The 72,089-nt window shown below is 43.2% G+C and overlaps 1 protein-coding gene and 1 pseudogene across 2 annotated transcripts; one reads left to right on the top strand and one right to left on the bottom strand.

The window, feature by feature from the left end:
* Positions 1 to 5,761: 5,761 nt before the first annotated feature.
* Positions 5,762 to 7,117, bottom strand: LOC141098844 (alpha-endosulfine pseudogene; annotated as a pseudogene).
* Positions 7,118 to 16,184: 9,067 nt separating this feature from the next.
* Positions 16,185 to 65,198, top strand: LOC141098788 (homeobox protein not2-like). 2 transcript variants are annotated; one of them, XM_073586774.1, is made up of 5 exons: positions 16,185 to 16,710; positions 16,970 to 17,163; positions 17,370 to 17,965; positions 21,276 to 21,453; positions 64,981 to 65,198. In XM_073586774.1, the coding sequence occupies exons 1-3, from the start codon at positions 16,233 to 16,235 to the stop codon at positions 17,535 to 17,537; spliced, it is 840 nt and encodes a 279-aa protein (XP_073442875.1). In that variant the 5' UTR covers positions 16,185 to 16,232; the 3' UTR covers positions 17,538 to 17,965; positions 21,276 to 21,453; positions 64,981 to 65,198. The 2 variants fall into 2 exon arrangements, with proteins under 2 accessions (XP_073442875.1, XP_073442874.1); XM_073586773.1 differs by lacking the exon at positions 64,981 to 65,198 and having other exon boundaries at positions 21,276 to 21,916.
* Positions 65,199 to 72,089: the final 6,891 nt, after the last annotated feature.

Raw genomic sequence — 72,089 nt, 5'->3', positions numbered from 1 at the left:
TACGTTCTGCTGGGCACACGCTGCGGATTTTTAACTGTGGAAAAGCTGCGGTTTTGAATCCGCAGTAAGTATTGACATGTCACTTCTTTGCTGCGGTTTACCATCTCCTCCATTGTGGAGGTGTGAAATCGCAGGGGAGAACCTGCAGGCCAATTCGCAGCGTGTGCACTTAGCCTAAGGGTGTGTGCACACGTTGCAGACTCTGCTGCGGTGTACAGTACCTTTATACCCTATGGGGAAAAAAAAACGCTGCAGAATTTTCCGTGCGGTTTCAAAACCGCAGAAAGAATTGACATGTCACTACTTTTCTGCGGATTCCGCTGCGGTTTACCATCTCCTCCATTGTAGAGATGATAAACCGCAGGTCTTTTTACCTGCGGATTTTACAAAATCCGCACGGCCAAATCCGCAGAGCATTCCGCAACGTGTGCACATAGCCTTAGATTAGCATTTCGATAACACCATTATGTAATATATAATTTCTATGCACATTTTAATAATTTAGTCTTTATAGTCTAGATTACAAATTCACTATTTATAGTTATATGGTTTCAATATTAACCAGTCACTTAATAAGCATTTTGATGTATTTTAAACTATATATTATACAGAGTCCACTTCTTAATAATGGGATATAATTTTTTTTATCAGTTATACATAATATATACTGTTCAAAAAAATAAAGGGAACACTATAACACAGGATCCTATGATATAGTGTTCCCTTTATTTTTTTGAGTAGTATATATTGTTCATGTATGGTGTGATTTAATCATTATCAGGTATCCACTTACAGCCCTTTTACCATCTCCCCAGTACACTCCCGGGTCTGTATATTGCCACATACACTATGATTTCCAGACAGTGCACATGCATTCCTTCCTTCTCCTTCACGCTTCTGGATGTGCCCTCACCCCAGTGTAACAGGCCAGATTAACCCCCTGCACAGAATATACCCGGGGTTTAATTGGCCTAGGCCAGATTATACCCCTCCGGGTCAGAATATACCCCAGCTGTTGTAGATCAGGCAGCATTTGGGGACCCCAGGCAGCACACGGGGGCAGAGACAGCGAATGGGGCCCCAGGCAGCGCACAGGGCCCCAAGCAGCAAACAGGGGGCAGAGACAGCATGCAAGAAGGGAAAGAGACTGCCTGCAGGGCCTTTGTGCGCTGTCTCTGCCCCCCTGTGTGCTGTCTGGGACCCTCTGTGCGATGTCTGGGTCCCCATTCTTGATTATATCACTCAATCCTGTGCAACATCTGGGGCCCTGTTTTTGAGTATATCACTCAATGGTTCTCACAAGCATGAAAAATGTGATCTACAAAAAAAAGTACACACATTTGATATGGAACAACCCGCCCTATAAAACTGTCCTACAAGTTAACCACTTCAGTGAAAACCAAAAAAATAAATAAAAAAATTAGGCAAAAAAATTATGCTTGATCTTTATACTGCTGAACAAAAAGTGGCATCAAGCGAGATCAAAATAACAAATGTAAATTACATTTGAAAATATCATCTTGTCCTGCAAGAAACAGCCATCATACAGATCCATCAGTGGAAAAATAAAAATGTTATAGCTCTCAGAATAAGGCGATGCAAAAAGTTTGTTTTTCTATAAAATAGTTTTTAGTGCGTGAAAATGCCAAAACATAAAAATAGATATACAGTAAATGTGGTATCACTATAATCATAGTGACCCTAAGAATAAAGCGGTCTTATAAATTTTACCACATGTGGAACAGCGTAAAAAATCTGAATTAAAAAGTGATCAAAAAAATCACGTGCCTGAAAATGGTACCAATAGAAATTCCAACTTGTCCTGCATAAAACAAGCCATTACATGACTGTGTGCCAAATTATGGAAAAATTATAGCTGTTTAAATATGGCGATGCAAAAATAGTTTTTGCAATAAAATGTGTCTTTTAGTGTGTGGCAGCAGCTAAACATAAAAACCCGATATAAATCTGGTATCACTGTAATCACTTATACTGCACGAGGAACGATGTTAAAAATAAATAGAAAGAATTCTTCACCTGATGTTGACTTTTTTCATTCTGCCTCCCAAAGATTGCAGTAAGGCTCGACTCACATTTATCTTGAACTCTATGCTGAGCACTTATACTGGGGTTACCTTGTAAATCTCTGAAATAGGTGATGCGGATGATTCCCTATAATGAGGCAGATGGAGGCACTATGGATGTCATAGGGCCTGTGATCTGGTGGTGTCTGTCTTTTTTGAGGCGTGCTTAAAAGTGCAGTGCACCACAGAAGGACAACACTGAACAGAAGCCAGACAGTCCAGAGTTCTGCTGCCTCTTTATAGTGAACTAGCTGAAGAGCCCGGTGCTGCCCGGGTATAGTAACTAACTGTAGTTAGTTATGGCAAATTCTAATTATCCTCCATCCCATAGTCCCGTTCCCATATACCCATCATACATATCCACGATCCCATAGGCCCGTTCCCATATACCCATCATACATATCCTCCATCCCATAGTCGAGTGCCCATATACCATCACACATCCTTCATCCCATAGTCCCGTGCCCATATACCCGTCAAACATATCCTCCGTCCCATGCCCATATACCCATCATACATATCCGCCATCTCATAGTCCCGTGCCCATATATCCGTCATACATATCCTCCATCCCATAGTCCAGTGCCCATATACCCATCACACCTCCTCAATCCCATAGTCCCATGCCCATATACATATCCGCCATCCCATAGTCCCATGCCCATATACCCATCAAACATGTCCTGTGTCCATATACATATCCTCCATCCCATAGTCCCGTGCCCATATACCCATCATACATATCCTCCATCCCATAGTGCCGTGCCCATATACCCGTCAAACATATCCTCCATCACACATCCGCCATCCCATAGTCCCGTCCCCATATACCCGTCATGCATATCCTCCATCCCATAGTCCCGTGCCCATATACCCATCATACATATCCGCCATCTCAGTCCCATGCCCATATACATATCCGCCATCCCATAGTCCAGTGCCCATATACCCATCACACATCCTCCATCCCATAGTCCCATGCCCATATACATACCCGCCATCTCATAGTCCCGTGCCCATATACCCGTCATACATATCCTCCATCCCATAGTCCAGTGCCCATATACCCATCACACATCCTCCATCCCATAGTCAACCATTATGATGACATAATGAGCGGTGGCGGGGCTTGCAACCTATGATGACATCAGAGTCGCCATGGCAACCATTGTGACATCATAATGAGGGGCGGGGCTTGATACACACTTTTTCCCCAGTATGCAAATAGGGGCATTATGACATCATAATGAGGGGCGGGGCTTGACGCACCCTCACTTTTTCCCCCAGTATGTAGACAGGGGCAAAATTGTTTGGTGAATTGTAACACGCGGGGTTAAAATTTCGCCTCACAACATAGCTTAGTACGCTCTCGGGGTCCAGATGTGTGACTGTGCCAAATTTTGTGGCTGTAGCTGTGATGGTGCGGATGCCTATCCCTGACACACACACACACACACACACACACACACACTTACTTTGAGCTTTATATATTAGATGAATCCCTTGAGGGTTTCATTTGAATCGCATCACTCAGATTTAGATTGAAACTAAAATGTAAGTGCTCAGTGTAGAGCACCAGATAAATGTGATCCCAAATGTTATGTAAAATGTTCCCCAAAAAAGCTTCAAATTAATCCACAAAAAAAGCAAGTCCCCACTTAGGTCTGTCATCTGTTAACAGAAATATGGTAGTACAAAGGCTCTGGAAAAGCAAAATGGCCTTTGCCCCTAAAAGAAATTCAGAAAATGCTCCAGAATTCAAATGACCCCTCCCTTCTGATCTTCACAGTGTACATAAACCACAATTAGTGTCCATATGTCTGGCATTTCTATAGCTTTAAGAGCCTGCCTTATTTACAGGTGCATGTCTCCAGAGCACAAGCTGGTCACTACAATGTACTGGTGACTACAATGTGCTGGGCACTACAAAGTATAGTCAGGACAACATACTGGGCACTGCAATGGCAGTTTGCAATTTTCACTGAGCAACATGCACTGCTGGTTGTTTATGAAAAACACCAACGGAGTCAAAATTGTCACTACACCTGTAGATAAATTCCCAAAGGGTTATAATTTCCATGAATCACTTGAGGGGCATTCTGCTTTTCTAGCACTTGGGGGCTCTGCACATGAAGTTTGCAAACTATTCCTGCAGGCAATAGCGCTCCATTTCCTCTAAGTCTCTCCATGTGGCTAAGCAGTACTGTAAGGCCACATATGGGGTATTTCTACTTTCAGCAGAAATTGTGGGACAAGTTCTGGTGCTATTTTTCATCCATTTCTCAGTGTGAAAATGTAAAATCTGTGGCTAAAACTAAATGTTGGTGTTCTTCACTGCCCAATAGTATAAAATTGTAGTATCAACATGATCACTGTACCCCTAGATGAATTCATTAAGAGGAGCAGTTTATAAAATGTGGTCAATTAGTTGGGATATCTGCTGTCCTGGCCTCTCAGGGGCTCTGTCAATGTGATATGGCGATCTCAAACCAGTCCAGTAAAATCTGAACTCCAATATGGCACTGCTTCCCTTCCTTGCACTGTGCCTCAATAGTAGTCTTCAACCACATATTGGGTATTGGTGTACGCAGGAGAAAATTGACCCCAAAAATGGTTGTGCAACTCATGTTACCCTTGTGAAAATAAAAAATTTGGGGGTTAACAGTACATTTTTGTAATGGAAATGTGAAATTTTTTTTATTTTCATGGCTCTAAGTGATAAACATGTGTGAAGGGGTCTAGTTTCTAAAATGGAGTCACTTGTGGTGGTTTCCACTTTTTCGGCACAACAGGGGCTCTCCAAATGTGACATGCAAATTTTGCATTCAAAAAGTCAAAGGGCTCACTTTCACTTCCAAACCCTGTGGTGCACCCAAAATAGTTATCCTTCACATATTGGGTATACTCTGAATACACAAGTGAAATCGCACAACAAACTGTAAGGTCCATTTTTTCGTTATCCTTGTGAAAGTAGAAAAGTTTGGGGCTAAAAGAACATTTTTGTGGGAAAAATTTTATTTTTTTTCATGATTACGTCTCATTGTTATAAACTTCTGTGAAGCACCTGGGGGTTCAAGGTGCTCAGCACACATTTTAAAAAAACTTCCCTGAGAGGTCTAGTTTACAAAATGGTGTCATTTGTTGGCAGTTTCCACTGTTTAGGCACATCAGGGGCTCTCAAAACGTTACATGGCTTCCGATAATATTCCAGCATTTTCTTACATTCAAAAAATAAAATGGTGCAGGAGAAATTACACATCAAATTTCAGGGACAATTTTATCCTGCTACCCTTGCAAATAAAGATTTGGGTAGAAAGTAAAATTTTGGTGAATAAAAGTTTGTTTTTTTTTATTTTTTATTTTTTCCTTCAACATGCTATTAATTACTGTAAAGCACGTGAAATGTTGATAAACTTCAATGTGGTTTTGAGCACCTTGGGTAAGCGATTGTAACTGTTGATTAGTAGCAGCGGTAGAACGTCTCTGCAACTGACACTAGCTGCAGCAGCCACATAGTACACATTTGTAAAGCATTGAAATCTCTTTTTAGCAAGTACAGATTTCTTCTTGTGTTCTTTAATTCCAAAAAAAAATTTAAAAACTTTGTCCCCGATTTTAAATATGGTGTGTAATTTTTTTTTTTTTTTTTTAGTCTTTTTCAAGCTTGAAGTTTTTTCAACAAATTAACTAAAACAGAGCAGATAGAAGAATGTGGCATAAATTAAGATTTTGATTTCTTTTGTCTCTTTTGCCGTCAATTGGCGCAATTTTTGAAAATGAAATCTTGTGCTGAGAATTTCAATAAGCTTTCCTCTTTTTCAGATGAAAACTAAACAAAAACTAATACAAAAAGTAAAAAAAGAACACTTTTTTTTACTCCACTAAGGAACTAGAATTCAACTAAGCACAAATTTGGCCACATTTCGAAATGTCTCAAAGAAGCTTATCTCAGTCACTGGGGGAATGGTCAGTGTAGCATTGCAGGACAATGAGACACCAGCCCCTCCAGTGCCAACAAGGTGATGTGTCTATGCAAGAGTTTGGCCACCTCAGCAATGTGGTACAGTGAACTGTGGGTACTGTCCGGATCAGAGGTGGCTGGCTACCCTGCTAGCTTGCTGGTAACAAGTGAGGATTTCCATTGTGGAAGGTCCTGCGGCATTGGGATGTGGTCACCCGTTAGAAGGTTTTTATCTGGTCCAGCGCTGGGCAGCTGCTTGTTCTTCATCTTGACCTTTGCCATGTTGTAGTCTCCTGAGTCGAAGTACTTTTGCCCTTCATAAGGAAATCGGAGCTTCTGCCCTAGATTGGGGTATTTGGCCTTCAGCTTCTGCTCCTCTGCCTTCTCAGGTATCGCCACCTCCTTTTCTTGGGAGTCCTGCTTGTCCTCTCTGGTCTCCTCCAATTGCACGTCCCATTTGCACTTTTCCGACATGATGGTAGCTCCGGAGGCAGTGAAGCAGAACAGCTGTGAATGACACTGGCGACTTTCCACAGTGCTCCCCCCAGTCCACCCCGACTTCTCCACTTAAAATGGCTTGACACACCTCCAGAAGAAGCGAGCAGCGAAGTGGCACCCATCAAGTGGGCAGGAGCTCACAGTCTCACAGCAGCACCTTCGGTCCAGGTCGGGGGTGGGCGGCTGTGCCTCGATGACGTGCAGGGTCTGGCGCCGCCATGGCGCTGGTGGCCTGCTCGTCCCCACACGTTCACTCAGACCAGAAGTGGCACGGGGGCGGGGCCGGTAGCACCGGACCGGAAGTCTTATGCCGGCTTTTCTCCCCGGTGCGTCACTGGGCGCAGCGGTGCAAGTGCTGACATAGCGGCAGGGGTGGGGAGGCCGCGTGCAGGGAGGAGTATCCATGGACGTCGGGAGGGGGAAAGGGGGGGAGAGTTAGCCCCTGGCCATGACACCTGTGAGCCCGGATTGCTGGGGGGAAGATAAAAGGGCGCAGAAGCACTACAGAGCGGCTTCAGCTCAGGTGCAGAAATGGACGAGCCGGAAGCTCCCGTGGCCCAGCTGGACCGAGAGCAGGAACGTGCCTCAGAGGTCCCAAACCAGCTCCCAGCAAAAGAAAAAACAAACTGGACAATCCGGCCATAGAAGTTCCTCCAGGCCGAAGGATCCAGCTCGCCCCCCCCCCCCCCCGTGATCTGGTACCTACGCCTTCTGATCAGGGTAAGATCTTCGTGAATGTGCCCTGATGCAGTGCTCCCCTTATGTTTTTTCCTCCAATTGGGGAAGATATGCACTGACAAGGCGAAAAGCAGGGAGTGCGCCCTTAAATGTCCCTTGCCGGACGCCTACCCTAAAAGGCTGTGCCAGTCATGTATACGGCAGACGGTAAAAAAAAAAGGGAGTTGTCACAAAAAAATTGCCATGCATACTTCCTTACCATGTCCCCCCTCCTGTAGGTGGCGGTAGAAACCCCTGATGTCGCTACAAGTCTAAGGGAAATTATCAGGACGGAAGTTAAAGCCCTAAGGTCCGCACCCCAGGGGGAGTCATCTAGGAAAAGAAAGAGAGCAAGTTTCTCAGGGTCAGACTCTTCAGCTGACCCTAGAGGAAATGAAGACTCCTCAGAGCCCTCCACCTCCGCGTCCTCTTCAGAGGAAATCACCAGTCGTTTCTGCCTGGGTCTGGAACAAGTGGACAAACTGGTCAAGCAGTCGGCTACCATGGGGGTAACAGACACAAAGCCAGAATGCTCAGCGCAGGACCTAATGTTCGGGGGTTTAGACCCCAGGAAACGTAAGTCGTTCCCGCTAAACGACAAAGTCCAAAATTTGATCAATAGAGAATGGAGGAAACCAGAAAGGAAAGGCTCCCTACCACCAGCTTTTAAACGCCGATATCCTTTTGAGGACCCCGTGGTAAACAAATGGGACAATGCCCCGAAATTGGACTCAGCAGTGGCTAAAGCGTCCAAGAAATCCACTATCCACTTTGATGACATGGTCTCTTTAAAGGATCCACTAGATAAAAAGGTGGACTCCTACTTGAAAGGGACATGGGAAATGTCAGCTGGCGCCCTGAGAGTAGCAGCTACCTGCACAGCCAGATCTATGATGGTCTGGCTGGACCAGCTGGAAACACAGTTAGAGGACAGAGCCTTGAGGGAGTCTATCTTGAAAACCCTACCTACCATCCAGGATGCGGCAGCCTTTTTAGCCTACACTTCGGCAGATTCCACAAGGATGGCGGCCAAAGCTGCAGGGCTATCAAATGCAGCCCGATGGGCTATATGGCTGAAATGCTGGCCCGGGGATATACAGGCCAGATCCCAGCTTTGCTCCATCCCATGTGAGGGGGAATATCTATTCGGACCAGTCCTAGATGAACTCCTGGAGAAGGCTGGCGACTGTAAAAATTTAATTCCCTTCCCTGCCCACCCCTTCCTATAGGCGTCCCTTTGCTAGGAAGAGATTTTTCCGAAGGAGATCATCCAGGGACCGGGGCTAAAAAAAAAATAAAATAAAAAAAGATAAAAAGAAAAGAAGTACCGGGTTTATGTTTGGAAGGGGACGCCAGGAAGTTTCCCGTGAGACCAAGAAGCCTCCCCAATGACTAGAGGCCCCGGTGGGAGGTAGACTATCGGCCTTCTACCAAGCCTAGTCGCAGATCTCAAACAGTGACTGGATCCGAGGGTTAAAGTAGCTCTTCTGGAAGCGTTGACATCAGCCCGTAGAGTAAGTGACATCCAGGCATTATCTAGACTTCCTCCCTACATACAATTCAGGGATGACAGGGCAATTCTTACACCTGATCCAGCATACCTGCCTAAAGTAGCCTCCAGTTTCCATAGAACTCAGGAGATAGTCCTTCCATCCTCCCTCCCTAATCCCACGAACGATAAGGAAAGGAAACGACATACTCTAGACGTCAGGAGATGTCTCCTAGAGTACCTGGCGGTTACCAACCCCTGGAAAAAAGGATAATGCCTTGTTTCTCTCCTATCAGGGCACCAGAAAGGGCCTTAGGGCTTCAAAAAGCTCGCTAGTGAGGTGGATTAGGGAGGCCATTTCATTAGCATACACCTCAAAGGGCAAACCGGCTCCTGGCAAGCTGAGGGCGCATTCCATCAGGGCCATGGCAACCTCGTGGGCAGAGAGATCGGAGGTCTCGATCGACCAAATATGTAAAGCAGCTACCTGGTCCTCTCCAAGCACCTTTTATAACCATTATAGACTAGACCTGGGTGCTTCCTCAGACCTCTCCTTTGGTGTCAGGGTTCTGCAGGCTGGAATCCCTCCCTAAAGTAATTATTACTCTCTGTAATTCTCTCAAGTATTGCTGTCATGGACGACCGAATAAAGTCATAGTTACTCACCGGTTAACGGTATTTTTCGGAGTCCATGATAGCACCTGTATATTCCCTCACTTTAGCTTAATTTGGGTGTGCACTGCTTCCTCTTATATGTACACGGGTAATTAATACTCGTGCAGAGTATTGTATATAAATTGTGCTATTAACTTTGGTGGTCCTCTTGTGCTCTGTAAACCAACTGATGCGTGGGAGAGGTGGCACCCTTATGTATCTGTAGGATTTTCTGTTCCTGGAGGGCGGATCCCCTCTCTCAGGTGGTGCTGTCATGGACTCCGAAAAATACCGTTAACCGGTGAGTAACTACGACTTTCTGTATTATTTGGGTGATTTGCTAATGGATAGCTGATGCTGTTATTACATCTTGGCATGCAGGATCTCTTTAGCTAATGTCTGATTTGACTACTATCCGGTTTTGACTATCATTTTGTATGCAGCATGCCTTTTTTTCCTTTTTCATTGTATCTTTTCGCTGCACATGTTCCCTCTTGCCATATTCATCTAAGGGTATGTGCACACGTAGTGAAATCTGCTGCGTTTCTGCAGCGGTTTTGGCTCTGCAGAAACGCAGCAGATTCTGCTGCGTTGTACAGTACCTTTATTTCCAATGCAAAAAAAAAAAGCTGTGCACATGCTGCGCTTTTTTCCGCGCGGTTTTGATGCAGTTTTCAAAACGCAGCATGTCAATTGTTTGGTGCAGAAACGCTGCAGTTTTACACCTCATCCATTATGAGGTGTAAAACCGCAGGACTTTGTCCTGCAGATTTACCTGCGGTTTTCTCTACAAAATCCGCAGAGCCAAAAAACTATATGTGCACATAGCCTAATTAACCCGAATGGCTGCTTTGATACCAGACTATATGATTTGTTAGCTGTCTCTTCTTCCCATGTTTTGGAAACTTACCCTGTCTAATTCTTCTTTATTTTTTTATTTTTATGTTTGTTCTTTTGGTATAAATAAAAATTACATTCTTTTAGTATACTTTTGTGGCTTACACTTCTTGTCTAATGGCATACTGCCATAATAGACCTTGTTGATATACAGTATACTGTTTGAAGTGCCTAACAGAGAGAGAATTATTTTGTACACACTAGTATTAACAAATTTTAAAATCAGGAGTAGCGGATGGGGCCAATGACTGGACCTCACGAATTTCCGCTTCCAATTCCAAGGATACCATAGAATTCCTAGAGGAAGGATGGAGGTTCTGGAGGAGAAACAGAATCAAGGCTGCGTGACAAACCATCAACCCTAACATTCTTAGACCCCAGTCTGAGCGTGATGGGAAAAATTGAATCTAAAGAAAAATAGGCCAAATAGTCCTTATCTAGGGGGTTAAACGTTTAGCAGATTCAATATAGGCTAAATTTTTATGATCTGTCACCACAGTAACAGGATGAATAGCTCCCTCCAAAAAATGTCTCCATATTTCAAAAGCTAATTTGACCACGAGCAATTCGTGATTCCCCACATCATAATTTCTTTCAGCAGATGAAAATTTCCTGGAGAAGAATGTACATGGGCGCAAGTTGGTCAGAGTTTTGGAACCTTGAGACAATACTACCCCAACCTCTGAGGCATTCACCTCTACAATGAATGGTTTCTGGAGATCAGGTTGAATCAACACTAGAGCCGACATGAAGCACTCCTTTAATTTATTGAAGGTGCCAACAGCATCCAACAACCAAACCATAATCTTCGCCCCCTTTTTTGTGAGGACAGTAAGGGGTTTCACTATCTGAGAAAAAACACTTAATAAACTTTCTGTAGTAATTAGTGAACCTTAAGAATTGTTGCAAAGCTTTCAGATCACGAGGTTGAACCCAATCAATTATTGCCTGCACCTTCCCAGAGTCCATTTTAAACACTTCAACAGACACAATGAACCCCAGAAACGATATTTCCTGAACAGAAAAAGTACATTTCTACAATTTAGCAAACAAAGAATTTTCCCTTAGTTTCTGTAAAAGAAATCGAATGTGCTCATAGTGAGAATTCAGATCAGGCAAAAAAATTAGACTGTCATCCAGGTATACCACAATAAACCTTCTCATAATATCAGAGAAAATGTCTTTCATAAAGTTCTGAAAGACTGCAGGTGCATTTGTTAACCCAAAAGGCACGACAAGATTTTCAAATAAACTCTCCGATGTTAAAAACGCCATTTTCCACTCATCACCCTCTCTGATACGTATCAGATTATATGCCCCTCTAAGGTCAAGCTTGGAAAACCATTTAGCCCCAGTAAGCTGATTATATAGGTCAGGGATAAGTGGAAGCAGGCATGTATTCTTGGCTGTAATTTTGTTCAGTTCACGGAAATCCAGGTAAGGACAGAGGCCACCATCTTTCTTTTTTGCTAAATAGAATCCTGCAGCTACAGGCGAGGAGGAAGGATGGATATGAACCTTCCGTAAACGTTCATTAATATATTCCTTCGTAGTGGTCCGTTCAGGTCCCAACAAATTAGACAGCCGAACTTTAGGCAATTTGGCATTAGGAATAAGATTTATAGCACAATCATAAGGATGATGGGGCGGTAATATCTCAGCCGCTTTCTCCGAGAATACATATCCAAAGTCCTTCAGGTAAGCCGGCAAACCCTCCAAATTAGTGTAGCAAATTTTTACAGAGGTAAGACCTTTCTTATGACAGTAAGAACTCCATTTAACAAGGAGTCATTACTACAGTCGATGGTGAGGAGCTTTGGGAAGCATCCATAGTTCTAGAAAACTCACCCTGCAGCTGGGACTGTGTAGTTTCTAGTTTCAGGTGTTCCCTTGCAAGACCCTGAGCCATCTGGGTCAAATTCATCACTTGATCATAGAGTGCACGAATAGGATCCATTGGTGAAGGGGGGGGGGAAAAGGACTTTTTAGGGCCAGTCAAAATGTGACGATAGTCACAACCAATGGCTAGGCCATGAATAAGCTCAGTTTGATGTTCTGGGGACAATACCAAAAGATGATGTAGTAAACCAAGGGAAAATACTAAGTCACAAGTCAGGTCACATACCAGGATCAGAATGTCAGAGAAACAGTGGATAAGCAAAGGTGCAATAACAAGCGGGTAGTCTGAACATGGTCCAAATGTCAGCAACGGAATATCAGTTGCAAAGGTGCAATTACAAACAGGTAGTCTGAACACGGTCCAAAGGTCAGCAGCAGAATATCGGATGCAAAGGGGCAATGACAAACGGGTAGTCTGAACACAATCCAAAGGTCAGCAGCAGAAGAAAATCAGAACTTTCAGCACAGGATACAGGCAAATACACCAGAGAGCACAAGCTTAGAACAAGCTTTTGACTGGCAACGATCTGGGCCAGACAGCTCACCTAAATAACAAGACAATTACCAAGAATATGGAGCACCTGTGGAAGTCTCTGCACCTTCCAGTCAGATAGGTCAATCAAAGCACTGACAGCTCAGCGCGCCCCAGCGCAGGATAGGATGCTAGAGCTGTCCATTAGAGTCCCAGACACTCTGAGCAGAGGAATCATGAAAATTTGGCCCCACAGAGTCCACCATACATATAATGGACCCCACATAGTCCACCATACAGTACAATTGGCCCCACATAGTCAAACAGTAAAATGGGCCCCACATAGTCCACCATACAGTACAATTGGCCCCACATAGTCCACTATACAGTACAATGGGCCTCATATAATCATCCACACAGTACAATGGGCCTCATATAGTCACCATTATGGACACTAGATACACAGCTCTGCTACATTAATTTACAGTGATATGGCAGAGCTGAGTCAGTGTGTTAAGAGCACAACAGTGTGACATTTTCTCTTCTGTGCTCTGAACATGGCGTTGGCGGTGAGCAGTCATCTGCAGCCTTGTATTGTAATATTGATGTTCCCTGGAATCGCCACTTCCCACTGCCAAATCTCACCACATCTAGGACCTCTGCTCCCAGCATCTCCTGTCAACATTCCCAGATCCTATCACTGCTTGGCCAACATCAAGCACCAGGCAGTGACAGTGGCAAAGTGTAGTCTGCCACAGACTTCTCCTACAGCGATGACCTGGACAGCACAGCGGCATGACCATGTCCAAGCAGGAAGCCCCACTGTTTAGGAGATGCAGTTGGACACTGACCACAGAGTCCTCGATACAGTGGATGCCATATTTGAAGGGTCATTTCACATCAGGAATTGCAAATGGCAGCCCACAGTGGCTGCAGAAGAAAAACAGAAACAGTTACCAGCAAATTCTATTTGTATTTAAAAGAACTAATTATATAATCAATAATTAGTCCAAAAATAAAATCCAGGAATCTCTTTTGTGCATTGATCCCCATACAATTCTTCTCCGCTGTCTTCTCCCTTGGATGAAGAAATGTCCGTCTATCACTGCTGAGGTCAGTTATGATTTTTTGCTTTACAGAAAAATATTACTGTCCTCTCATCCTAGCATGGTTAATTCATAAATACATTATAAATCTAGAAATTATTTTTTTTATTTTAGTCATCAAAATAGATATTTTGCATTTTTTTTCCTTACTCCACTTTACAATCAATTGATAGGAAATCCCAAAGCTCTCCTGCAGTCAGAGGGTTAATGTGTTAAGAAAGGCGGGAACGCAATGATGATGATGGTGTACAGCTGTGTGGACTCTTGTCCATCACCCACACTGACGAGTGTCCCGGCCCTGGTCACAGCCCCATGTCACTTGTCCAGACCCCCAGCATAGGGGGACCCTCTGTGTTCCTCACTACCGGGTGCTACATTTCCCACGTCGTTACCACAGGGTGAAATTCTGCAGCTTTTTAAGTGAAATCAATTAACAAAGTCCACAGAGCTAATGGGGGACAAAGTGCAGCAATTCCCGATACTAATTCAGATCATGCCCCGGTGTTAGGGGGAGAAGAAGGGCGGACCCCCTGAAATGTAACCATTACCTGAGTCTCCCATGGGACTGATGGGAATAATATATGAAAAGAATGATTGCAAAATATCAGAAGAGATGATCCATGGAGGTTCAGTGAGATCTGAGGAGGACCGCTGAGATCTGATTAGGGACCGCTGACATCTTAGGAGAACCGCAGCTTAGATAAAGGAAAAAGTGATTTCATGATGGGAATAATCAGATTGTAAAGGATCGAAACTGGAATAAGAGGAAGGAAAAATGTCAAACTGAGAAAAATATGTGGAGCACAAGGGTTCCCACAGAACAATGGAGGAACTGTCACCAAATGTGGATTGTTGGGCTGGAGACACCGGAGCTGCCGCCATCTTCATCTCTTACAGTGACTGAGATTGTCCTCAGTATCGGCCGAGGTGAGAAACAGCAGACACCGACCAGGAGAAGAAGACGACACTGATGAATCAGATCTCCTCTAATTGTCCAATCACACCTCATTGTATGGAGAATAAAATGTAATAGAGATTAAAGGACATGAAAATGAAGGCGCAAACATGGAACAAAGATAAAACTAGTAAATTAAATTACTGGTAAACTGTCACTGATGCATGTAAAATTGGGAAAAAAAAAAAAAAAAAAAAACGATAATGGAACACAAAAATTGTAAATAACTGTAGTTTTAAAGTCATTGAATGAATTTGTAAGATAGAGGGGAAAAAAAACAAATGTTATATTGTTCAAGATTATATAATCAAGAATAAAGGAGGATAATTCTTGCTCAACCTGACAAAATAAAGGATCAAAAATGTAAAAATAAAAAAATTCACAATATAATACATTTCTTTGCTAGAATTCAATTTGTAATGAAAAGATGGAAGTAGATGAAGTGAAATGAAAAAAATACATATAGCTGCATGTAAATAGAAATCTATCCATCGCTCCCCTTTATGAATCCCTAATATAAGGGGCTCGGAGCTGGACCCCGGTATGACCCCAGGAGAGCCCACCCTGGCAGCAGAGAGGAGATCATTATGGATCTGTCTAATGTCCGGTTATTACACATTTCGCTCCTCATCAATGTAGAAAGCGACTTTGTGCCTCTTGCTCGGTGTTTTGGTCCTGGAGATCTCCTGAGATCTGGGGATCTCTCCTCAGTGTAATGTATCATTAGAGCAATTCTCTGTAATTACCAGGACCGGCGAGAACAGCAGATATGGAGACACACGGGGGCGCTGCCCTCAGAGGATATTAGGCGGCTACTGATAGCGGGGGCCGGAGATCTGGAGATAATCATATACAATTTATCTGATGTCATCAGGAAATGATTGAGAAAGGCGGTAATAATAATAATAATTAATTAGCCTTTTAAAGCAATTCTCTAAATTGTGCTCACATCCTACACATTATCTATTAAATCAGTATTTATCTATTGGTGAAGATAGATAAGCAGATAAAGAGGAAATTGATAGATATAGATAAATACATATCAGTTAGAGTTGGATACACAGACACTGATGATATATTTCCATCTCCTTCTCACATCACTTGATTCCAATTATTCATTGATATCAGATATGTGAGATGTAGCGTTAGATACATAGATAAGTGGATAATCAGTGAAATATGAGATCCATTAACTACCAGCTAAATAAGAGCTGTATACATAGATGAGCAGATAACAGAATCCTGCGCCCCGTGGACGGGTGGATCACAGGTCGGTATATAGACACGTGGAGATATATAGTTACACTCATCACACGATTCCCGCTATTTATGGATTCATTACAGGTGTCCTTTTGCCCCCTGGATTTTGGGTCCAGCTGGGGGAGGTTGTAGGAAGCTTTGCCCTTTGGCCATTTCCTCTCCTCTCGGGGGCAGAGTGGGGTCTGTGGGCCAAACCCACTCCTCCACTCTCAGTGCTGATCTCTGCTCTGGGCTATTGGCATGCTAATAGTGTATTTGCATTTCACAGAGCCCAGATCTGGATATAAGGAGGCTCAGAGCTCAGGACCCTACATTCTCCAGAAGAGATCACCTGCTCCTGGAACTTCTCACCACCTGAGGATACTTTCCCTTCTCCCAGCCATCATGCAGCCTACTTCAATCTTCTCAGGGCTTGACCATCACTTGGCTCTGGCTCCTGCTGTGCCAGCGGCCATTCAGGACCAGACGAGACCAAGGAACGCCTTTGATATAGACTCAATATTATCCAGGAAGGACAGACGGGCTCCCCGGGTGATTCTGGAGGAACCCGGCTGGCAGATGCCCCCTGCACCCTATGGTGACTCCTATGGGGCCATGTCCTACCCTCCAGTGTGGCTCTGCCAACCTGCAGCCTTTCCCGGCTATGTCCAGCCCCAGCAGCATTACAGACCACACAGTGGAGGATGCAGATGTCCGTACCCCCTGTGCAGCCACAGAGGTGAGTCCACACTCCTCATCTTGTTATATTACTTTTTATCTAATAATTAATTTTGGTACTAATAATATCTTTACAAAAATTAGATCAGGAGAGATGTGGGTTTTTATTCAGATTTTTTACTGATACTTGTATTTCTCACATCAGAATAGTTATCTTGGATCTCACTTGTAGAAGTTGTAGCTCTGTGCGCTCCAGCCCTAGGAGCGCTCCTTCCTTCTTTCTTGCCTGTGGTAACAGCACCACCTTCTGCTTCTTCCAGGATATACATCCTTCACCAACAGTCCCATAGGATCTCTGCCCTGCAAGATAGGACCCTCCAAACTGAAGAGGATTAGGACGGTCTTCACTCCAGATCAGCTCGACAGGCTGGAGAAAGACTTCCTAAAGCAGCAGTACATGGTGGGGACAGAACGAGTGGACCTCGCTGCCACACTTGGCCTCACAGAAACCCAGGTAAGAACTGGCATATGAGCTTTGCTTGTTCTCAATTTGGGCCCTTTTGTTTGGCAATGCTTTTTTTTTAACTGAGAATTTGTGCTGTGTTAAAAAAAAAAAAAAAAAAAAAAATGTATAATTTAAGGGTCACTGTGCTGTAGCTAAAGAGTCTCTCCCTTTCTTTAGATCCCATTTCTTAACAATATCTTCTCCTTTTTTCATAGGTGAAGGTCTGGTTCCAGAACCGTCGCATTAAGTGGAGGAAACAAAGTCTAGAACAAAAGAAGGCTAAACTGTCCCAGTTTGGAGTTCTTCCCAAACAGTCACCAGCCTCAGATACCACAGAAGAGAGTGAGATTGAAGGAGAGGATGAGGTGGATGTAATGCAATAAATCTCCAACAACTTATTTTTTTTTTCTTGACCATTAAGGAAGAGTCAGACAGTAATAAGACTCAGATGGGGATAGCGGTGCAATATTTGGACTGGCCAGTGGCTCTCCCGATCTGCATTTGGTAGCATGCATTTCTATGGAGCTGTTAAACTTGGGTCAGGGGAGCCACCGAGTCTGACTCTTGCCTAAGTTTGGAGGACTCTAAGGACTACTACAGGATGAAGAAATCCTTCTTTGACAAAAAAATACTCTGGACAATGAGACCCAATGAACTAGTCACTTTGTGCACAAAGGCTTTGGACCCACAGAAGCGCTGGGATAGGCGCAACACGGCTGTTGTCTGTCTTCACTTCCCCGCTCCTCCTGCATGTTAAAGGATTGTCCCGCTACATGGAATAAAGGACATTAACCATTTTTACGAAGCAATGGTGAGTGCTGTTTCCTTTTCTCAATATTGAATCACCTTTGTAAAAACCTAACACTAATTGTCCTTCAACCATGAACACTCTAAGCAAGAGTCGTGTGACGTATTCATCTTCATACATGTTGTCTACCTCTTAGAGCTTGGATGACACTCTGGTTGTCCGATTTTGAACATCTCAGAACATTGATGGGCGACTTTATGTTCCTTCTACCATCTTCCATAAATGAAAATTTGTCTTTAAACTTTTTGTTTGAGGTGTAATTTTAGGACAGGGGTTTGGTTATTGAACAAAGATCTTCCTGAGTAATTGGCGGGAAATAAGGCGCAGTGTATATGATTTGTCCCTCTTCTTACTGTGGTCCTTTATAGTAACTGTGTTACTGGTTTTGCCCTTTATTCTGACCTGATTTGTCGATTTCTTCAAGTTTTGGCCTTTAACACTAGCAGTACTGGGGGACTTGGCACTGGCTATGAAATATAAATACCCCCTCCCCGCTTTCTGATTGGCTGGAGACTGTTCAGCCAATCCCCTGTCCTGTCATAACATCTCAGCCCCTATGGTGGCTCGTGAAGGACTATTGTAATTTATATTTGTATGTAGGCCATTATTTTATTCACATGTTTTATACTGGTCTTTATTTAAAACCATTGAATAAATATTTTTTTTTATGCTCTTATTACTAAATTATCTCTGTGGTCATTCTCTAGTCTTAGCATTTGTTCTCATGTATCTTATTATATTACTCTTAATCCTAAAAACATTAAAGATTAACCAAACATTATTTCAATTTAATTACTGATCAGCGTATGTAAAGTTATAAATCCGTGTAATATACTTTATTACTTCCCTCACACGCCCACCCCAAAAAAAAAAAAAAAATTGGAGACATTGAAGGTATTTTAGTTCCTACAGCTATATCAGCACACAATATATTTCTTTAACCCCTTCCTGACATCTGACGTACTATCCCGTCCACGGTACAAGGGCCTCTATGACCGGGGACAGGATACTACGGCATCACGATCAAGAGTGCTCCCGGGGGGGCGCCGCTGATTGCGGCCGGGTGTCAGCTGATTATCACAGGAAACACCCGCCACTATGTCTCAGGGGCAGTCACGGACTGCCCCAGGCAAGTTAACCCCTGGCACACTGTGATCAAATATGATTGCAGTGTACCGAGGGTTTAGAGAAGCATCGGCAGGGAGGGGGCTCCCTCCGTTCTTTCCTGCGACCCCCGCAGCAGCACGATGTGCAGCGCTGCTGCGAGGGCCTCCTTCCCTGCAGGTCCCTGCATTCAATATGGCGGTGGAGTCCTGCAGGGAGGCGGCTTCCTCAGTGCCTGCAGAGCGCAGGCATGAGGAAGCCTTGTGCAGCGCCTGTCAGATCGATGATCTGCCACAGCGCTGTGTGAAGTGTCAGATCAGCGGTCTGACACTTCACAGTATTGTCGTTCCCACACACCCCCCCCCCCCCCCCCGGGACAATGTAATAGAGTAAACAAAAAAGTGTAAAAATTTATAAAAAAATCGCTAAATAAAAAAAAAAATTCCCTAATAAATTCATTTTTTGGAAATAAAAGAAAAAAAAAAAATAATAAAAGTACACATTTAGTATCACCGCGTCCGTAACGACCCGCCCTATATAACTGTCCCACTAGTTAACCCCTTTAGCGAACCCCTTAAAAAATAAAAATAAAAAACAAAGCAAAAAACAGTGCTTTATTATTATACCGTTGAACAAAAAGTGCAATAATGTGCGATCAATAAGACTGTGTTATGTACTATGGGAGGGTACATTATATTCTATAGGGAGGTTGGCTGTATTATATTCTGTGGGGGCTGTATTATATTCTATGAGGGAGGATTGCATCATACTCTTTGATGGGGCTACATTATATTCTGTGGGGAGGTAGGCTGTATTATACTCTTGGGGGGGCTACATTATATTCTATTGTGTATTATATTAATTTTCTATGAGGGGTGATTGCATCATACTCTGAGGGAGCTGCATTATACTATATGGGGGGCTGCATTATATTCTATGGGGGGCTAGATTATATTGTATGGGGGAGCTTCATTATATTCTATGAAGGAGCTACATTATATTCTATGTGGGCTGCATTATACTCTATGATGAGGGCTATATTGAATTCTATGGAGGGGCTACATTATACTGTATAAGGGGGCTTCATTATATTCTATGGGGTGGCTGCATTATATTTTGTGAAGGGGGCTTCATTATACTCTGAGGGGGCTACCATAAATTCTTTGGAGAGGCAGCATTGTACTATATGGGGGTGCATTATATTCTATGGGGGTTACATTACATTTTATGGTGGGGCTGCATTATACTCTGTGGAGTGGCTGCATTATACTTTGTGGGGTAGTTGCATTATGCTCTATGAGGTGTCTGCATTATACTACATGTGGGCTGTATTATACTGTATGTGGGCTGCGTTACACTATATCAACGACTATGGGGAATACATTATACTATATGAAGAATTATGTTGTGCCTTATACTATGGGAAGTGAATTGTACCACAGAGATGACTGTGGTGGTGCATTATGCTATATGGAGCACTTTGAGGAGTGTATTATACTATATGAAGGACTGAGTAGTGTATTGTTGTATATGGAGAACTATGAGGCGTGTATAATACTATATGGAGGTCTTAGGAGTACATTTTAATATATGGAGGACTCTAGGGAGTGTATAATACTATATGGAGGACCATGGGGGCTGTATTAGTATATGGAGGACTATGGAGAGTGTATTATACTATATGGAGGACTATGGGGCACATTATAATATATGGAGGACTATGGGGTGTATTACACTAAACAAGCAAAATGCTGCATGTTCATCAAGTGATTGCTTATGCTGGCACAAAACTCATTGTTCTCAGCAGCACATCGCCAGTGTAAATTGTAGATGTACTGCTGATAACATGATACTGTACGGGGACAGATTGATCTAATAGTGATGGTTCTGTTCCCATCATTCTTTGTTGGTGTAAAGAGTCCGGGAAACAAGCGTCGAATGACTTCAGTATTGTCGATCACACTCATTTAACGTCCTGAACTCAACGCATGTAACTACAACCGAAATGCTTTGTGTGATGTGCAATATGTTACCATTTGGGGCCCCATTTTGCCTAAAACCGGCCCTGACAGCATGTGACTTAAATATGAGTGTCTGAGCAAAGGGTCTGAATACTTATGACCATGGGATATTTCAGTGTTTTTTTTTTTTTTTTTTTTTTTATAAATTTGTAAAAATTTCTACATTTCTGTTTTTTTTTTTTTTCCAGTAAAGTAAAGATGGGGTGCAGAGGATGGGCGTCCTTCGCGATGTTCATCTTCCGTCGATGTTCTTCCCAGCTTAAATTCCTTGGCCCAGCGTGCAACTGTGGAATATGGAGAAGAGTCCCCCAATGTTTCCACCAAGTCGCTGTGTATGTCTTTGGTAGACATTTTTTTCAAGCCGAGGTATTTGATGACAGCTCTGAGCTCGTTTTTTTCCATTTTGATGTTCACTCCTTGGCAGTTCATATTCAAATGAATGTAGCTCCCGGGAATCGTGGCCTATTTAAGTGATTTTTTTTTTTCCTGGACTAGTGGGTACCTAACAGAGAAGAAAACATTTTATTTTAATTTCTGTGTGCAATAGAAATAACCGATTATCATTACTTTTGGATCGCCCCTCGTATAGTGCCTCGTATACACCTGCGTTATATTACTGTTGGACTGGTTTATATTAGCGGTTGTGCCCCGCTCTTCAGTTACTCTGGACATTTCTATATTGAGCTGTGCATTCATTACTATTGCAGGAAGTGCTCTGTTAGTTTTGCTTTACTTGCATCATTCCATAATGTGCTGTGTTTTTGTTACTATTGCAAGACGTGCTTTGTTAGACTTGTCACACTTGTTAAATATACTTATTTGTAGAGTTGAGCGACTTTTGGTTTTTTAGGGTCGAGTTACGTTTCGTGAAACCCGACTTTTCCAAAAGTCGTGTCGAGCAAGATCGGCCGACTATAGGGAAATGTCGGGGTCGTCCCGAAACACGAAACCCAATGTAAGTCAATGGGGAATAAAAGTCGGCAGTGAGAGGAGGACAGGAAACACACCTACAGTGCCCATTTGAATGCCAAAAGCATCAATTCTTCTTACTTAAGCTTGTCAACCTTAATTAACTTCATAATGCAAGTTACGCACTGAAAAATGGGGGTTATTTGGCTAAAGTTGTGGGGGGGTAGGGCTGGCTCCAGGTTTTCATGTGCCCTGGGCGAAAGAGCGCCCCTTTAACACATACCACAACTCATCATGCTCCGATACGGCAGAGAAATAGCGGTATAGTACAATGAAAAATACTTCACTTTTTACATCTCATGACAAGGCCCATCTATTTCTCCATACAGAATCATTGGTCCCATATAATGTTTGAAACAGTATATGATCAGCTCCACATAATGCTACAGTATATGTTGGTCCCCATGGATGAAGCTCCAATGTCTTATGGGCCCAAATAATGCTCCAAACATAATGGGCCCCATTTCTAATGCTCTAGTGTATAATGGGCCCTGTAAATGCTGCTCCAGTGTCTGATGTCCACCTTTGGAATGTTCCAGTGTATGGTGGGCCCCATCTATCATTCTCCAGAGTATAGTGCTCCCCAAAAATTGCTGTCCCAACATTGAAAACAATCAAATAAGTCTCCTCGCTAGGGAATCCCTGTACTAGTCTAGACTCCTCGTCGTTCCCATCTTCCATCTCACTGCACAGTATTTCAACCTTGCAAGTGCTGTGATCCTGAGCAAGCAGGGGGGGCCCACTCGTTGGCGATGGCACTGGCACGGCCCCTGATAGTACGGTGGTGTGTCTGATGGCGGGTGGGCCGAACCTGCACTTTCATCTGCAGCTTCCTCTTTGTCACCGTGTAAGATGGAACTGTATATGGGAAGGGTAACCTGAGTTTCATCAGGGTCAGATTCAGGCCGTGTAGCGTGCGAGGGGAATGTAGTGGTCTGGGTCAATATACCAGCAGATTCATCGAGCAGTGGCTGGGCATCAGTGCACTTGTGTCGCCTCCAGGAGTACGGTCGCCACAGTGGCATTACCTTCCTCCTAGGGAGTGTGATGTCATGCTTGGGAGCAACGAAGGATCTCTCTAGCAGGTTAATAATAATAATAATAAATTGTATTTTTATAGCGCCGACATATTCCGCAGCACTTTACATTTCAGAGGGGATTTGTACAGACAATAGACATTACAGCATAACAATAATCACATACAGTAGATTATAACAAATACCAAGAGGAAAGAGGGCCCTGCTCGCAAGCTTACAGTCTATGAGGAAAGAGGTAGACACGAGAGGTGGGTGGTAACAGTTGCCCTGATTGTATGGACCAGCCATAATGTTAAGTGTGTGACAGTACAGACACAGAGGGCTAATGGATGCATAAAGCATGTGGGAACATGATGCGGGAAATCTGGTTAACTGTTTGGGCGGCGTTATTCCCACGAGTCATGACCCTCCAAACAGCGTTCATGAAGGCAAAGTGTTTGTTTTACGTGGGCAGTATGGTTGCAAAGCTGAACCTTAAAGGAATGTCCAGAAGGGCACCACCAGGAGTGGAGCCTACGGTTTAATTCGACTCCACCTGGGAAACCTCAACCATGCCAGCTACAGAACAGATGCACACATTGCAAGCTTAATTCCGTTAACGAACGAGACTCCGTCATGCCCCGCGGTCCGAGTCCGGCTTACTAGAGTGACACGTGAGGCTCTGGCACATGAGATTGGCCAATAACTGGTGTGTCATGCCCTTACATGTCCGTGGCTGCATGCAGGCTCGGACTGGCCCACCGAGGTACCGTTGGATCCCTCGGTGGGCCCCGCCCCCGAATGTCACTGTCACTCACTGGTTGCTCGTACCCAGGGCAGGGCCGGCGTCAGCACCCGGGCAAGTCACTGGGATACCCGCTGGCCGCCGCCACGCCCCTCATGTACTGACCCCATCCTGCGCCCTCCGCGAGGGACCCACGCAGTGACGCAGCCCCTTACAGCCAGCAATGATCATCGCTTCCTTCGGCTGTAATCTTGTGTGCGGTGCCAGCACAGGACCTGTGATGAGGTCACAGGAGGGGAGGAGTCGGGTCACATGATCAGGGTGGCTGCAGGACTCTGCTGTGCTGGTCGCTTTTCATTATGGTGCTGGTCTGGATGGATGAGGTAACGTTTATGTGTGGGACAGTGGGGTCAGGGAGGGGTTTAACAAGTGGATGTAGCAGAGCCGTGTGTGTACTTGTGTGGGGTCAGGGAGGGGTTTAACAAGGTGGATGTAGCAGAGCCGTGTGTGTTCTTGGGTGGGGTCACGAGGGGTTTTACAAGGTGGATGTAGCAGAGCCGTGTGTGTTCTTGGGTGGGGTCACGAGGGGTTTACAAGTTGTACGGAGCAGAGCCATGTGTGTACGAGGTGTACGGAGCAGAGCCGTGTGTGTACGATGTGTATGGAGCAGAGCCGTGTGTGTACGAGATGTACGGAACGGAGCCGTGTGTGTACGGAGCTGAGCCGTGTGTTTATGGAGCGGAGCAGAGCCGGGGGTGTACGGAGTGAAGCTGCGTGTGTACAAGGTGTACGGAGCGGAGCCGTGTGTGTGTACGATGTGGAGCCGCGTGTGTACGAGGTGTATGGAGCAGAGCCGTGTGTGTACGAGATGTACGGAGCTGAGCCGTGTGTTTATGGAGCAGAGCCGGGGGTGTACGGAGTGAAGCTGCGTGTGTACAAGGTGTACGGAGCGGAGCCGTGTGTGTACGAGGCATACAAAGCGGAGCCGTGCGTGTACGAGGTGTATGGTGGGGAGCATTTATACCTCCCGAGTCCCAACTGTCCCGGATCCAGCGAGACAGTCCCGATTTTGAGAGAGAGACTGCCCCAGCCGGGAGCTTACTTTCCCCGCGGGACACAGGAGTACACAGCGGACCCCCAAGGAGCAATTTAAAACTTGCACGTACCGTTCTGCCGGAAGTGATGTGCTGGAAGCTGACCAGAAATTAGGTCATTTCAGTAGGAGATTGTGACGGAACCATGGAGGCACTTCAGGGAATGCTTCAGATCCATCACCGTGTCCTCCTCTGACAGCGGACAGCGAGATCGCCTTGGAATCGGGGATGTCGGCCATGTGAGCGGATCATGATATGTCCTGCACCAGGAGGCTCAGGTAGGAACTACAATGGGAGCTGGGCTGCTATAGTATCTTTATAGAATTTTTCTTTCTCTGTTTCTTTCTCTCTCTGTTCTTTCTCTCTAATCTTTTTTTTTTTCTCTCTGTTCTTTCGCTCTCTGTTCTCTTTCTTTCTTTCTGTCTCTGTTCTTTCTCTCTGTCTGTTCTCTCTTTCCTCTGCTTTCTTTCTTTCTTTCTTTCTTTCTTTCTTTCTTTCTTTCTCTCTGTTCTTTCTTTCCCCTCTTCCTCTCTGTTCTTTCCTCTCTTTCTTTTTCTCTCTACCTCTCTGTTCTTTCTTTACCCTCCTTCTTTTTCTCTCTCCTTGTTCTTTTTTTCTGTCAACTCTTTTTCTCTCTCCTTTCTTTCTTTCTTTCTTTCTTTCTTTCTCTTTGTTCTTTTTTTCTGTCCACTCTTTCTTTCTCTTTGTTCTTTTTCTTTCTTTCTTCTTTCTCTCTGTTCTTTCTTTCCCCTCTTTCTTTCTCTATCTGTTCTTTCTTTCTTTACCCCCTTTCTTTCTCTTTCTCTCTGTTCTTTATTTTCTTTCTTTCTTTCTTTCTTTCTTTCTTTCTTTCTTTCTTTCTTTCTTTCTCTGTTGGTTCTTTCTATGTTCTTTCTTTCTATGTTCTTTCTTTCTTTCTCTCTCTGTATCTTTCTCTGTTCTTCCTTCCTTCCATTCTTTCTCTTTCTTTCTCTGTTCTTTATTTCCCCTCTCTTCTTTCTTTCATGCGTACACTACTAATCAGTAGCCTCCATCACATGAACGTGTTTTGCCACAGAGCGAGTGTCCATGTGGATCACTTGCGTGTCCGTGTGATCCACATGGAGACAAGTCCATTTTTGGCCGTCACCACAGATGTCACACGGCATGAGTCATGGTATGTGTTAAGGGGGGGCCAACTGAGACTTTTTCGCCCGGGGCCCTCAAAAACCTGGAGCCGGCCCTGCCCAGGGGTGGGATTCAGCGGGTTCTCCCTGGTATCTGGTACACAGGCCAACGCCGGGTCAGTGAGTTACTGTCTGTATGTGCTGCGTATTGGGGACCTGTGCTGCCTACTAGGGACCTGTGCCTGCCTTTTGGGGACCTGTGCCTGCCTTTTGGGGACCTGTGCCTGCCTTTTGGGGACCTGTGCCTGCCTTTTGGGGACCTGTGCCTGCCTACTAGGGACCTGTGCCTGCCTACTAGGGACCTGTGCCTGCCTACTAGGGACCTGTGCCTGCCTACTAGGGACCTGTGCCTGCCTACTAGGGACCTGTGCCTGCCTACTAGGGACCTGTGCCTGCCTACTGGGGACCTGTGCCTGCCTACTGGGGACCTGTGCTGCCTATTGGGGACCTGTGCTGCCTATTGGGGACCTGTGCTGCCTATTGGGGACCTGTGCTGCCTATTGGGGACCTGTGCTGCCTATTGGGGACCTGTGCTGCCTATTGGGGACCTGTGCTGCCTATTGGGGACCTGTGCTGCCTATTGGGGACCTGTGCTGCCTATTGGGGACCTGTGCTGCCTATTGGGGACCTGTGCTGCCTATTGGGGACCTGTGCTGCCTATTGGGGACCTGTGCTGCCTATTGGGGACCTGTGCTGCCTATTGGGGACCTGTGCTGCCTATTGGGGACCTGTGCTGCCTATTGGGGACCTGTGCTGCCTATTGGGGACCAGTGCTGCCTATTGGGGACCTTTGCTGCCTATTGGGGACCTGTGCTGCCTATTGGGGAGTTGTGCTGCCTATAGGGACCAATGCTGCCTATTGGGGACCTGTGCTGCCTATTGGGGCAGCTAATCGCACGGGTACCGGGAGGCTTTTGCCGCTAAGACCGGCAGGCAGCAACACTGCCGGACTGGTCCGGGCGAATTTTAGCCCCCCCTGCAGATACGAATGCTTCGATTGGCTGGGCTGTGTAGCATCTACCATGGAACTCTTGTTGGGACAAAGTGATCACTATACCCCCTACGTCAATCCTTGGGGGTGTAGATTCCAAAATGGGGTCACTTTTTAACTTCAAAGTAACACAGGTCAGATTTGCAAAAAATGGCCTGGGCATTAAGGTGAAAACAGGCCTGCGGCCCTAAAGGATTAAATGAATCGTAGTGCGGAAAGATCTGCAGCATATGAACAACGGTGCAGCTTTTAGTAGAATTAGGATGCTGAAATGATGCAGATTTGGCGTGGGATATACGGCAAAAGAACCCATGGTGTAATTCTGCGGTCTCAAAGCCTAAATGTTGAGTTGTACATTACTGTAGGTGGGCCCCTAAAATTAATTCCCTTGGTGGGCCCTAGACACCCCAGTCCGACCCTGGCTGCATGTGCGCTACACTGAAAAGGCCAGCGTTTGTCGCTTACAGGTGCAGATAACACGCTGAACAACGTTAGTGATGGGGATCTGTGATTACAATTATTACCCGCGAACGATGATTTCCCAGTAAGTGCAGGTCAACCGCAATTCCGGAATTAGGCCTAACCGTCATTCCTGAAAAAATGAAAAACTTACGTGTGCAAACCACAGGTGCTGTAGCTTGCTTAACAACTTGCCAGCCATTCTCAGGCCCAGTATGGATTACACGTGATTGCACAAAGGTGAGAAAGGGTACCGTATCCCCGGATAATATGTATGGATAGCATAGTGTACACATTCAAAATATATGTCTATACATCAGTAGGCAGGCTCAGACGGTGTTAGGCCCAGTATGGATTGCACGTGATTGCACAAAGGTGAAAAAGGGTACCGTATCCCCGGATAATCATGTATGGATAGCATAGTGTACACATTCAAAATATATGTCTATACATCAGGAGGCAGGCTCAGACGGTGTCAGGCACAGTATGGATTTGACGGCCCAGACTACACAGCGGAGGAGCAGGGAGAGGTAAAGATTGCATATGCTGGGGCCCTGCCCAAGCAAGGGGGGCCAACTCGTGGGCGTCGGTACTGGCACTGGGCCCCTCATAGTACGGCGATGTGTCTGACGGTGGGTGTGCACCACCACCGTCAGAGACACTTGATTGCACTATGAGGGACCCTGTACCAGGGCCCGCGCCCGAGAGTCGGCCTACCCACCTGTCCAGGGCAACGGCACTCGCACGGTGTCGTGCGCTAGGTGGTGACCCCGGCCATGGGGGGGGAGGCAGCACAGTTAGAGAGTTTTAGAAAGTGGCATATGTTGATGTTGGACATTCAGCTGATGCAAAAGGTGAAATAGGTCAAGTCCCAGGAAGAGGTGGACCAAAGCAGGCCATTTTTCTGTCACCCTATGTGTCATCAGGGGAAGGTGGGACCAAATCCTTGGAAACCCATGCATGGTTCATTTTAATGAAGGTTAGATCATCCACATTTTGGGTTGACAGACGGGTCCTTTTTTCTGTCAGGATTCATCCAGCTGCACTGAAGACTCTTTCCGATAGCACACTTGCAGCTGGGCAAGCGAGCTCCTGTAAGGCATATTGTGCCAATTCAGGCCAGGTGTCCAGTTTAGCGGCCCAATAGTCAAAGGGGAATGACCTGTGTGGGAGAACATCGATATGGGAGGAAAAGTAGTTTGTAACCGTAGTTGACAACTGCTGTCTCCTGTCACTTTCCATCGATGCAGTATTACCAATTGTGTGAGCGGTACTTGAAAAATCAGTCCACAACATTGTCATGAAACCCCTGTCTCCAACGGCACTTCTGCTGTGTACACCACGAACACCTCTGCCAAGCTGCCCCCGGCCCGTACGGCTCGTGTGAGAACCATCACCACTGCTGTGTGCTGGGAATGCCTCAAGCAACCGATTTTATCAGAGTTGCTTGTTTATTAGCCAATATTAGGTCAAGGTTCTCCTGTGGCATGATGTTTTGTAATTTGCCTTTATAGCGTGGATCCAGGATGCTGGCCAACCAGTAGTCATCGTTCATCATTTTGGCAATGCGGGGGTCCCTTTTTAGGATCTCCAAGGCATAATCTGACATGTGGGCCAATGTTCCTGGTGTCAATGATGCACTGCGAGTGCTGGTTGGTGGAGCACTTTCTGGCAAATCCACATCCCTCCAGTCACGCACAAACCCTGTACCAGAACTTGCCACGCCAACATTTTCACTTGCCCCACGAGATGCATCCTCCTCCCCTAAGTAATCATCCCCATCATCATCCTCCTCCTCCTCTTCTTCCTCCACCTCGTCCAGGAGAGGTCCCTGAGCAGCCAATGGGTGAATGTCATCAAGGATTCCCTCCTCGTCAACATTGGCTGCAGACGCCTGCTCCTTAAGGTGCGTCAAAGTTTGCATGAGCAGACGCATAAGTGGGATGCTCATGCTTAGGATGGCGTCTGCGCTTACCAGCCATGTGCATTCCTCAAAACACTGAAGGACTTTACAGAGGTCTTTCAGCTTCGAACACTGCACACCTGTCAACTCCATGTCTGCTCTCAAAGTGCCTGGCCGTGTATCCTCACACAAATGCATTATGGCCTGCCTCTGCTCGCACAGCCGCTCAACCATGTGCAGGGTGGAGTTCCACCTTGTTGCAATGTCGATAATGAGGCGGTGGTTGGGAAGGTGGAGCAATCGCTGCAGCTTCTGCATACGAATGGAGTGTACAGGCGACCAGCGGATGTGCGCGCACAGTCTTCGCACCTTCTGGAGCAGGGCTGTTAACTCCGGATAATTTTTGAGGAAGCACTGCACCACCAGGTTCAAGGTGTGAGCCAAGCAAGGTATGTGGCTGAGTTTTGAAAGGGTTATGGCTGCCACAAAATTACGGCCGTTATCACTAACTACCTTGCCTGCCTCAAGATGTACACGGCCCAGCCATGACTCAGTTTGTCGCTTCAAGTACTCGGCCAGCACCTCGGCGGTATGTCTGTCGCCCAAACACATCATCTGCAACACAGCCTGCTGACGCTTTCCACTACCTGCTCGATAGGGGGACACCTCGTGTGCAACAGTGGCAGCTGCAGCTGCAGATGGAGTGCTCGTACGACTGCGCTCTGTGGACGAGCTTTCGCTTCTGGAGGAGGAGGAGGAGGGTCGAACACCTACAGCCAACTGTTTCCTATACCGTGGGCTTGGCAGCACTGTCCCACCACCGCTGTCCCCTGTGGACCCTGCATCCACCACATTAACCCAGTGCGCAGTGATGGACACGTAACGGCCCTGGCCATGCCGACTGGACCATGCATCAGTTGTGAGGTGCACCTTTCCACTCACTGACTGCTTGAGTGCATGGACAATGCGGTCTTTCACATGATGGTGGAGGGCTGGGATGGCTTTGCGAGAGAAGAAGTGGCGACTGGGTAGGTCATAGCGTGGTACTGCATAGGCCATGAGTTCGCGGAAAGCTGCGCTTTCCACCAACCGAAAGGGCATCATCTCAAACGAGATTAGTTTGGCAATGTGGGCGTTCAAACACAGTGTACGCGGATGAGAGACTGAGTACTTTCTTGACCTACTCATAGCGTCTGGGAGGGTGAGCTGGACTTTAGAGCTGCATTTGGTGGAAGTAGTGGTGGACAAGGCGGACTGAGAGAGGGTTGATGATGGTGATGGACTTGGTGTTCTTTCTGATGGCCTAGATTCAGTATTTCGTTGATATAACAGTGGGATTCCCTGACTGCTGTGGCCTTGCAACGACACCTCAACATTTGCTGCTGTGCTGACCGGTGGGCTTACAGTGGGGGAAACAATGTAGCGTTGCTGACTACCTTCTTTGTGATCAGTTGCACATGTGGTACTTGAGGTTTGGTGTTGTGTCCACACTTGCAAGTGCATGGTGGTTAAATGTCTAAGCATGCAACTGGTATTCAAACTTTTCAGATTTTTCCCTCGGCTAAAGGTCTTTGCGCACTTCTTACAGATAACCTTGGCCTGATCATGAGGATTTTGTTCAAAAAAGTGCCACACTGCACTCTTCCTACTTTGGCAGACATTTTGCGGCCTAGCACGCTGTGATCTTTTGACCCTCTGGACAAGCTGTCCAGCAACTCTTTTGATGTTTGGAACCTGTCTTTGGAGTGCTCGGGGCCTGCCAGATAACAGCTGTTGCGATGTCGATGTCTGCTGTGGATGCTCCTCATCTGAGCTATTGGAAGCAGCACCCTCTTCCCCCAATGGATGCCAATCTAGGTCAACAACTGGGTCATCCATCACCTCCTCTTCAATGTCATGTGCACCTTCCTCTGTGTCACCGTGTATGGTGGTATAGTGTGTGGGAAGGGGCACCTGAGTCTCATCAGGGTCAGAATCTGGCTCTGTACACTGCGAGGACAATGTAGTGCTCTGAGTGAATGTACCAGCAGAATCATCCATCAGCGGCTGTGCATCAGTGCACTCCATGTCAGATTCATCTTGGCCTGGGTAATTCACCATTTGACTTGATAATCCAGGCATGGTATGTGAAAACAGCTCCATGGAGTAATCAGTAGTATGGCCTGCGTCATCCTTCAATCTTGGTTGGGGTGAAGGACACAAGGAAAGGTGTGGTTCATGAACATGAGCCTCCAATGACGACTCAGTTCTTTTACTTTTTACAACTTCAGAAGAGGAGGCGATAGAGCTGGAGGCTGAGTCAGCAATGTAAGCCAAAACTTTTTCCTGCACCTCTGGCTTTAAAAGCGGTTTGCTAACTCCTAGAAAAGTAAGCCTTCAAGGCCTTGAGGAGCCAGACGATGATGCAGGCTCAACACCTCCTGCATTCGGTCCTATTTTGCTTTTGCCAATACCATCAGATCCACCACCAACACCATCATTACCAGCTGCCAACCCCCACCCAATTCCACGGCCTCTTCCACCAGCCTTCCTCATTTTTGGTAGAAATGTAGACAAAATCCAACAAACTATATAGTAATGTAAAACAAGGTACAAGGTGTCTATAAGACAGGGGAGATTTTGAATTTCTGCACACACTTGTGGACACTGGACACTTATGGATTGTGTGAGGCCCACTGAATATCAGAGCGCTATGTCACAGGCTCGATGGCACAGGTGTGAAAAAAATGACTACAGGATCACGGAGATTTTGAATTTCTGCACACACTTGTCGACACTGGACACTTATGGATTGTGTGAGGCCCACTGAATATCAGAGCGCTATGTCACAGGCAGAAATTGGCTAGTGTATCACAAACTACAAGGTGTATATAGAATTGGGCAGAATAGGAATCTCCCTAGAGTGTAGGTCTGTAAGAACGGAACAAGTCCTCCACTTATTCTCACAGAGTGACACACAGCTTCACTGTGGCCGTGATAACAGCCGTTACACGGTACTGAGAGGAGCGTGCACGTACACGGCTGTCCGGTGTACGTAAAATTGTCAAGCTCCGTGTTTTTTAAGTATACGGACTGACACACGCTGTCTCTCTATAGTTTTGAATGTGATCAAACAGCAAATATATTTAACTGTTTGAAAGCTAGAGAAAACTAGAAGGTGCAGGTCTGTAAGAACGGAACATGTCCTCGACTTATTCTCACAGAGTGACACACAGCTTCACTGTGGCCGTGATAACAGCCATTACACGGTACTGAGAGGAGCGTGCACGTACACGGCTGTCCGGCGTACGTAAAATTGTCAAGCTCCGTGTTTTTTAAGTATATGGACTGACACACGCTGTCTCTCTATAGTTTTGAATGGGATCAAACAGCAAATATATTTAACCCTCCGTCAGGCGCAATAGATCTGACAGGCACACAGTAATTAGTTTCACTTCTCTCTCCTTGCCCACTTATCAGAAAACCCCACCCCTCCTAGTTATCTCCTGACTCTACAGGCTCTGTGAAACCTGATATCACAGTGACTCAGCAGACCTTCTAGTGAGCAGATATCAACACTTTGGCTTCTTAGGCACATTGCGCCTGATTTCAACACAAATTGAAAGGTTAGTATTTTCTTTTTTTATTCATCACGATTGTGTATTTAGCTTGTTTTATGAAGGATTAATGCTAAGTTAGTGTACATATGTACTGTTTTCTTAGACAAAAGGAGGGTGGCTTCTAAGGCACATTGCGCCCTAACACATACTCTTTCTCTCTTGCTTCAGATTTTCTGCTGCAATGGCCAGAAAACAGTATGATTCATCTAAACCCCTTCATTTAGAAGAAATGAAGATTTTTTTGTTAGAAGATGATGAGGAAGAACCAGCAGTAACTGAGGATTTAGAGGAATCTAGTGACATTTCATCTGAAGATGAGGTAGCAGAATGTAACACTGATTCTGGAACAGAGCAGGATGGTGATGACACTGATACAGAGGAAACAGACACAGATCTAGCTTATTATTTGGGCAAAGATAAAAATACAAAGTGGAACAAAAAGGCACCCAAGAACAAACAGCGCAGAGAATCCCACAATATTATTACACACCTTCCTGGAGTTATTGGAAGTGCTAGAAAAGCTAAAACTGCAGTGGAATGTTGGAGTAATCTAATTACAGATAGCATGTTGGAAACTATTGTTCGGTTCACTAACCAGTATATTGACACAATCAAAGAGCAATTCTCCAGAGAGAGGGACATCAAAAACACTGATGTGATTGAACTCAAGGCATTTATTGGCTTGTTATACCTAGCTGGTGCTTTCAGAGCAAATAGGCAAAGTTTGGAGGAGCTGTGGGGGACAGACGGTGATGGCATCGAAAAATTCAGCCTTGTGATGAATCTGAAACGATTCAAAGTCCTGATCCGTTGCCTCCGTTTCGATGATCTTCTGCTGCAATTGAAACCACTGAAGATGAGTAGAAAATAATTAAGTAACATCTAAGTGCAATATCCTTTAAGTTTTTTTCCATAATTTTATATTTAAGCAATAGTTAAGTAAAGATAACTGGAGCCTATTTGGCGGTACTACCGAAAAGTGGTACTTTTAGTTTTAATAAGTTTATGGTTAATAAATGTTTTTTTTTGCATCTGATTTGGTGTAATCTCTTTTAATACATTCCTATGAAGGTCACTGACTACTTCTATAGTCCTGAAATTGAAATATGTAGCTACTATAGGTGGTTTTCTGACCTGTGCTTGTCAGGCACATTGCGCATGAACTGAGGAGAATCTATATTGCGCCTGACGGAGGGTTAACTGTTTGAAAGCTAGACTAAACTAGAAGGTGCAGGTCTGTAAGAACGGAACATGTCCTCGACTTATTCTCACAGAGTGACACACAGCTTCACTGTGGCCGTGATAACAGCCGTTACACGGTACTGTGTGAGGAGTGTGCACCGCTGTATGGTGTGAAAAAATGCACGCTCAGTACCTCAGCAGGACAAAAAAAAAAATTGGGATTGCTTTTAAAAAAAGCAGTTTTCAGAGCAGTGGGTAAACAGCAATGCAGCCGTCAGGAAGCCTTAGAAGGCAGCCTAACAACCAACACCGCTGATCCACCAAAATATAGCCTCCCCTTGCACTGCACACACAGTGACTGGTGTGTTGTGCAGGCCAAATCGCTAGCAGCAGAAGCAGTTCTTTTGTCTTCTTCCCTGCCTAACGCTCTCCCTACAGAATCAGCAGCAACCTCTCCCTATGCTAAGATCGGCAGAAGTAAGATGGCGGTCGGCGTGCACGCCCTTTTATACCCCCTGTGACGCCCACCAAAGCAAGCCAATCACTTGCATGCCCTTCTGAAAGATGGTGGTGACCCCTGCCTATGTCATCATGTTGCCCACAGTGTCCGTGGATCCTGATTGGCTGAAAAAGAGCGCAAAGCAAACTTATGAAACGCGACTTTGGCGCGTAAGTCGCCGACCTCGTGGCCGACCTCATCCTAGGGTCGGGTTTCGTTTCATGAAACCCGACTTTGCCAAAAGTCGGCGACTTTTGAAATTTTTCGACCCGTTTCGCTCAACTCTACTTATTTGCATCAACTTTGGACTCGGTTTCATATTATCTCACGCTGTCAGATTCCGTATTACCCATATAATTATTACATGCTTACAGCGCAAGGCACTTTTTATGTCGCAGGTCCAGCACAACCATTGCCAGTTATGATATCGGGAGAAAAGGTGAATATCTCCCTGCTGTAGGTAGCCCCCAGACACAACAGGCAGCAGAGACCACAGCCTGAGGTGCAAAGGGGGAAGCATCTGCATCAGTTTATGATGAGGACCCTCAGGACCGATCTGAGCTGCCAACATTAGTTATAATCCTAATCGACTGCAGCTCCAGTTGGGGGGGGAACATCCTCACACGAAATGGCAACTTCTAAGTCCAAATATCAGCCCGTGCATGACACCAATATACAATTACACAACTACTCCTCCGATGAAGGAGAAGAGGGAACATCATACATGCTGCCCAGTACTAGGAAAAGAAATCCACAGGCGCTAATAAGGCAGGGGCAGATAGAGGCATATCCCTTACACTATGTGCCCTTCACCCCAAGTCAGGTGACCAGTATTCTATATGATCTGCCAGACCCAGAGATGCATCCTGTGCCATTTTACCGAAGAATGCAGCAGAACCATATATAATCATAGAATCGTAGAGTTGGAAGGGACCTCCTGGGCCATCTGGTCTGACCCCCTGCTCAAAGCAGGATTCTCTAAGTCATCCCAGTCAGATGTCTGTCCAGCCTCTGATTGAAGACTTCCATTGAAGGAGAACTCACCACTTCTCGTGGCAGCCTGTTCCACTCATTGATCACTCTAACTGTCAAAATGTTTTTTCTAATATCTAATCTGTGTCTCCTCCCATTCAGTTTCATCCCATTGCTTCTAGTCTTTCCTTGTGCAAATGAGAATAAAGATGATCCTTCTACAATGTGACAGCCCTTTAAATATTTGTAGACAGCTATTAAGTCTCCTCTCGGTCTTCTCTTTTGCAAACTAAACATTCCCAAATCCTGCAACCTTTCCTCATAAGACAGGGTTTGCAGACCGGTCACCATTCTGGTCGCTCTTTTCTGAACTTGCTCCAGTTTGTTGATGTCTTTTTTAAAATGTGGTGCCCAAAACTGGACACAATATTCCAGATGAGGTCTGACCAAAGAGGAGTAGAGGGAAATAATGACTTCACGTGATCTAGACTGTATGCTTCTGTTAATACATCCTAGAATTGCATTTGCCTTTTTTGCTGCTGCATCACACTGTTGACTCATATTCAGTCTGTGATCTATTAGTATACCCAATAGTGTTGAGCATTCCGATACCGCAAGTATCGGGTATCGGCCGATACTTGCTGTATCGGAATTCCGATACCGACTTCCGATATTTTTTCAATATCGGAATTCGGCATCGGAATCGGAAGTTCAGTTGATTGACGGCCTGACGTCATCATGATGCGCGGTGTGTGCGCATCATGATGCGCCGTCATTTCGGGCCTGCCGGGGGTCTCTGCCGGCCTGCCGGGGGGCTGTGCCGGCCTGCCGGGGGGCTGTGTGGACTGCCCGGGGTCTGTACCGGCCTGCCGGGGGGCTGTGCCGGCCTGCCGGTGGTCTGTGCACCCTGTGGGGGTCTGTACCGGCCTGCCGGGGGGCTGTGCCGGCCTGCCGGGGGGCTGTGCTGATGTCCGGGGGTCTGTGCAAGCATCGTCCGATGGGACTACAAGTCCCATCGGGCGATGCCTGCTACCATGACAGTGATTGACACATTAGCCAATGATGGGACAGTAGTAGTCCCATCATCCGGCTAATGTGTTAAATGTTAAAAAAAAAAAAAAAAAAAAAAAAAAAAAAATTTCTACATACATACTACATATATACTACATACATACTACATATATACTACATACATACTACATACATACTGCATGCTACATACATACTACATACATACTACATGCATGCTACATACATACTACATGCTACATACATACTACATATATACTACATACATACTACATATATACTACATATATACTACATACATACTACATATATACTACATACATACTACATACATACTGCATGCTACATACATACTACATACATACTACATGCATGCTACATACATGCTACATACATACTACATACATACTACATGCTACATACATACTACATGCATGCTACATACATACTACATGCTACATACATACTACATATATACTACATATATACTACATACATACTACATACATACTGCATGCTACATACATACTACATACATACTACATGCATGCTACATACATACTACATATATACTACATGCATGCTACATACATACTACATGCATGCTACATACATACTATATGCTACATACATACCACATATATACTACATACATACAATACATTCATACAATACATACATAGACATACAGTACATATAACATAGAGTAACATACTTACCAATACTTGTCACATTGTTCCCCGAAGCCATTGTCTTTTCCGGGATAAATATTAACATAACAAACCACAAAAATACTCACCCACGATCCGAAGCAGTCCACGAGTGTGTCCCACGACGATCTTGGGTAGAGAACTGCAGCATCAGATGATGCTGCCGTTCTCTACGGGCTGCAGGAATCCAATGACGGAAGGTAGGTATCCTTCAGCACTGTATTCCTCCGCCACTTAAAAAAAAAAAAGTCCCTAGTCTCACTTTATGCCATTGCTGTGTGGGAAATTCCCACACAGCAATGGCATAAAGTGAGACTAGGGACTTTTTTTTTTTAAGTGGCGGAGGAATACAGTGCGGAAGGATACCTACCTGCCGTCATTGGATTCCTGCAGCCCGTAGAGAACGGCAGCATCATCTGATGCTGCAGTTCTCTACCCAAGATCGTCGTGGGACACACTCGTGGACTGCTTCGGATCGTGGGTGAGTATTTTTGTGGTTTGTTATGTTAATATTTATCCCGGAAAAGACAATGGCTTCGGGGAACAATGTGACAAGTATTGGTAAGTATGTTACTCTATGTTATATGTACTGTATGTCTATGTATGTATTGTATGAATGTATTGTATGTAGTATATATGTGGTATGTATGTAGCATGTAGTATGTATGTAGCATGCATGTAGTATGTAGTATGCATGTAGTATGTATGTAGCATGCATGTAGTATATATGTAGTATGTATGTAGCATGTAGTATGTAGCATGCATGTAGTATATATGTAGTATATATGTAGTATGTATGTAGCATGTAGTATGTATGTAGCATGCATGTAGTATGTATGTAGTATGCATGTAGCATGCAGTATGTATGTAGCATGCATGTAGTATATATGTAGTATGTATGTAGCATGTAGTATGTATGTAGCATGCATGTAGTATGTATGTAGTATGTATGTAGCATGCATGTAGCATGCAGTATGTATGTAGCATGCATGTAGTATATATGTAGTATGTATGTAGCATGCATGTAGTATATATGTTATGCATGTAGCATGCATGTAGTATGTATGTAGTATATATGTGGTATGTATGTAGCATGCAGTATGTATGTAGCATGCATGTAGTATATATGTAGTATGTATGTTGCATGTAGTATTTATGTAGTATGAATGTAGCATGTATGTAGTATGCATGTTGTATGTATGTAGCATGTAATTTTTTTTTTTTTTTTTTTTTTTTTACATTCAACACATTAGCCGGATGATGGGACTACTACTGTCCCATCATTGGCTAATGTGTCAATCACTGTCATGGTAGCAGGCATCGCCCGATGGGACTTGTAGTCCCATCGGACGATGCCTGCACAGACCCCCGGAGCCTGCACAGACCACCGGCAGGCCGGCACAGCCCCCCGGCAGGCCGGCACAGCCCCCCGGCAGGCCGGCACAGCCCCCCGGCGCCTGCACAGACCACCGGCAGGCCGGCACAGACCACCGGAGCCTGCACAGACCCCCTGGCAGGCCGGCACAGCCCCCCGAAAGGCCCGTACAGACCCCAGAGAGGCTGTACAAGGGCAGGAAAGGGTTTTTCTTATTCCGATACCGGAAGTCCCATAGACTTGAATGGGACTTCCGGTATCGGAATCGGCGATACCGATACTTTTTTTAAAGATCGGCCGATACCATCCGATACGATACTTTGAAGTATCGGACGGTATCGCTCAACTCTAATACCCAAGTCTTTTTCACATGTGCTGTCACTTAGCCCTATTCCTCCCATTCTGTATATGCTTTTTTCATTTTTTATTGCCCAGATGTAGTACTTTGCATTTCTCCCTGTTAAAAACCATTCTGTTAGTTGCTACCCACTTCTCCAGTTGATTTATATCTTTTTGAATCCTCTCTCTCTCTTCTCTAGTATTAGCTATCCCTCCTAGCTTTGTGTCATCAGCAAATTTAATCGGTTTACCCTCAATTCCTTCATCTAAATAGTTGATAAAGATGTTGAACAATACAGGGCCCAGGACAGAGCCCTGTGGTACCCCACTTGAGACATTCTTCCAACTGGATGTGCAGCCATTTACGACCACTCTTTGGGTCCGATCACTAAGCCAGTTATGAATCCACCTAACAGTTGCCTTGTCCATTCCATACTTAGTCATTTTTTTCAATAAGAATTGTATGAGAGACTTTGTCAAATTCTTTGCTGAAGTAAAGATATACTATATCTACAGCATTTCCTTGATCCACCCAATCAGTGATACCGTCATAGAAGGAAATTAAGTTAGTCTGACATGACTTATTAGTTACAAACCCATGCTGACTCTGTTTAATCACTTCATTCTTATCCAGGTACTGACATACATGTTGTTTAATAATTTGTTCAAAGATCTTTCCTGGTATAGAAGTCAGACTCACTGGCTTATAGTTGCCTGGGTCCACCTTCTTCCCCTTTTTTGAAGATAGGAACAACATTTGCTCTTCTCCAGTCTTCTGGCACTTCTCCTGTTCTCCAAGAATTTTCAAAGATTATGGAGAGGGGTTCAAAAATATCTTCTGCTATCTCCTTCAGTACCCTGGGGTGTAATTCATCTGGACCTGGAGACTTGAATTCATTTAGGTTAGCTAAGTGTTTCCTCACTATCTTTCTGTTTATAGATATCCTGGATTCTTCTATTCCCTTAATAGGACAGTGAAGAACAGTTGATGTCACATTTCCTTTCTGAGAGAAAACAGATGCAAAATAGGAATTTAAAAGTTCAGCCTTCTCAACATCCTGTCTTACCATTTCATCATTTTCATCCTGTGAAAATCCTATAGCATCTTTGACTTTTCTTTTACTTTTGACATATCCCCAAAATCCTTTATTATTGCTTTTGACATATCTTGCAAGCCTCATTTCATTTTCAGCTTTAGCTAATCTGATTTGTGCCCTGCAGGTTCTGCAGACAGCATTATATTCTTCTTTAGATATGCCTCCCTCTTTCCATTTTATAAACATTTTTTTCTTCCTTTTTAGCATGTGCTGAAGTTCTGTGTTCATCCATCCTGGTTTCCTTAAATACTTCCTATTCTTCCCTCTTTTCGGAATTGTTAACAAGTGTGCTTTGAGAATTTCATTTTTCAAGATTTCCCATCCTTCCTGGACATTTTTGTCTTTAAGGATATCCAGCCATTGGATCCCTCCAATTCTCTTTCTGAATCCCTTAAAATCTGCCTTTCTGAAATCTAACCTTGACATCTGAGTCTTCACAGGTCTTCCGCCTCTAGTTATCCAAAATTCAAAAATAGCATGGTCGCTACCTCCTAGGGTCCCAGCCACTTTTACCTCCTCAACCATTTCCTCCCTGTTTATAAGGATTAGATCCAAGGTAGCAGTTCCCCTTGTTTTCTCCCCTACCTTTTGGAAGATAAAGTTGTCAGCAAGAGAGGATAAGAATTTCCTTGACCTGTTAGTTTTGCCTGAGAGAGATTCCCAACAAATGCCTGGATAGTTGAAATCTCCCATGACAACTATGTCATATTTTTTGGAGAAACTGGCCATTTGATGCATAAAGAGTTCATCCATATCTTCAGCTTGCACAGGAGGCCTGTAGTTAATGCCTACAATGGTGTCCTTTCCATTGTTCTGTCCTTGTATTCTTACCCAGTTTCCATAGAACTCCCAGTCTCTGAAGCTTCAATCTCTGTGCAGATATACGCGTTTCTAACATACAATGTGACACCTCCTCCTCGTTTATCAAGTCTGTTTCTTGCAAATAAGTTGTATCCTTCTAGTCTTGTATTCCAATCATGTGTATCGTCCCACCAAGTTTCAGTGATTCCAATGACATCATATTTCTTATGATATGCAGCAACCTGGAATGATCTCTGAGCTGTAAAGGAAATAAAAGCAGTTGTTGCATTCTGGCCAATCATGAAGGAACACTTCAAACTTCCAGCACAATTGGACGTGCATGTTTGGGAGTCAGGGCCAAAGCTAATTGAGCAGCTCAGAGAGTTGGCCAAAGGATGACTAACAGGGCAATCTCTGAGCTTAGGCCTGTTTCACACTTCAGTATTTTGCCATCTGTCAAAATCCACCAAAATTTGAAAATGGCGGATCCGCTTTTCTTGTGGCGGATCCGCCATTTTTTCCCATTGGGATACATTAGTGGCGGATTTTGGTGGATGGTCGTCCGCTATTCGGCGGATCCGCCAAATTCCTGGCGGATTCTGTCTGAGGGTGAGGGAGCTTGCAAGGTTTTTTTCCGCCGTCAAAATGGCGGACGACGGCGGATCCGCCGTCATCCGCCATGCGGTAGAATGGACGCCTATGGGCGGTGGATCCGCCGGGATCCGCTATTTTGCTGAATCCGCCGGCCGAATTCGCTAAATCGCACTGAGCATGCCCAGAAAAAAATACTTTTCCAGACAGTCCGAAAACTATATAAGGTGGGCTAATTGGGCCCAGACATGCAGTAGCAGCATCAAGATGGAAGAGAGAAGATACCAGACACAGCCTGACAGCCAGCAAGCATCTGCCAGCCAGCCAGCCAGTCAGCCAGCATCAAGAGGCCTGCCACCAGAAGCCAGCACCTGCTATCAGCAAGACAAGAGGCCTGCCACCATTGTGCCAGGACAGAGTGGCCTACCAGTGACAGCACCAACAGCCAAAACGCCTGAAAGTGTGAGTATAACCTATTTGTGTGTGACATTTCTGTGTGTGTGTATGGCCTGCTTGTGTGTAGCCTTCCTGTGTGTGTGTGGTCTGCGAGTGTTGCATGTCTGTGTGTGTGTGTGTATTTTTTTTTTTTCATACTTTTTTTTTTCTGTTGCATGTGTACTGCATTTTATTTTCATACTACTGTAATTTTATTGTATTATTTATGCTGTGATTGTGTGGTGTAACTGGTATTGTATGCGGTGTAATTGGGCCCAGACATCCAGAACCAGCCACACTAAAGATACAGAGCCACACATCCTTCAACAGCCAGACTGATAGAAGACCAATCTAGAGTTATAAAACCTGCCTGCCCAGCTGCAAGTCTTCTACCTGCAAGACCCCTGGAGCATGTGTGTGTGTGGCCTGTCTGTGAGTCATGCGTGTGTTTTTTTTTTTTTTTTTTTTTTTTTTTCATACTCATGTTGCATGTTGCATGCTGCATGTGTATTGCATTTTATTTTCATATTTGCCATTGTGGTGTGATTGTGTTGTTTAATGTATGTGGTGTATCTGTTATGTGTATATACATATTTTTTTTTTTCTCATTTATTGTGGTATTTAAAATAAAGAGCGGAGTAGCTCCTATTTGTGTAAATAAAAAAAAAAAATTATAAACTAAAAAAATAAAATAATAACTTTTTTGAAAAAATCTCTGTAGTATCAATTTAAAACCAGGTAAAATTAAGTATGGTTATGTACCATAAAGGTACTTTCATTTTTGTGTTTTGGTTATACTCTCAACTGGAAGATTGCAATTTACACATTCAAACACTTGTGTTTACTCTCGGTGAGAGATTTTTAGGGAATTCAAACACATGCAAACACAAGTGTGGGGATACACAGCAATTATACATTTTACATCACTGTGGTTACACTCTCGGTGAGAGTTTTTCAGGGAATTCAGACACATGCAAACACTTAAAACTGTGCGTATACTCAGTTTCAGGGAATTACACACACTTTAAATACCAATGAAGATTTATTTTTTTATGCTATTTAAATTTTTGTTTTCACTTTGATATCATTTCAGTAAGTGACGCACAACTGCCATTCCGCAGGATACAGCACGCTGCATCCAGACCAACAGGCCGCAGCAAACCCACACCATAGTGTGCAATTTTCCCAGTAAGTATAAAAACCTGAAAGCTTGGGATATCCTTTGTATAGTAGCTTAACAAGTGTATTTATACTTACAGATCCAGCCAGGAAGGTCGCAGCAGGCGAGCCAACCAGTAAGGCCGCAGGAAACCCACACCATAGTGTGAAATTTTACAAGTATAAAGGCCTGAAAGCTTGGGATATCCTTTGTCTAGTAGCTTAGCAAGTGTCTTTATACTTGCAGATCCAGCCAGGAAAGTCGCAGCAGACCCTCAAGAAAGGACGCAGGAATGTCTTCTCCTGAAAGCTCCCCCTCACATCATCAGCGAACTGAGGTAAATATTTTTTTTTTATAAACCCTATATCCATATATTATGTTTTCACAGGAAGCTGATTCAGAGGAGCTTCCAGGAGGAGACGTGCAGGGTGGAGAAACACAAGGAGGGGGAGCACAGAGTGTAAGTTTAGGACAAACACATACATACATACATAATGCTACACCCAACACAAACATTTATCACAGCGCACACACAATAACTACGCATCCATCCAAACCAAAATTTTTCTTTTATTTTACAGTCTTTAGAATCCCGCACTAGAGCGACTCCCAGGACATCCCAGGGTCGTCGAGGTGATGCCTCTGGTGGTCAGCAAACGGTAAGTAACCCTATTTGGATAATTGAGTAAATGAACATCATGTGTTTGAATATAATGTAATTTTTTTTTTTTTCTTCACAGGTTTCAACAGCGTGCTCCCCGGAGACAACTCGAGGAGGGTGTGATAATAGACACGGATGACCTCATCCATGAGGTTGAAAACCGGGAGCCGCTGTGGAACATGGGAAACCGTTTACACGCCGACCAACCAACCACCCAACGGCTCTGGGATGAGGTGTGTTCTGCAGTTATAGAGAACTGGGAGGAGCTCAATGCGAGGGCCAGGGATTTAGTGTGTAAGTATTACAACTTCAGTAACTTATACTCCAGCATGTGAAGTGTTGAATTCTAAACCCCCTTTTTTTTTTTCTTCACAGGTGACAGGGTTATCACACGGTGGCGGTCGCTCAGGGATCTCTTCAAGAGGGACTTCAACAAGGAGATGCAGGCCCCGAGTGGATCGGGAGGACGCCAGGGAGCCCAGTACAAGAACTACAGAGCCCTGGGGTTCCTCCGATCGACTATGGTGTGCAGAAGGTAAATATTCCACAAACCATTTCTGTAGTAGAAATGTTTAACCAAATTTTTTTCAGCAGAGTTAAATTAAATATCAATATCTTTAACATATTTTTTCTCTTTTTTGTAACACCATCTGCAGCACTCGGGAGCCTGCATCAGAGTTGCCTCCCTCTGGAGTGATCCCTTGTGAGACCGCCCCCGGTGACCACATCGAGGTATCCGACCCCTCTCTACCTACCCTCTTGTCTCATCCCTCTATCCCCTCCACCAGCACTGGAGCAGCAGGGCAGACTTCATCACATGAAGCTGCTGGTGACGATTTGTTCCCTGTTCCCCACCCCTCAGACACTGCCGCAACATCTCGACCAACTTTTGGTTCTGGCCGGCAGTGTCTGAGGAGTCAGGAAAGGATGACCTTGTCTGACTGTTTGAGTCTAAACTCATCTGTCCAGCATGGTTTCCAGAATTATGGACAACATTTATCTTCTGGGTTGACTATGATCAATCAAAGTATCATGGAACTCAGAAGATACATGGAACAGATGAATTTAGATGCCGAGACATATCTTTTTTCAATCCATTGTCTGGCAAATGGAAGGTTTAAGTACTCACCAGCAGATGTGTGTGATGCAAGCCTGTCAGAATGCTCTAGTGGAGGTACTAGCAGAAGCATCCCATCCTCCCCCTGTCCATCCTCCCCCTGTCCATCCTCCCTCTGTCCATCCTCCCTCTGTCCATCCTCCCTCTGTCCATCCTCCCTCTGTCCATCCTCCCTCTGTCCATCCTCCCTCTGTCCATCCATCATACAACCGTCCCTCCTCCCACCACTCCCTCTCCTTTCTCTAGTTCCCCATTCCATTCTTCCCAGTACCTTCCTTCCCCATTGCATTATACCCCAATACCCTCACCATACCGACCCCCACATACACCTTCAATGTACCCACAAACCTCGTCTGTCCATCCACTCCCGTCCCAACCACATGTTTTGAACCCCCTTCCACTTCTAATCCTCACCAACTCCATTCCCAGTCCCCCCCCCCGATGTGGTCAACCCTATTAACCCCTCCGATACTATCTCCACCCAACAGTATCATTTATAACTTGTTTATACCCAAAAAAAAAGTTTTTCAAAACTTAACCAAAAAAAAGTTTTAAAAAAAGGGTAAAATATATACCACAAAAAAAACTTTACCAAAAAAAGTTTATCAAAATTTAACAAAAAAAAGTTAAATATATATAAAAAAAAAGAAATCACAAATAAACAATGTTTTTTTCTTTTCAAAGAACTTTATTGTGTTTCTTTTTTGTAATTTATTTCTTGGGAAATGTTCAAAGTACACTGGTAGTGTAAAAGGTAACCCAACACTTGGTAAAACCCAACACTTGGTAAAACCCAACACTTGGTAAAACCCAACACTTGGTAAAACCCAACACTTGGTAAAACCCAACACTTGGTAAAACCCAACACTTGGTAAAACCCAACACTTGGTAAAACCCAACACTTGGTAAAACCCAACACTTGGTAAAACCCAACACTTGGTAAAACCCAACACTTGGTAAAACCCAACACTTGGTAAAACCCAACACTTGGTAAAACCCAACACTTGGTAAAACCCAACACTTGGTAAAACCCAACACTTGGTAAAACCCAACACTTGGTATCATTTCACAATGTTAAAGTTTAAAAAAAAAAAAAAAAAAAAAAAAATTGGTAACACAACGCTTGGTACCCAACACTTGGTAACATTGCAAAGTGAAAAACTTGAAAAAAAAACCCCAACACTTGGTAAAACAAAACACGTGGTAACACAATGCTTGGTAAAACCCAACACTTGGTATCATTTCACAGTGTAAAAGTTTAAAAAAAAAAAAAAACACTTGGTAACACAATGCTATACCCAACACTTGGTAACATTTCAAAGTGTAAAAGTGAAGAAAAAAAAAAAAAAAAAAAATGGGTAAGACAACACTTAGTACCCACAATTGGTATATTAAAAAAAAAAAATTATACCATGTCATCTTGCCAGTCCAGTTGTCCCTCTGGTGTCAGAAAATAGTCTGCAAAGGTGTCCCTCATTCTTGCCACTGACCCAGTACTCCGAAAAGTTTGCTGCTCATAATCCCACAAGGAGGTTTCAGACAGATTTTCTTCTATGGAAACAGGTTCCTTTCAAAGGACAAAGTTGTGCAGGATGACACACGCCTTCACCACCTCATCCACAGTCTCTGTTTTCATTTTAATGGCCGTTAACAGGATTCTCCATTTGGCAGTTAAAATTCCAAACGCGCACTCCACCACTCTGCGCCCTCTGGTCAATCGATAGTTATATATTTTTTACCGGTGTGTCAGTCCACAACTACCATATGGCTTGAGTAGGTGTTTAGAAAGCTGAAAAGCGTCGTCACCAATGCACACAAAAGGCATTGGTGGGCCTGTTGTTCCAGGGAGTGGTCTTGGAGGTGGGAAGTCAAAATTGTCTCCATACAAACGACGACCCATGGTGGACCTCTTGAAGGCCTGAGAGTCATTTGAACGACCGTATGCACCGATGTCCACGGCAATGAATTTGCAGTTTGCATCCAAAATGGCCATAAGGACAATAGAAAAGTATTTCTTATAGTTGTAAAACTGTGAACCAGATCCCATGGGTTTCACAATCCGAATATGCTTGCCATCCACGGCACCGATGCAATTTGGAAACTGGCAGATTTGTTGAAACTTGTCGGCAATCTCCAGCCACCTCTCCTGTGTTGGCTCTGGGATGTATTCCTCCTGTAGAGAATCCCTCAATGCCCGGCAGGTCTGTTGGATAATTCCAGAAATAGTTGAAATCCCAATCCGGAACTGGAAATGGAGGGAGGTGAATGATTCTCCAGTTGCCAGGAATCTGTTAAAAAAAAAGGGAAAAAAAGTAAAATGAATACAAACTACAAGCCACAACATAACAATAAAAGCATGCAGAATCTGAAACATTTTAAAAAGTAGATAACTTACCGAAGGGTCACCATCAAATGCTCCGCCGGTGATATACAAAACCACATGTAGGTGTCCCTTCTCCGGATTTGTTCTCCAACACGATCCACCAATATCTCGAACAATTCCTGCCTCATGCGCACATAGTTGAAGAACTTGTTCGGATTATCCCTCAATTCCAGGTATAGTGTGGAAAAAACGCCACGGGTGAACCTCTGTGCATTAATGGGATGAATCCACTGGCGCCGTTTCCTCAGACGCAGGAGTCGCAGTCTTCTTTTCTCCCTCTGGAGAGCAATAATTGCCAACCGATTCAAGTGAAGATCAAATTCCACACAGAAGCTGTCAATACTCGCAATAACTCCTTCCATACTCGCACTAACTCCTTCCATCACTGCCACTAGCTCTAAAACCTTTCAAAGAAATTGTATCACAACACCCTAGATATAGTTTTCCCTAGTTTCCAGTATCCAATCACATTTGAGAGCATTCTCTAAGAGCCAATCATATTTAGGAGCATCCCATTTTGGAGGTGCGGAAAAACGGATCCGCAAGAAAACGGATCCAATGGATGTGAAAACGGATGCCAACGGATAGAACGGATCCATTTTTTAACGGATCCGCACAAAAATCTGAATAGCGGATCTGTAAAAAAACGGATCCGTACCATCAGCTGGCATCCGTTTTTAATCATTTTTAGCGGATCCGCCATTTTCATCTTTTGGCGGATTTTGACTGATTTCAAAAAACTGAAGTGTGAAACAGGCCTTACAGGAAATGAGCCAAGACAAGACAGAGTCTGTGGAGAAGATTCATGGCAGAGTGATGCAGGTGTTCGAAGATTTGGGCTTCACCATTCATTATCAAATCCACAGACAAATGTTGGTACAGGCCTTTGTGCATGGACAAAGAGTCAATCAGGAAAGCACTGATAGTGGCCAGACCCGAGTACAAGTCAATAGCAATAGACACCCTGCTCACAGTAGTTAAAGGCATAGAATCCCAACCTGGAATGTTGAAGACAGCCCCTCTTGTTTTGTTTTCAATGTTTTTTTTATTGAGAATCAATGCAGACATAAATGCAGAAGAAGTAACAGTACACTGTTCAAAAGGCCGCACAGGTCTCAAAGATACTAATGATAACTGGCAAATGTCCAGCCTATAGGGATGAAAATGCACACGTCACCATTGAAAAAACGTTACTATGAAAAGTGAATGATTCTTGAGTATTATTAACAAACAAACATACATTAGAACAGAACTGAAGCTCTGATGTTCAAAGACAACTCACGTTGGTGAGATGATTAGCTAGAAGCCGAATCAGAGCACAAAGGAGTGGGTGGGTAAACCATAGGGGTGTACCAAGAGAACAGTTGGGTGGATGGGGAGTTGGGGGGGATAGTGGTCCACTGGCATATTGGTCATGTCCATAAATCAAGGTGTGGAATCAGGCACACACATGGAAATGAATTTATCTGATTTCCTATACGATACCCAGAGACTCCAGACGTGCGAAAAGGAGTAAAAGCTATGTGTAGAAAGTGCTGCCAATTCTTCAGTATGATACAATTGGTCGATTTTAGTTAATAGCTGATTGGTCCTTGGAATATTAGTCGAATGCCATAATGTAGTTATAAGGAGCTTACCTGATGTAAGAATGAAAGAGACCAGTTTAGAAGTGGTTTTATTATTTGGAACTGTTGGAAGATTGAGGAAAACATGTGTCTAAAACTTGAGATACGATGTTCCAAAATTTTTGTATGATGTGACAGGACCACCAGATATGTAGGTATGAGCCTCTGTCCTTTTCGCATCTCCAACATAAATCCGACATGGTAGGGAACCATTTGTGCAACAGGAGCTATTTTCTTGGGCTCTTACACAATGTGAAGGGCCATATGGAGATTTGTATATTAGATTAATTTGGGAGTCAGAGAAGGAGTGGCCTAATTCTCTTTCCCATCTCAGCAAAAAAGCTCTTCTCGGAGGCATTTTTTTTAAGAGCAGTATATTATAAAGGGTCGAAAGCACTTTTTTCTGGGTTTTTGTTTTGGAGTATAATGTTTCAAAAGTGGTTAATGGTCGTGTAAGGTCTCCAATGATCATAACTTGGCATAGCGACTTCCTAAGAGATTCATAATGTAGAAAGTTACAATTAGACATTGTGGGTAGTTCTTTCATTTCTTGAAAGGATAATTCCGTATTTCTAAAAATGGTGGACTCTCTCTTGGTGGGGAAGAATCATGATGGTCAAATAGTACATTTTTCCAAAAATCCTATATCTACTCTGTTCACTTCCTTTAAAAAATGTCCACTTCTTCTCTTACAAATCTTCAAGCCTCATTGAACTCCTTTATATGGGATAACAAAAGACCCAGAATAGCAAAAAAACATTCTATACAACCACAAATCTTATGGTGGAGCTGGTTCACCAAATATTGCAGCATATTACACTGCAAATTTGGTTAAACAAAGTGCATACTGGTGGCCACATGAATCGACTCCAGCTTGGCATGAACTAGAATTGTTTTTCAACAATTATAAACCTCTTCATCTACTAATTTTGAACCAACTCCTTCATAAAAAAGTAATCAAAAATTCTCACCCGATTTTTCAAGCTATTTCTGAGGCCTGGAAAAAATTTTCTGTTCCAAAAAGAGGTACTAGCAAAGAAGTCACATTAAAAAATCTGGCCTTATCAGTTATTTTTCAAGCATCCAATCAGACTATTTACCCCATTTGGTCTGAACTTGGGCTTAAAAAACTCAAAGATTTATACGATGGTGCCATTTGTACACCTTACAACAAACTAAAGAAAAGATTTCAATCTTCTACTCCTGCTTTCTTACAATATGTCATCCTCAAGGACATACTCCATTAGTTTCTTGCTATCTCGCCAAGAATTTCTGAACCAGCAGTTAATCTTATTTGTAATATAGATCTTAATATTTTCTGGAGTTTGAGTATACATACAGATGGTGTAATAATAGCTTTGCAGTGGTCAAGACTCAAAATATTTTCAGATGGGGAAAAAGAATTACATACAATAATTGACCCTCCTGACCTTGAACAGGCATGTTCCCTCTTGTACGCCTCTACCATTTTCTTATCACTACAAGAGACCCACTTCAAACTCTTAACGAGATGGTATTACACCCCAGTAAGACTCCATAAAATCAATCCTGACAATTCTCCACTCTGTTGGAGGGGTTGTGGTAGGCCTGGAAATATCCTGCACATCTTTTGGCAATGTCCCAAAATTGTTCCTTTTTGGAGAAAGGTTTCAAACCTTATTGATCTTATCCTAGGAACACGACTTATTTTGTCTCCTCGTCTGGCCCTTCTCTCCCTGATCCTACTAACAGACTATTGAGTATGCATATTTTATTAGTCTCTAAACACAATATCGCTTTCCTTTGGAAAAACCCACAACCCCTGCAAATTAATGACATTATAGACAAAATTAGTCTTCATCGTTCCTTTGAACTAAAATTTGCAAATATGCATGATCAATTTGCCAAATATGCCAGGAAATGGTCCAGGTGGCTGAAGTTGTTTACTTAAGGCTACAACCGGAGTGCACCTGCCTAAGACCCCTTGGGTCTGGGTCTTTTGGTTGGTATAGATTTAATAGGTTATATGCTTAGGCGTCAGGTTTCTGTGTCTGCTCTGCAGGAATCCAGAGCATCACATTCTGCCGTCTCCTGCTGTCTTTCTACTGCAGAGGAGATTACTTTGCAGCAGACCGCTCCAGAGACTAAGTTCCTCTGTGCTCCTACTGGGCATGCTCGCGAGACTATCTCCCAATAGAGATTGGGAGTCATGTGCCCAGGTCCTGCTCCAGATCTCATTGGTCCATCTCGGAGATCTGGAAGGTCCCGCACGGCTATAAAAAGCACGCATGACCGTTCGGCCATGTGCTAGTATAGACTATACTTGTTATGTGTGAATGGTGACGGATGTATGTTTCTGGTGACTGACTCATTATAAAACCCCTTCCCTCTGATATTATGCATGTGGATAGGGAATAAGTTTAGCAGTCAGCACCAGACAGTGGCAAGCCTTAGGCCACTGTGCACACCGCACCTCTACACTAGCGTCCGACATTGTGCTTGCTTTCTAGCTTTGTCATCAAGCAGCAGTGTCCTATGTCGCGCTGCAGTTGCAGCCCTTCTTGGCGCTCACAGTAGCGATGCCGCACACACGGTAGGTCTAGAGGGACGCAGCTCCTATGTCTTAGGTCCTGCTCCTGCGACCAGATACCGTGTGTGCATTTACCTGAGGCCTGTGACACTAACAGGCTCAGCGTTTTTGTATGATTTGTTGCGGTGTCTCTGTGTGAACAGAGCCTACTCTGCGCACTCCGGGTGAAGTTGAACCCGTGCGCATTATACCGCCATATTGCTCCTCTGTCTTTACCTAGCAGCAGACATATCATCTACTGCATGGTGGACCCCGAGCGGCGAAAGCACTTTATTATAATTTTTATTTAGTGCGTTCCGCCGTTCCTAACACCTACCTTTGCTATAGTTGATTTTCCAATGTGTTTCTGCATTAACATGTTTCATTTTCATGTTATCTTTACATTTGGACTTTGTTGTCCTTCCGTTTTTCCTTCCTTCTCTTTACCTTTCACCTTCCCCCCTTCCCCTCCTTCTTTCCTCCCCCTTATTTTCCCCATTTATTGAAAAACAAATAAAAGTTTGGAAAAGAAAGGATATAATGGTCCCCTCGTTATGTAACTGATCCAATAGGGGTGATTTAACATTTGGTATAGGTTTCGCCAAGCCAAAAGCCATGACATCTGAGACCTCAGCAAGTGGTGAGGGAGTTGGGGCTAAATAGGAAGCCACAGATTTCCAGCATTTGACCGCCGCCCGAGTAAGGAGGTTCGGAAACGTAATTTTAGGTGACGTTACGGGAGAGAGGATGAAAGAGCACAGTTGAGACGGGGACATCTGTTCTTATATAGTGAGCCATGGTTTCTCTCCAGCCTTCCTGACCCAATCGACCATCCTTGATAGGACAGCAATAATAATAAGTATGAATATTGGGAGCTCCCATGCCACCTTTTCTCCTAGGCAATGAAAGTGTGTGGGAGGTAAGTCTCGATCGATGTTTATTCCATATATATTTAAAGAAAGAGCAGTTGATCTGGGTCAGGAACGTCCTGGGCAATTCTATAGGCAGCATTTGAAATAGATAGAATATTTTAGGTAAAAGAATGCTCTTGACCAGACTTTTTCTGCCCATCCACGAGAGACAGGGGGCCCTCCATTTTTTGGTATAGTCTGCATTTAAATTAAGAAGTGGTTTATAATTTAGACTGAATAAAACTTTATAAGATGGCAAATTTTAATACCAAGATACTTTATATAGTTGCCCTGCCAATGAATGGGGAATTGTGACTTGAGGCCATTTATAATGCTAGTGGGTATATTTATGCCCAACGCTTCGGATTTGGATGGTTTTTTTTTTTTAAATTGGACAAGGAGCCATATCTCCCCAGGATCCACACAAGAGCCGGTATGCCTCTGTGGGGACAAGTCATAGTGATTAATAAGTCGTCAGCAAAGGCCATTGTTTTATGAAATATTCCCTGTATGATCACACCCTCTATGTTCTTGCATACATTTATAGCCTTGATTAGGGGCTCCATCACTGCTATGAATAATAGCAGCGAGAGAGGACAGCCCTGCCTCCTACCGTTATGGATCTCAAAAGACTTGGTGAGGGGATTGTTAAGTTTAATTCTAGCTGAAGGGTGGGAGTTAGTGTTGAGCATTCTGATACTGCAAATATCGGGTATCGGCCAATATTCGCTGTATCGGAATTCCGATACTGAGTACCGATATTTTTTCAATATCGTAATCGGAAGTTCTCATAATGCAATGAGCCACTGTTGTGGCTCTGATTGGCTGCCGAAATGACGTCATCATAATGTGCGGTCTGTGCGCATCATGATGCGCCGTCAGTTCGGGCCTTCCGGGGGGTCTGTGCCGACTGTCGGGGGTCTGTGCCGACTGTCCGGGGGTATGTGCCGACTGCCGGTGGTCTGTGCCGACTGTCCGGGGGTCTATGCTGGCTGCGGGGGTCTGTGCAGGCATCGTCCGATGGGACTACAAGTCCCATCGGGCGATGCCTGCTACAATGACAGTGATTGACACATTAGCCAATGATGGGACAGTAGTAGTCCCATCATCCGGCCTATGTGTTGAATGTAAAAAAAAAAAACATACTACATGCTACATACGTGCTACATACATACATGTTGCATACATGTTACATGCATACTACATATATACCACATGCATACTACATATATACCACATATATAATACATGCATGCAACATACTTATATACTACATGCAACATGCATACTACATATACTACATGCATGCAACATACATACCACATACATACTACATATATACCACATATATATACTACATGCATACTACATATATACCACATGCATGCAACATACATATATACTACATGCAACATACATACTACACATATACTACATGCATGCAACATGCATACTACATATATATCACATATATACTACATGCATGCAACATACATACATACTACATGCAACATGCATACTTACATACCGTATATGCTACATGCAACATACATACTACATATATACCACATGCATGCAACATACATATATACTACATGCAACATACATACTACACATATACAGTCATGGCCAAAAGTTTTGAGAATGACACACATATTATATTTTCACATGATCTGCTGGCCTCTGGTTTTTATGTGTGTTTGTCAGATGTTTTTATCACATACAGAAATATAATTGCAATCATAATATGAGTAGCAAAAGGTTATATTGACAGTTAGAATGAGTTAATGCAGCAAGTCAATATTTGCAGTGTTGACCCTTCTTCTTCAGGACCTCAGCAATTCTCCCTGGCATGCTCTCAATCAACTTCTGGATCAAATCCTGACTGATAGCAGTCCATTCTTACAAATCAATGCTTTTATTTTGTCTGAATTTGACGGTTTTTGTTTGTCCACCCGTCTCTTGATGATTGACCACAAGTTCTCAATGGGATTAAGATCTGGGGAGTTTCCAGGCCATGGTCCCAAAATCTCTGTTTTGTTCCCTGAGCCATTTAGTTATCACCTTTGCTTTATGGCAAGATGCTCCATCATGTTGAAAAAGGCATTGTTGATTGCCAAACTGCTCTTGGACGGTAGGGAGAAGTTGCTCTTGGAGGACATTCTGGTACCATTCTTTATTCATGGCTGTGTTTTTAGGCAAGACTGAGAGAGAGCCCATTCCCTTGGCTGAGAAGCCACCCCACACATGAATGGTTTCAGGATGCTTGACAGTTGGCATGAGACAAGACTGGTGGTAGCGCTCACCTGGTCTTCTCCGAATAAGCCGTTTTCCAGATGTCCCAAACAATCGAAAAGGGGATTCATCAGAGAAAATGACTTTACCCCAGTCCTCAGCAGTCCACTCCCTGTACCTCTTGCAGAATATCAGTCTGTCCATGATGTTTTTCCTGGAGAGAAGTGGCTTCTTTGCTGCCCTCCTTGAGACCAGGCCTTGCTCCAAGAGTCTCCGCCTCACAGTGCGTGCAGATGCACTCACACCTGCCTGCTGCCATTCCTGAGCAAGCTCTGCACTGCTGGTAGCCTGATCCAGCAGCTGAAACACTTTTAAGAGACGGTCCTGGCACTTGCTGGTCTTTCTTGGGTGCCCTGGAGCCTTTTTGGCAACAAGGGAACCTCTCTCCTTGAAGTTCTTGATGATGTGATAGATTGTTGACTGAGGTGCAATCTTTCTAGCTGCGATACTCTTCCCTGTTAGGCCATTTTTGTGCAGTGCATGATGACTGCACGTGTTTCTTTAGAGATAACCATGGTTAACAGAAGAGAAACAATGATGCCAAGCACCAGCCTCCTTTTAAAGTGTCCAGTGGTGTCATTCTTACTTAATCATGACAGATTGCTCCATTAACACAGGTGTGGGTGTTGATGAGGACAGGGCTGGAGATCAATCACTGAAACAATGTTAGCTGGTCCTTTTAAGGCAGGGCTGCAATGATGTTGAAATGTGTTTTGGGGGATAAAGTTCATTTTCTAGGCAAATATTGACTTTGCAAGTAATTGCTGTTAAGCTGATCACTCTTTATAACATTCTGGAGTATATGCAAATTGCCATTAGAAAAAATGAAGCAGTAGACTTTGTAAAAATTAATATTTGTGTCATTCTCTAAACTTTTGGCCATGACTGGACTACATGCATGCAACATACATATATACTACATGCAACATACATACTACACACATACTACATGCATGCAACATGCATACTACATATATACTACATGCATGCATATACAGTATACTACATATACTACATGCAACATGCATACTACATATATACTACATGCATGCAACATACATACCACATGCATACTACATATATACTACATGCATGCTACATATATACTGCATGCATGCAACATACATATATACAACATATATACTACATGCATACTACATATATACCACATATATACTACATGCATGCTACATGCATACTACATATATACCACATGCATGCAACAGACACATACTGCATATATACTACATGCATACTAGATATATACCACATATATACTGCATGCATACTACATATATACCACATGCATGCAACATACATATATATTTCTCACACAGCAATGCCATAAAGTGAGACTAGGGACTTTTTTACAGTGGAGGAGGAATACAGTGCGGAAGGATACCTACCTCCCGTCATTGGATTCCTGGAGCCCATAGAGAATGGTAGCATCAGCTGATGCTGCTGTTCTCCACGCAAGATCATCGTGGGACACTCGTGGACTTCTGCGGATCAGGGGTAAGTATATTGGTGGTTTGTTATTTTAATATTCCATAGATGACAATGGCTTCGGGGAACAAAGTGACAAGTGATGGTGAGTATGTACTCTGTTATATGTACTGTATGTCTATATGTATTGTGAGAATCATGTGGGAATAGTGGATGAGGGCAGGTATATCTCGCCCAGATTCCTTTCCTATGTGGCCTAGTCTGGTCAGTATCGCACCTGCTTACTAATGGATAATGGGAGGTGGATATAAAGGGATGCAAGGTGGTTGTGTGAGTGTCTCAGCCTGGGAACATAGAGAGCCTGTCTGTGTGAGAGACACACACGTGAGTGGAAGCAGTGCCCACTGCAACTGTGGTTTGGCTGGACTGGAGAAGCCTGCCAGTTGGTAGTTAGGTTGTCCATTGTTTAGTTAGTGCCGGACAGGCAAGAATTTGTTTTATGTTTTATTTCCTTTTGCATTGCTTTCACCGTTAATAAACCTGACCCAGGGTGAGTTATACATGAATCCCAGCTCTGCGCCTGAGTTTCATGCTGAACGCACGTGACCTTTGACCCCAGCAAAGGCGATCCCGGAGTGTTTTGTCACATTGTGGTGGAGAACGCGGGCATCACGTTGCAAGCATAAGCATGGAGGACGTGGTGAAAGCACTGGTACAGTCCACCGCCGTCCAGCAAGAAGCTAATCGGGTGATGATGGCCCAGCTGAAGGAGTCGGTGGACATGACAGCTACCGATCGTTCGCTTCTCCAGCAGGTGGCGCAGCGCCTGGCAAGCTTACCTGATGTTAACCTGGAAGCAGAGTCGAGAGTGATTCATGTGAGTCGGTACTGGCAGAAGATGACGACCGAAGATGACGTCGAGGCATACCTGACCACGTTTGAACGGACGGCGGTGCGAGAAAAATGGCCGAAGGCACGATGGGCCGGCCTGATTGCCCCGTTTCTTTCCGGTGAGGCCCAAAAGGCTTATTATGACTTAGAGCCTGAAGCCGCTCAGGACTTTGACAAATTGAAAGCCGAGATCTTGGCCCGGCTGGGAGTGACGACCGCTGTCCGTGCACAGAGATTGCATCAATGGACTTATCAGCCGGATAAACCACCGTGGTTACAGATGTTCGACCTGTTCCACGTGATGAAGAAGTGGCTACAACCCGAGGTGTTGACAGCGCCAGAGATAATCCAGAGAGTCGTCATGGACAAGTACCTGAGAGCTCTACCGCCAGCCCTGAGGAAGTGGGTAAGCCATGGAAATCCTACGACGGCAGATCAACTGGTGGATCTGGTTGAACGTTACTCCGTGGCGGAAGGACTCCGAGACGATGTTACCCCACCTCGTTCTTCATCATCTCCACGTGGAACCGGTAAGACTGTTCCAGGGAGTAGGGGAGATGGAAAAATCCCTAAGACAGTGGGGGAGGAAAACGGGACTGCCCGCACTGCGAGGCCGAGAGTAACGAACTATGGTCTAAGCAAGGGGCCCGTTAGGTGTTTCCGCTGCCAAGAGATGGACATATTGCTGCGAACTGTCCGGTCACTACTGAACCCATGCAGTGCGACGTCACAGACTCTAAAAACCGCATGTCTATGGTTGCACGGGTAGTCAGTGTGAATGCCGGTCAAAAGGATGCGGAAAAACACTTGTGTGATTTAACTGTTGATGGCAAAAATGTGGTGGCATTGTTAGACTCGGGAAGTGTGGTGACTCTGGTGAAGGCCAGTCTGGTGTCAGCCCCGACTGGACCATCAGACAAATTTTCTGTAACGTGTGTGCATGGAGACACCTGTTCGTACCTCACCACGGTCATATGCATTACAACTTCCTATGGGTCTGTGCAACATAAAGTGGGACTCGTCCCGGCGTTATTGCATGATGTTATCCTGGGCCGGGATTTTCCCCACTTCTGGCAATTGTGGGAGAATCAGTTGATGCCCTCGGGTAATAGTGTACATGATTCTTCTCCCAGGGAGCGTGTGGGTCCCGAACCCCTGGAAGAGGTCTCCCCGGAAGACTCGGGGGAAGAGTCTGCGGGAAATGACTTGCAGTTCCCGTTTTCAGTCATGGCGGGTGATACGGAGGAGACCGGGGAAGAGGAGGAGGCCGACAGCCGTCCACCTCCCCGTTTGCCGGATATAGAAGTTCAGAAAGATGACTTCCAAAGTGAGCAAATAAAGGATCCTACCCTTTCTCAGGCTAGGACAAATGTAAAAGTGATAAACTGGGTACCCGTTGAACCTGGCTCTAGGCTGGCATATCCTTACATGGTTCTGGAGAATGATTTACTCTATCAGATAGAGAAAAAGGGGGAAGATACGGTGCAACTATTAGTCGTGCCAAAACCCTACCGGCGGCAGGTGCTGGACCTGGCCCACAGACATGTGATGGGAGGTCACCTGGGAGTCCAGAAAACCACCGAAAGGATATTACACTGTTTTGTTTGGCCAGGCATGCATCACAATATCCGTGTATATTGTGAGTCTTGTCCTGACTGCCAAGCCTCTGCACCTAAGCCCCGGTTCTGTAGCCCTTTGGTACCCCTACCTATTATTGAAGTCCTGTTTGAGAGGATTGGGATGGATTTAGTTGGGCCCCTTCCACGGTCTGCACGTGGACACCAACATATCCTGGTCATCTTGGATTATGCCACTCGTTACCCGGAGGCCATCCCTTTGCGTACCACGGCCACCAAGACGATTGCCAAGGAACTGGTGCATGTGTTTAGTCGGGTCGGTATACCAAAACAGATAATCACCGACCAGGGGACCCCCTTTATGTCCAGGGTAATGAAGGAGCTCTGCCGATTGTTACAAATTGAACCGTTACGCACATCCGTGTATCACCCTCAAACAGACGGGTTGGTCGAACGGTTCAATAAAACTCTGAAGCAGATGCTGAGAAAGGTGATAGACAAGGATGGGAAGAACTGGGACTATTTACTTCCGTATTTGCTTTTTGCCATCAGGGAAGTACCCCAGTCTTCCACGGGATTCTCGACTTTCGAGTTATTGTACGCCCGACGTCCTCGCGGACTGTTAGACGTTGCAAAAGAAACCTGGGAGGGTCAGGTCACTCCATTTAAAACAGTGATAGATCACGTCACACAAATGCAGGACCGTATTGCGGCTGTTATGCCTATCGTCAAAGAACACATGATACAGGCTCAAGGAGCCCAAAAAAGAATCTATGATAGGGGCGCCAAGATCCGTACGTTTGCACCCAGAGATAGGGTGTTGATCCTGGTCCCCACGGTGGACAGTAAGTTCCTGGCAAAGTGGCAGGGCCCCTTTTGAGATCAAGGAAAGAGTTGGTGAAGTAAACTACAAAGTTTACCAGGCAAGTAAACGGAAACCTGAACAGATTTATCATGTAAATCTGATAAAGCCCTGGAAGGATCGGTCTGCCTTGTCAGCGGAGCTGGCCCGTCCTGTCTGCTCGCATACCGTACCGGAGGTACGGGTTGCAGAGACTATCTCGGAGCGGCAAAAGACTGAGGTCAGGCAGTTTCTACTTCACAACCAAAAGTTTTTCTCAGAAAAACCCGGGCAGACTACGCTAATAAAACATGACATCGTAACGGAACCTGGTGTCACAGTTCACGTAAAGCCCTACCGAATCCCGGAAGCGCGCCGTGAAGCCGTTTCCCGAGAAGTGAAGGCAATGTTAGAGTTAGGAGTCATTGAGGAATCGCACAGTGCATGGTCCAGCCCGATTGTGCTAATTCCTAAACCGGACGGCACCATCCGGTTCTGCAATGACTTCAAGAAACTGAATGCGGTCTCAAAATTTGATGCCTACCCCATGCCCCGGGTCAACGAGTTGATAGATCGGTTAGGAAAAGCCCGGTATATTACGACCCTAGACCTAACAAAGGGGTATTGGCAGATCCCTCTGGTGGAGGCTGCCAGAGAAAAGTCAGCATTTGCTACCCCAGAAGGTCTATTTCAGTATGTGTATATGCCATTTGGTCTGCACGGAGCACCGGCGACTTTCCAGAGACTGATGGATCGAGTCCTGAGGCCACATAGGCAGTACGCTTCGGCCTATTTGGACGACATTGTCATTTACAGCTTGGACTGGGAGACTCATCTCCAGAAAGTACAAGCTGTGATTGACGACCTGTGGGAGGCAGGTCTAACCGCGAACCCCAAGAAATGTCACATCGGGCTAGAAGAAGCCCGGTATTTGGGGTATGTAATTGGGAGGGGTGTTGTTAAACCCCAGGTTGATAAGATTCAGGCGGTTCAGGACTGGCCACAACCTGTCAACAAGAAACAGATGCAAGCCTTCCTGGGGATCGCCGGTTATTATCGCCGGTTCATACCCAATTTTGCAGCCATCGCTACCCCCCTGATGGATCTTACAAAAGGGAAAGACTCCGTCATGATTAAATGGAGTTTAGCGGCTGAAGAAGCCTTCCATAGCCTAAAACGGGCACTTTGCTCTCAGCCCGTACTGGTGACTCCGGACTTCCGCAGTGAGTTTGTGGTACAAACGGATGCCTCTGATACTGGTATCGGGGCCGTACTCTCACAAGTGAGGGACGGAGTGGAACACCCAGTCCTCTATCTCAGCAGGAAGCTGAATAAACACGAGCAAAGGTATGCAGTCGTAGAAAAAGAGTGCCTCGCCATTAAGTGGGCTCTAGAGGCCCTCAAATATTACCTGGTGGGCCGAAAGTTCAGGCTGATCACGGACCATGCCCCTTTCAAGTGGATGCACTTGAACAAGGAACGGAATAGCCGGGTGACCCGGTGGTTCCTTGCCCTGCAGGCCTACACTTTTACGGTGGAGCACCGCCCAGGCGTACAGATGGGGAATGCAGATGCCCTGTCCCGAGTGCACTGTTTGGCGGGTGTCATTGCTCGACCGGAGTGGTCTGAGCAGAAGGGGGGGATATGTGAGAATCATGTGGGAATAGTGGATGAGGGCAGGTATATCTCGCCCAGATTCCTTTCCTATGTGGCCTAGTCTGGTCAGTATCGCACCTGCTTACTAATGGATAATGGGAGGTGGATATGAAGGGATGCAAGGTGGTTGTGTGAGTGTCTCAGCCTGGGAACACAGAGAGCCTGTCTGTGTGAGAGACACACGTGAGTGGAAGCAGTGCCCACTGCAACTGTGGTTTGGCTGGACTGGAGAAGCCCGCCAGTTGGTAGTTAGGTTGTCCATTGTTTAGTTAGTGCCGGACAGGCAAGGATTTGTTTTATGTTTTATTTCCTTTTGCATTGCTTTCACCGTTAATAAACCTGACCCAGGGTCAGTTATACCCGAATCCCCAGCTCTGCGCCTGAGTTTCATGCTGAATGCACGTGACCTTTGACCCCAGCAAAGGCGATCCCGGAGTGTTTTATCACAGTATGTATTGTATGAATGAATTGTATGTAGTATATATGTATGTTGCATGCATGTAGTATATATGTAGTGTGCATGTTGCATGTAATATACATGTATGTTGCGTGCATGTGTAGTATATATGTATGTTGCATGCATGTAGTATATATGTAGTATGCATGTTGCATGCATGTGGTATATATATAGTGTGTATGTTGCATGCATGTAGTATGCATGTTGCATGCATGTGGTATATATGCATGTAGTATATATGTAGAATGCATGTTGCATGCATGTAGTATATATGTTGCATGCATGTGGTATATATGTAGTATATATGTATGTTGCATGCATGTAGTATATATGTAGTATGCATGTTGCATGCATGTAGTATATATGTGATATGCATGATGCATGCATGTAGTATGTATGTTGCATGCATGTAGTATGTATGATGCATGTAGTATGTATGTTGCATGCATGTAGTATGTATGTTGCATGCATGTAGTATGTATGTTGCATGCATGTAGTATGTATGTTGCATGCATGTAGTATGTATGTTGCATGCATGTAGTATGTATGTTGCATGCATGTAGTATGTATGTTGCATGCATGTAGTATGTATGTTGCATGCATGTAGTATGTATGTTGCATGCATGTAGTATGTATGTAGTATGTATGTTGCATGCGTGTAGTATATATGTAGTATGTATGTTGCGTGCGTGTAGTATATATGTTCTATATATGTATGTTGCATGCATGTGGTATATATGTAGTATGCATGTGGTATATTTGTAGTATGCATGTTGCATGTATGTAGTATATATGTTGTATGTTGCATGTATGTAGTATGTATGTTGCATGTATGTAGTATGTTATTTTTTTTTACATTCAGCACATTAACCGGATGGTGGGACTACTACTGTCCCATCATTGGCTAATGTGTCAATCACCGTCATGGTAGCAGGCATCGCCCGATGGAACTTGTAGTCCCATCGGACGATGCCTGCACAGCCCCCCGGACAGTCGGTACAGCCCCCCGGACAGTCGGTACAGCCCCCCGGCAGGCCGGTACAGACCCCCAGGCAGTTGGCACAGACCCCCAGGCAGTCGGCACAGCCCCCCGGCAGGCCGCTACAGCCCCCCGGCAGTCCGTACACCCCCCCCCGAGAGACTGTACAAGGACAGAAAATGGATTTTCTTATTCCGATACTGGAAGTCTCATAGACTTGAATGGGACTTCGGGTATTGGAATCGGCGATACCCAATACTTTTTTCGTATCGGGCCGATACCATCCCATCCAATATTTTAGGGTATCGGATGGTATCGCTCAATACCAGTGGGAGTACATTTGTAGTATGGCCGCTAATAGCAGGGGCGGAAAGATAAAGCTATTGAGGGTTTCCTGTAAGAAGATCCAATCCACTCTGTCGAATGCTTTTTCAGCATCAGTGCCTAAGAGCACAAGAGGTGTCTTGTGGAAGTTAGAATATTGCATTAAATGTAGAACTCTCCAAGCATTTTCCTTACCCTCTCTACCTCTAATGAAGCCAGTCTGATCTGGAGAGATCAGTTTTGGCAAATAGTCCTCAATGCGATTTGCAAGCATTCTGGCATAAATTTTTAGATCCACATTCAGTAGGGAGATGGGTCTGAAGTTGCTACAAAGTTCTGGGTCTTTGCCCTCTTTTTGTATTAGAGAAATATGTGCTTCCAAAGATTGGGAGGGAAGGGATTGCCTCAAAGTATTTCATTACAATGATTGAGAAAGTGAGGTTCGAGGTTCTCAGAAAAGGTTTCATAATAGATAGCGGGGAATCCATCGGGGCAAGGGGCTTTCCCTGTGGGGCTGTTCGACAGAGTGGATCGGATCTCATCTCGAGAAAGGGGTCTAGAGAGGGATTTTTGTTGTTCTGATGTAAGTTTGAGTAGGTTAAGGCTAGATAAAAAGGATTGAATTTCTGCCCGTTTTCTTATCTTACCAGAGTCAGCCTCGTCTGGTTTTAAATTATATAGGATCGAATAATATTTTAAGAATTCATGTGAGATTTGGCCAATGTCAGATGTTCTATTGCCACTAGAGGTTTTTAGGGAGTGAATATAAGTCTTAGCTTACTTTAATTAATGACATCATAAGCCTGGAGGCCTTATCGCCACGGACATACATACGGTTTCTCCAACTGAGGTACTGTTTTGCAGACTGCTTATTAAGCAGGTCTTTGAGTTGTAAGCGTTTGGCTGTTAGTGCTTCCAAACTCTGACGCAACAAGGTTCCTTTATGTTGCGTTTCTAGGTTGATTATCTCTTCATATAGGTCTCGTATTGTCTTTTTGCTCTGTTTGTTGAGATGGGAAGCTATAGAAATCAATTCACCCCTAACCACCGCTTTGTGGGCCTCCCATATCATAGGGAAGCTCACCTCTGAAATGACATTATTCTTAAAATCTATTAAAATATTACTAATTCGTTGTTTGCTAGTGTCTGAAGTTAGAATTGAGTCATTTAGCCTCCATGAGTGATTATACGGAATGGGCTTTTGAAGCTGAAAAGCGTATTGAGACTATCGAGTGGTCAGAGTGTATTGAGGGAAGTATTTCTGTTTTAAAAAGATTTGGCAATAGGGACCCTGGTAGAAAGTTATACCGTATTTTCCACTTTGTAAGACGCACTTTTTTCCCCCAAATTTGGGGGGAAAACGGAAGTGCGGCTTACAAAGCGGAAACGCCTTACCTAGGCTGTGATCGGGGGCGTCCGGCGCGATTAATGCTGCAGATTGGCATTTCTATCTGAAACAAAACACAGGTATACAATGTAACCAAACTAAGCGGCCTCCAGATAACTCTATTGTTACTGAACGCTAGTGACTGAAAGGAGAACTCTATGACCTGGATGTGTCCCAGTCCTAGTCCATCAACTCATCCATTTTCTTCTCATGGAGGAATAGATTGAGGCTTTGCTGCTTTACGACGGTTTCGATTGGTCTTTGCAGATTGGACCAAGTTCCAAGACTCGGGTCAGGGAAAAGGGCTCAGTGAAGGAGCTCAATGGTACGCTTCTATATCTGAGTACTTTTCTAGAATTTCTTATGGAACAAATTCATGGACTTTAGTGCGCTGCTTGACAAAATGACGAATCCAGGTTATGATGAAAGATTAACCATTTATTTCCCAACGCGTTTCGAAGTGTACAACACTTCTTCCTCAGGGGATGACATATATGAACAAATAGATCTGTCTCAGGTTAAATACACTCACGGTTTAAAAATTGGCGCCAATGATCACATGTCGTGCGGCAAAAAGTCAAAGTTCAAACGCACCAGTGAAACATGAATTGTCATCATAGTTAATCTTTGATTAATTAAAAATTATTCTTTAATTATTCCACAGATAAAAAGCTCAAGATAGTAAGAAAATAATAAAGATGAAAAAGAGGAAAAAATATACATATATCTCTGAGACATGAACTCACGCGGAGGAAAAGAAAATACCGATGGTGAACACTTAAGCCACCACACCAGAGTTAAATCATGTCCCGAAGAGAAGAAAAAAAGAAAAACGAACAATTGTTAAAAAATGAATATATGGGGAAACATGTGTATATTATATAAAATATTCAAAAATATATATTTTTGTATTATAATAAAGAACAATTGCATAAAAATTGAGTGGACTTCAATTAATTATCACCATGGTTTAATTTACTTGCTCTATTGTTAAAACAGTATGGGGCAGCCAGCCAAAAAAACAGACCCACACGGGACTCGGAAATCATTCCAGGATCGCCCCCCCGTGTATCACCGCACAGGAGAGAAGAAGGAAGAAGAAGAAACCTCAAATACTTTTTAACACTACTGCACTTTAGGATACTAAGTAACTCCACATATCAAAGATAATATATACACAGATAAAAATGAATACAGATCCATTTGTAATAAAAAGTCGCACATGAAAAGTTACATTAATTATTAAAAATAATTTTTTTAAATCGTATGGATACTTATTAAAAAATTGTTCTGAACGAAAAATGATAATTTTAACATATTTTAAAAAAAGACTTCCGTAATTTCGTTCAATCAATTTACTTGCTCTATTGCTAAAACCGTATGTGGCAGCCAGCCAAAAAAACAGACCCACAAGGGACTCGGAAATCATTCCAGGATCGCCCCCCGTGTATCACCGCACAGGAGAGAAGAAGGAGAAGAAAAAACTTCAAATACATTTTAACAATACTACCACTTTAGGATGCTAAATAAATATTCATATCATAGGTAACATATACACAGGATACTAATATAGAGGTAACTATTAAAATAAATACACATCCGTCTGTATTAAAAAATCGCACATAAATTACATTGAACATCAAAAATTATTAAAAATGAATATATAAATAATGTGGATACTTATTAAAAAATTGTTCTGAACGAAAAATGATAATTTTGACATATTTTAAAGAAAGACTTCAGTAATTTCGTTTGATCCATTGGGTTTTAAAGTGTTTAGCCTGAATATCCAAAAAAAACCTCTTTCCTATTCCATTGTCCTCCTCTATTAGGAATATCACCAGAAATATGTTCTATTGGACTCATTTTCAATCCATTAAAATGTTTATTATGTTTAATAGAAAAATGTCTAGAAAGACCATGTTGTAAAAAAAACCCTTTTAATATTATACCTATGTGAATTAACCCTTACATGCAATGGCTGTGCTGTCCTTCCAACATACTGCTTTTTACAATCACATTCTATCAAATATATAACAAATTCAGTAGTGCAACTGAGATCCTCCTTGATAGGAAAATGTCATTAGTGGTAGAAGATTTAATATATTTCTCTTTGTGTGTGATAATATTACAACAAAGGCAATTCTTCCTCCCACATTTAGAAATCCCTTTTAAAGGGCTATTGATAATTGAGGTGGATTTATAATTAATTTTTAATTGACTTGGGGCCACCAAACCTTTAATGGTTGGTGCCCTCCTAAAAGTAACCCCCGGATTGCTGGGAAGAAATTTCTGTACTATAGGATCGCTCAATAAAATATGCCAATTATATAAGATTTTATGTATTGTTATGTGTTCGGCACAATATTGTGTGGTAAAATTAGCCATAAATATTTTACTATCTGGTTTGATTGTCTTAGGTCCATTAATAAGAGTATCTTGTGATGTATTGATACACTTACTATAAGCATTTTTAATCAGATTATTAGGATAATTTTTTGCCACAAACTTCTTTCTTAAAATATCCGCTTGTTCCTTAAAATCCTCCAGCTTGGAGCAATTTTTTCTGATCCTCCTAAATTGGTTGTCAGGAATATTCCTCAACCATTTCCCAAAATGTCCAAGGTATATAACTATTAATATCCACATTTTTTTTTTTTTAAAAAGTCTTAGTTAGAATGGTATTATCCTTAATGAAAATGGAAATATCCAGAAAATTAATATTACTCTTATCATATATAGAGGAAAATGATAAGCCCCAATTATTGTTGTTAATGTCATTAATGAAATCATCAATATTATCGGAGTTATCCCAAATAAAGAACAAATCGTCAATAAATCTCTTGTAAACAATTGAATTATTGCACCACTTAGAATTAAAAATATAAAAATTCTCAAAGACCCCCCCATAAAAATATTTGCATAAGTCGGTGCGACTTTGGAACCCATCGCAGTCCCAAGGCGCTGATGATACAGAAATCCATCAAAGGTGAAATAGTTATTCTTCAAAATGAACTCCATTCCTTTTAATAAAAAGTTTTTTCTTTTGATAGTCTATTATCTCTTATTAAAGTTCATTTAAAGCAAGCCATCCCTAAATTGTGCGCTATATTTGAATATAGTGAAGATACATCCATAGAAAGGAACAGATAAGTAGATTTCCATTCAACCTGCTGTAAAAATTGGATTAATGAGTAGAATCTCTAATGTAACTCTTCAAAGTAGGAATATGTATGACCATAATTCTATCAATAAAATGGGATAGATTACTGGTTAGAGAACCAATACCCGATATGATTGGTCTTCCTGGGGGATTTTCCAAATTTTTATGTATTTTAGGTAAATGATAAAAAAAGGGGTACGTGGATTTTGAATCCTGAGAAATTTTAGTTCATTTTTATCAAATATTCAAATTTTTTCCTTCCTGAATTAATTTATCATAGTTTACTTTTATTTTCGGAATAGCATCCAATGTCCTACCATAATATTTCTCGTCTGATAATATTCTGTGCGCTTCATTACAATAATCAATTCGATCTTGAATAACTATTCCACCTCCCTTATCTGCTGAACGTATCACGATAGTAGTATTAGTCTTCAATGATTTTAGCGCTATGTTTTCTTTTTTAGTCAAAAAAGAAAAATTATTTTTAGTACATGATATTTCCTTAAATTTCTTTTGCACAACATCATTGAACACATTCAGGTATTGTCCCTTACTTTCGATTGGATAAAAATTGGATTTTACAGGTACATCCAAATGAAATCCTGAATCGGTTATATTCTCATTAATATTAATGTTTTCACTGTCTTTGGATATATAGTTGACACTATTATCTTTACGTGAAACCTGATTTATTTCCTTCAGTAGGAAATGTCTTTTTAATGTTAGTTTCCTAATAAATACTTGTAAATCTAAAAAAAGATCAAAGTCATTTAATTTATACGTAGGGCAAAAAGTTAATCCTTTAGAAAGGACTTTCTTTTCATCTATTGTAAGATCATAAGATGACAAATTGAAAATATTACTACCAATGTCGAAAGATGCATTATTATTAATATATTTATTTTCAATTATTTTACTTTTCCTTCTGCTTCCTCTATAGAGCCTTTTTTTTTTTCCATTTTTTGGAGACATTTTTTTTTTTTTATCTGTGTGTTTTTCAGTGCCCGTGGTAAAAAAGGAACAGTGGCTGTGTTATCAGTATTAGAATTATCTATTAAGATCATATCCCCATTAGATGTATTGGGAATATCATTATCATAAACAGAAAAATCCAGTAGTGACTTTAGTGTGGACTCAGGAAATTCAATAAGTGCAGGTGAAGAAATTTCAATAAGTGTAATAATCTTACTTATATCAGTAATCGGATTTATTGTATCTATGAGATTCTTTTTAGCCTTATCCTCAATAAGGTGCTTCATTTGTTCCTTGATACTTTCCAAATGATTCATAGCCTCAATTAACGGTGCGGTCATTTTGGTAGTCTTTATTAGTGGTGGTTTAGTAAAAATATTATTATTTTCAATAGTCACCGCCTTGTTCTTTAACGGTGATGTCTTATTAATGGTGTTCACTAAGGATATATTTAATTGATCCAAATCAATTTTATCATACTTTTTATTTTTTGTCCTATTCACATCAAGCTCTACATTAATATCATTGGTCTCAATTATTTTCCCAATATTCATTTCCTTTGAAATATCTACAGTAGTTTCCTTCTTTTTAGTTTTATTATTCATTCTCCTATAATCCTCTCTAGCTCTTTGCAGTTTTTTCAATTTTTTCAAAATAGTCTCATGTTCGACTTTCACAACATGAGTTCTAACATTAGAATTAATCTTCTTATATTCAGGGTGATTGTGGAAAGGACTCAGCTGCTTAGATAGATTCATCACCTTAATAGCTGCTAGCTCTGCAAGTTTGGATCTTTTTTTATATAATAATAAAATCATCCTATGCATACAATTATTTAGATTAATATCCCATTCCTTGGTAAAGTCCAGATCATTGTCAAAAGGTGAATCAAAAACTAACCTCAGTCCACGAGGGCAAATGTTCTCCTCTAATTAGGTGGATAAGAAGCGAGAGTCCAAGCTGTAATGTAGCTCTTCTTTGATAGCCTCCTTAAAGTTTAAGAAGATTTTTAGGAAATTCCTCGTTTCCTCTTCATTAAAAGAATTAGTACTTTCCTCAGTGTGAGCTGAAAAACCCATATTTCCAATGGTTTGTAGTATCAATCGTTCCCTTGATGAAAGCCGATTCTGAAAATATTCCAGTAAGGGCCACTACCTGAATGTGTTCAGAAAAAATTGCTCCAAGCTGGAGGATTTTAAGGAACAAGCGGATATTTTAAGAAAGAAGTTTGTGGCAAAAAATTATCCTAATAATCTGATTAAAAATGCTTATAGTAAGTGTATCAATACATCACAAGATTCTCTTATTAATGGACAATCAAACCAGATAGTAAAAAATTTATGGCTAATTTTACCACACAATATTGTGCCGAACACATAAGAATACGTAAAATCTTATATAATAATTGGCATATTTTATTGAGCGATCCTATATTACAGAAATTTCTTCCCAGCAATCCGGGGGTTACTTTTAGGAGGGCACCAACCATTAAAGGTTTGGTGGCCCCAAGTCGATTAAAAATTTATTATAAATCCCCCTCAATTATCAATAGCCCTTTAAAAGGGATTTTTAAATGTGGGAGGAAGAATTGCCTTTGTTGTAATATTATCACACACAAAGAGAAATATATTAAATCTTCTACCACTAATGACATTTTCCTATCAAGGAGGATCTCAGTTGCACTACTGAATTTGTTATATATTTGATAGAATGTGATTGTAAAAAGCAGTATGTTGGAAGGACAGCACAGCCATTGCATGTAAGGGTTAATTCACATAGGTATAATATTAAAAGGGGTTTTTTACAACATGGTCTTTCTAGACATTTTTCTATTAAACATAATAAAAATTTTAATGGATTGAAAATGAGTCCAATAGAACATATTTCTGGTGATATTCCTAATAAAGGAGGACAATGGAATAGAATAGAGGTTTTTGGGATATACAGGCCAAATATTTTAAAACCCAACGGATCGAACGAAATTACTGAAGTCTTTCTTTAAAATATGTCAAAATTATCATTTTTCGTTCAGAACAATTTTTTAATAAGTATCCACATTATTTATATATTAATTTTTAATAATTTTTGGTGTTCAATGTAATTTGTTTTGTGCGATTTTTTTTTTTTTTTTTTTTTTTTTTTTTTTTATTACAGACGGATGTGTATTTATTTTAATAGTTACCTCTATATTAGTATCCTGTGTATATGTTACCTATGATATGAATATTTATTTAGGATCCTAAAGTGGTAGTATTGTTAAAATGTATTTGAAGTTTTTCCTTCTTCCTTCTCTCTCCTGTGCGGTGATACACGGGGGGCGATCCTATAATGATTTCCGAGTCCCTTGTGGGTCTGTTTTTTTGGCTGGCTGCCACATACGGTTTTAGCTATAGAGCAAGTAAATTGATTGAACGAAATTACGGAAGTCTTTTTTTAAAATATGTTAAAATTATCATTTTTCGTTCAGAACAATTTTTTAATAAGTATCCATACGATTTAAAAAATGTATTTTTAATAATTAATGTAACTTTTCATGTGCGACTTTTTATTACAAATGGATCTGTATTCATTTTTATCTGTGTATATATTATCTTTGATCTGTGGAGTTACTTAGTATCCTAAAGTGCAGTAGTGTTAAAATGTATTTGAAGTTTCTTCTTCTTCCTTCTCCTTTTTCCCTCCTGTGCAGTGATACACGGGGGGCGATCCTGGAATGATTTCCGAGTCCCGTGTGGGTCTGTTTTTTTGGCTGGCTGCCCCATACTGTTTTAACAATAGAGCAAGTAAATTAAACCATGGTGATAATTAATTGAAGTCCACTCAATTTTTATGCAATTGTTCTTTATTATAATACAAAAAAAAAAAAAAAATAATATATATATATATATAGAATATTTTATATAATATGCACGTTTCTATATATATATATATAATCCACTTTTTAACAATTGTTCGTTTTTCTTCTTTTTTTCTTCTCTTCGGGACATGATTTAACACTGGTGTGGTGGCTTAAGTGTTCACCATCGGTATTTTCTTTTCCTCCGCGTGAGTTCACGTCTCAGAGATATATGTATATTTTTTCCTCTTTTTCATCTTTATTATTTTCTTACTATATTGAGCTTTTTATCTGTGGAATAATTAAAGAATAATTTTTAATTAATCAAAGATTAACTATGATGACAATTCATGTTTCACTGGTGCGTTTGAACTTTGACTTTTTGCCGCACGACATGTGATCATTGGCGCCAATTTTTAAACCGTGAGTGTATTTAACCTGAGACAGATCTATTTGTTCATATATGTCATCCCCTGAGGAAGAAGTGTTGTACACTTCGAAACGCGTTGGGAAATAAATGGTTGATCTTTCATCATAACCTGGATTCGTCATTTTGTCAAGCAGCGCACTAAAGTCCATGAATTTGTTCCATAAGAAACTGAAGTTTTAGCGGTCACGGAGTTGACCTTTGGACGTGCAGCAGGCTGACCACAGATTTTATATGTCTTAAACTCTCCTGGAAAGGGTGAGTATATTTCTACTATTTCTTTCAATATTTTACCCGGATAAGACCCTATTGCGCTTTTTTCCTATAGTTTATCTACTTTTCTAGAATGATCCCCAGCAATTTGCACACTTC

This window comes from Dendrobates tinctorius, unplaced genomic scaffold (genome assembly GCF_039654945.1).
Source record: "Dendrobates tinctorius isolate UK_male_01 unplaced genomic scaffold, ASM3965494v1 ptg000095l, whole genome shotgun sequence".
Lineage (NCBI taxonomy): Eukaryota > Metazoa > Chordata > Amphibia > Anura > Dendrobatidae > Dendrobates > Dendrobates tinctorius.
This window is presented reverse-complemented; position numbering and strand designations above follow the sequence as displayed.

Bases quoted from the DNA above. Each gene is read 5' to 3' on its own strand.
- LOC141098788 (XM_073586774.1), top strand. From the start codon at position 16,233: ATGCTAATAGTGTATTTGCATTTCACAGAGCCCAGATCTGGATATAAG. The intron at 16,711-16,969 runs GTGAGTCCACAC...TGCTTCTTCCAG, and splicing joins CCCCCTGTGCAGCCACAGAG to GATATACATCCTTCACCAAC. The intron at 17,164-17,369 runs GTAAGAACTGGC...CTTTTTTCATAG, and splicing joins TTGGCCTCACAGAAACCCAG to GTGAAGGTCTGGTTCCAGAA.